The sequence below is a fragment of the Diadema setosum genome, chromosome 21 (genome assembly GCF_964275005.1).
Source record: "Diadema setosum chromosome 21, eeDiaSeto1, whole genome shotgun sequence".
In the NCBI taxonomy this organism is placed as follows: domain Eukaryota; kingdom Metazoa; phylum Echinodermata; class Echinoidea; order Diadematoida; family Diadematidae; genus Diadema; species Diadema setosum.
The window spans coordinates 20575530-20626028 of NC_092705.1; the positions used below are offsets into that span (position 1 = coordinate 20575530).

General features: G+C 38.3%; 1 protein-coding gene across 1 annotated transcript; it reads right to left on the reverse strand.

Annotated features, from left to right (window-relative positions):
* Window positions 1-2100: 2100 nt before the first annotated feature.
* On the reverse strand, window positions 2101-42118 carry LOC140244391 (run domain Beclin-1-interacting and cysteine-rich domain-containing protein-like). The gene is made up of 19 exons (XM_072324030.1): window positions 42072-42118; window positions 41274-41430; window positions 39754-39967; window positions 28542-28648; window positions 23466-24645; window positions 22723-22832; window positions 21556-21760; window positions 18384-18443; window positions 17751-17855; window positions 17096-17289; window positions 12832-12900; window positions 11294-11367; window positions 10443-10507; window positions 9442-9680; window positions 8956-9017; window positions 4745-4898; window positions 3706-3796; window positions 2854-2929; window positions 2101-2149 (listed from the first exon to the last, which is right to left on the reverse strand). Exons 1-19 carry the CDS (start codon window positions 42116-42118, stop codon window positions 2101-2103), a joined length of 3258 nt encoding a protein of 1085 aa, XP_072180131.1.
* Between the last annotated feature and the right edge of the window lie 8381 nt (window positions 42119-50499).

Consider the following 50499-nt stretch of genomic DNA (forward strand, 5'->3'; position numbering starts at 1 on the left):
GACATTCACTTCAGGCCTGACTTTTTTTGTCCTCTTTTTTTTTTTTCCTTTTTCTTCCTGTCTCCAGATGAAGCAACCCTTGCCACGATTTCCTCTAAAATCTCCTAACACAAACTGTCTATGGGTTCAGACTAATTACTGTAAAACGAGGAATGTTCACATGCATCTTAATTTTGCGAATATGCAAGTGCCAAGATTCGCGAAATTCAAATGCACATGAAAGTTTTTGGCTATGTATATGCATTTAATGCCAGTGGTAATTCGCGAAAATTTCATGTTGCGATAAAGGCCGTCAGCTCCAATTCGCGAAATTTCATGCCATGAATATATCGTGTTTTACAGTATAAAGGTGATCCTCGTGATACCAATTGCATAACAAGCTCCTTTACTCATGCTTTGGGTAAGGCTGTGCCATCATTGCACCCCAGTGAGTGTATGCAACTTATGTGGTATAGTCAGGCCAAGTTGTGGTGGTAATTAACCCGTTGAAGACTAGACGCGAGCATACTTGGGCAGGCGTCTATGGAAAATACACATCACAGCAAACTCAGCTCGCCGTCAATGGGTTAAAGTGCATGCTAGTATGCAGAAATAGCACTGTGAGTTCTTGAGTGCTTCACATCGCAAACTCTATGAAGGTGTTATCGAGTGATATGATCCACCAACGAAGTACATACAATTCTGTGCCACATGGCTTTTACAATGAACACTTTACAGTCACATTCATCGCACCAACTTGTGCATGCATTCTCCTTAATTACATTGCCAGCAATGTACACCGTACACAAATATTCTTCATGCATAATGACTGCACATGCAGCTAGATGAAGTGGAATACACGACAATACTTTAAAACACAATTTATATGCAGCACTTTGGGACTATAAAAATATATTCAAATGAACCTTGATGATACAGGCTTTCCCAGTTCTGGTAACAAGCAAGTAAACACAGCTAGGCATTGATTAACAGAGCATAAATACTTAATTTCCTGAAAGGGTAACTTTTGAACAATGCAGAGTGAAATTGCTGGTCCAGTTCATTCATTTGTGCCACGTATGCATTGTCTGCTATCAACAGCATTTGATAAAATCAGCTGTTCCTCTGTATCACAAGACAATCTACCATCATACAGCAATACTTCAGTCTCATCTATCACTGATACAAATCTATTCCATACTGGTGACACTGTCTGCTATTTTCAAGGAATTCACAAATCCATTTGCATAAAACTGACATCATTATCATACAATATCTTATGGTTATGAGATGTCACTGAACTAACAAGAAAAAAGTCTACTCTTACAGCTTTTGGTGAGAAAATTGGGATGTAGCTGTAATAAGCATGCACTGGGAATTTAAAAAAAAGGAATAATGGGGATAAGTTCAATATCTACGTCTTGCTTTATATATGAGGTAATAGAAATCATAACAATATTTTAAAAGCATAGTTAGTTACTGTTGCAAATAAAGGCCAAAGGACATTGGCAAAAGCATAAATTGAAAAGTGACAAAAAGGGGAGAATATCTGAAAATGAAACAATGCTGAAAATGTTGCATAAAGTAAGTTATGCCATGAATTAGGCTGTAAAACAAGAGACAAAGAATTCCCTAAAATGATAAAACTTAAAAAGGGAAGAAGAATAGTGTAATTCAAATCATTTGGCAATCTATGTGACATTCACACATGTCCCCAACAATCCCAAAGTCCTTCCCTCACCCCCACCCCAAAAAAGGATAACATTACACATTGTTCACTTTTCTACAAAATATACCAGTAAGTGTAGACCACAGGGCATACCATCATACTTGGAGACTACATCGAGCTAACACTTAATATCAAGAGTTGTCATAATTAAGTATGAAGCTCTGCTCTGAGTGACACAAGTTCAAAATACTCATTCATTAAAAGCCGAAAATGAAGGCCAGACAGATGCCACTCCATCACCTGGATGGGCGTGACAAAAATACCGTCTCGAAATTTGTTTGCAGCTTGGCGGGGAGCTCTGTGGAATGTCGTCAGGAGAGGATGCATGAAGCCAGAGAGATGAGCTGGATGACCAAGGCAATTGGTGTTAAGTGTTAGCTAGCTGGTGTTTCCTATGCCTCCTCCTCACTAAGCTGTCTCTTGGCAGCATAATGGCTCTTCCTGCATGGGACAGATACACCAGTCAATACACTGAATACACCAATTCAAACACTACGAAAACACCAGTCAAATAATGAGACAATGTTCAGTCAACTTTTCAATCAAACACTATACACAACGTCATCAAACACTGGAAACACGCTATTCAGACACTGACAACATGTCAAACAGTATGAACATCAGTCAAAGAGTAATAATAAACACATCCGATGAGATGATTGTAGCATCTTTATCAGCTTGATAACTTTAAATCATGTGAAGTAGCATTTCCTTCTTTTTTTTCTCCATTTCTTCTCTGATTCAACAATGCAAAACAAAAATGAATATTTGGCTCATAAACTGAAATTGTACTGCAGTTCTGTATCAGTGTTTTGGCATAAAGTGTAGACTGAACACTATAATTCTCAATTCTTATAAAAAGTAAGTAGGCAACAATGTCTACACTGATTATCACTAGAGGAGGGCAGTGTTAATCATGCTAATCTCACTGCAGCATAACAGCGGAAGGAAATGTATTTTACATATTCAAGTCATCATGTATTCCACATCTTCCATCCATATAGAGAGGTCCCTTGACATTGACTAAGTTTGCTGAAGAAGGATAGTAAATCGAACTGATGGTATTTTTTGCTCTTCAATATCGTGATACATATTAATGCTGTCAGGTGTAAGTTGGAAGGTCTGAACATGAGACTACACAATACCTGGCCAGAATCCTGTCACACTTTGGACAGTGAGACTCCTTTGAGAAGCAAACTGTATGGTAGCATGCCCAGCAGTCTGTCAGAGAACAGGGCAGAATCATAAAAAGGAATGTTATCACACACTATAGTGTACAACACATCATGTCAGAATACCACTGCTATTACTTATTGCCAAGAACAACTATAAGCATGGAATGAAATATTTGTCTGAACCAATACAGTTCAGAATACATGGGACTGAAAAAAAGGAAAAGTTTACAGAAGTTTACCATTGCCATTGGAGGTTTACACGTCATTTACTCAGCATGAAAATCATCCCAGCAATAGTTGCGGTGATGTACTCCAAACATGTTTGTACAATGTAACTTTGAGCACAAAAAAAAGTATTAATGTTTAGCACGAAGAATAGGAAGCTTTGAGAGAAAGCAATGTAATATTTAATATGACTAAATTATCATGCTTATATTCAGCAGAGATCACAATGTAACTGTGAGATATTGATATGCGAGCACTAATTCAAATTCCTCGAACTCTTGTAGTAAAGTAAAGAGGTACAAATGTACCCAACGTCAAATCTTGTCCACTTGGATTTCAAGTGAAAATTGTCGTCCGTTTAATGCCATAGCTGTCAATTGATCAATTTATGGTCACTGCAATGTCATCAAGAACAGAACAGCTATTACTATAAAAAGACTAGTATACACATAGGTGTATATGATTCATCTGCATATTAAAAGAGAGTACAGTTACTTTTACAGTAGATGAAACTATGTTGATTTTGATAACTAACCAAGAACTGACACCTCTACTTGATTCTCACAGCAGAAAAAAAAAAGGAAAATGAAGGATTACCTGGGCACTGGTATGTTGTGTTGAGTTGGAATGGAAAGATGATCTGGTCTTTATTGCACAGTTCACAGACAAAGCCCTTAGCCTGGCAGAGCTGTAAATAAACACAGTGAATCAATCAAGAGTGAGTGGATTACTGCTTTAGACATCTGCATTCATTGCCATACTGATGGGGTAGAAGTGGGTTTCATAAATAGTAGGAACAGAGGGGCACAGGTAGGGGTTCACAAAGGGGGCCAGTAGAGCGCAAGTAGGCAACAGGTGGGGGTGTAAAAGAAGGAGAGATGGGATGGTTAATGGGGCCATTTGATATAAGGCAAGATATCCGAAGGACCACTGAAAGAGCATAAAAATTGACAGAACTCTCAACAATCTTTCAGTCAACTTTCAATGATCTGGGAGGTCTTTTGTGATCTCTTATGATGATCTTCCCATAAACTTTCAATGATCTTCGAGGATTTCCGTGATCCCTTAATGATTTTTCAGTGAATTCCATGGTCTATGTGGTCTCTGAAAAACAATTTTAATCAGTTTTTTGGTAGTCTTTTTTTTAATGGTGTTTCAGTGGTCTTTCAGCAGTTTTTAGGAATCTCTAACAAGCACTCAAGGGTGTTACTAGTCTTTCAATTATCTTTTGGCAGTCTCTCAAGAATAGCCACATTTTTTGGAGAAGATCACTGAAAGATTTTTAACAGATCACCGAGAGATCATTAAAAAATCAGTCTCTCAGAGATATTGACTGAACTCTTGAAGATTTCACAGAGAACACATGTATGTCAGATGATGAAAATCTCTCCACAGTCTTATTGATTTCTCAGTGAATGTTCAGCAGTCTTCAAGGTCCCTCAGAGATCTCTTGAGAAATTTACTTGAAAATTACTTTTTGGTCTTTCAATGATCTTTCAAGGGTTTTTAGAGCCATTGCACATAAACACTATCTTTATCTGGTTTTGGAGACTGCAGAGGGATCTTTCTATAAGGGATCTTGCTAATTTGGGGCCTCTCCAAGGGACTACAATATGTGGAATGGGGGTTACCATACCTGACACTGGTTGACATGTGTTACACCGTCGCCCACAAGCTGGCTGAGGATTTTCTCCATGTCACCACTTCGCACCTGGATAAGGTCACTTAGAGAGAAGAGGTCAGGCTGGCCCATCCAGTGACCGGGCTGCCGGTCATACTTTGCCTTCAGGCTGGAGAGAGCAAGAGGGGAGCATCACAGATCAAATTCAGAGCTAGAAGGACATTAACTACATTCTGACAAGATGCATTTTGGAGTAATTGATTTCACCTATGAGAGTCTGTTCACTTCATCAAACTCTTAAATTCAGAAGTAAAAGTCTTCTCATGAATGGTTGGAGGAAATTAGCTACGGGTACAAAGTACAAACTGTAACTCAGGGAGTGGGAATGTCTTGTCACCACAGTATAATGAAGGTCTAACACAATCTTCAATGCTTGAATATGCTTACGATGATGATCTAAACAGTCATTGAAGGACATGTATCTATCTTGACAGGAGATGATTTATCAGGCATTCACAGAAAGTGAAAGTAGATTCAATCAAGTTTTGCCACATCTCCTTCTATTCCATGCCAGCTTGAAGAACAATGCATCTAAAACTGGGAATCAACATGATCTTGGCCAAGTTGCCATTTACTAACAAATCAGAGAAGAAGTGTTATGATATCAAATACATTGTGCTTCCATGGAGTCTTTGCCGACTTAAAAATTCAAATTTAAACAAATTACGCGAAGCATTTAACTCATATATATCAAAATGATTTTGGCAAAACCGTCAGGACCATCACAATTGGGTAGTGGATTAAGAATATTTTCTTGCATGTACACAGGCAATGGGAATTATACAAGAAATTAGCCAAGATGTTTTTTTCTGAAGTTAATCACAAGTGAAAAGGAGAATGAAACCCAAATATAATGTGGATTGAGTGGATGAAGCAATATTAGTAGAACACATCAGTGAAGTTTGAGGAAAATCAGACAATGCATTGAAAAGTGTTAAAATTTTACAGTTTTGGTATCACCGAATAAGAAGACTACAATATTTTGTGACGTTAGGCATGGACAAGGGTACAGAGAATTCCACAAAATGTCATTTTCTGATGAAAAGTACCCGTTCCCTTATCTTGTTACTGAAATACATGTATGTGAAGTGCAATACCATTTCCCCTGCTTTCTGAAAGAGGCAAGTCAAGTGCTTTTTCAAAATGATAGAAAAGTGAAAATAGTTGAATTTTCTCTACATTGTTGCCCATAAATGATGTCACTAACTGTTGACATACATGTATTCAGCGATGGCAACACTGAAACTTTGAAGATGTGTAACTTTTCAATGGATTTCCTGATTTTCCTCAAGCTTTGCAGACGGGTGTGTTATTACACTGATACTGTTTCATTCTTTCAATCTACATACATTTGGGTTTCATTCTCCTTAAAGAGTACTGTATACGCCAAATATTTCGCGAGGTTTCTATTTTCGCGAATTTTGCGAGTCGGGCGCTATTCGCGAAATTAAAGACACGCGAAAATATTGACTCTGATCCCAATGCGAATGTGATGTACGCGTGTACACTTCTCCTTCAGTGCAGGACTCCACGATCGCAAATTTAACCACTCGCGAAACCGTCGGGAATTCCCGATTCGCGAAAATTTAGACTCGCGAAATATATGGCATATACAGTAGGCCTACTTATATTTGACCCTGAGCTGCTAATATATTCCCAAAATAATATTCCCAAAACGACTTTGTATTTCATTTATGTATTTAAAAAAAATTCAGAAATAGAATAAAAATGAAAATGAAAATAAAATCTGATGCACAAAACATTAGGCATGACACCGGATAAATGCATGCTAAAAAAATTCTCAAAATAGAAATGTGAATAACTCGCACTGTTTTACAAAGGATCTGCACAGAAAATTTTGCCATTAAACCAATAAAGCCCTAACATAGAGATTATGCATATGACAAAACTGTACCATCAGGGGGGCATTTCATGAAGCGTTTTGTCTGACAAATTTGTCGGACAGATTTGCTCTCAGCCAATCAGATGCAAGGACTTCAGTAGCTTATATCAGCTTGTCAGAAAATATATCTGACAAAACACTTCATGAAATGCCCCCTAGACCAACACCATGCTGGACAATTATTAACTGTTGCACACGAGGACGCTATTGAATTGCTGACAATAAAAATTAGGACAACACAAGTAACTTGTCTTCAAAGGAGAGTAATAATTTTTTGTTGTTGATCATCGCAGGCAATTTACATGCCACCGCACACATGCTCACATGTAGTTCATCTACACACACCACTAGAATGGCCATGTCATAAATTGTCGGTGTGACAACACTCATATTATTCACAAACTTTGACAATAACAGTCGTATAAATATCATGAATAAAACCTTCAAGCAACACATAATACCTACAGTGTATAGTGTTGAAATAAATACCGTAAATAACTACTGCCTTAAATAACCTTGTCTGATAAGGGGTTTCAATACCCTCTCTATACTTTTTAAATGATCATTAAGCTGCTAATCACCCCTTCAGGTATGCTTTACGATCAATTCAGTTTTGATCGTAGATTAGACCTGGACATGCAAAACTCTCAGCAACACTGAGCGGGGTTTTCTCCGAGGTGTTCAAACATGGGTGTCATTAACAATCCCATCTCATTAATCTTTATCTCTTGTATGGCAGTGACAGCCAACACATGGTGGCAGTGGCTGTTGTTTTTGCTGCTTTTTATTTATGTTGATGTTGTTGTTGTTGTTTTGGTGTTGGTTTTCCTTATGGCCATAAATGTCAAAACTCAATTAATATTCAGGTTCATTCAAACATACGGGTATGCACATTACCACTCACAGACAGGGTCAAAATGATATGCAGGACATTGAACACATCCTAGATAGCATTGCAAAACATGACGAAACACACATTTTCACACAAGAGTTGAATCAATTCAGGTGGTATGCTGACTCACCTGCTACTCTCCACACACAAAGCATTTAAGTACAAAATGCATGGGAGATGAACATAAATATTTGATATCATTAAAACACATTCAGATTGTTTGGGCTTGTTGAAACATCTACAGCCATTCCGTTACTACATGATACTCTCGTGTACACTTAAAATAGAGTAATGTCACAACTTAAATTTGCAAAGAAATACGATAAAACCTTAATCATTGATTTTCATGGGGACCAAGCAGCATAAAGACATAATTCTCTTATGCAATGCATGTGATGACTGATGTTTCATTAAAAAAAAAAAAAATTGGTAAACACAAACAAGATGCGGTTAAAATAGCAACAGGTCTACTGCTGATTACATCTGTTTAAAACAATACTTGGTCTGATTCTTATTCTAGACATCAGCATCAATAGTATTCCCTTAAGTCTAACTTGCTTTTGTATTAGGTTTAGTTCATCATCTGAGGGTTACCTTCAGGGTCACTATGATGATGTCTGTACCAGGCCTTGGCACTAACTTTTTTGTCTGATGGCCTGTTTGAGCCACTAAAATCTTTTTACATCTGAAGTTTTGATGGCCCGAAAAAAGATATGTAGCAGCCCGAAATCATAGCAAAGCAGATATAACAATCCATTTTGAACCTTAGTTGCCAGATCGAGCCACCAAATGATAAATTTGGTGGCCGGACATCAATTTTTAGGGTAGGTCCCAGGCTACCACTAAGTCAAGCCCTTGTGGCTGCAGGTGTCATGTAACAGTGGTTAATACGGAACTGATACTAGCCATTTTATTTACTGCCGGTTACTGTGAAGTGTATAATGCTGGGGACAAGTATTCACTCAAATACTTTAGTATGAGAGCATTACAACTGCCATATATCAATACCAACAGGAGGATGTCTCTTCTGAAAACCCTTTTCATGATCTCTTTTGACTCCTCATATGTTAGAGGGAAACTCCATATCAAAGTTGATTTCAGTCAACCGGGTGAAGTTGAAAAAAAAAAATTTAGTGAAAGTTTGAGTACAATTAAATGACAGAATATAAGGTTTGGGAATTTCACATTTATGCTTGAATAATATCTTTTTTTTTTTCTAATCCAACTCAATAGTGATGTACAATTTGTAGCACCATAACAATCTTCTTTCATCAGGTTTTGAACCATGCAAACCCTAGCATAATGTGCTGCCAAGATAATTATTTCTTCTTAAAAAGCTTGGAAGACTTGGTGACCAAAGGGATTGCTTACCTCTCACACAGCCTACAGATCTTCAAGAAGTCCTTGAGGTAGAACAGTTGGGTTCGCAGTTCCTAATAAAGAATAAGAATCATAGTGAAAAATAGTAATTGTGCTCTTCCAATGATTACGCTTCCAGAAATTTTGGCTTCACAAAAACATATTTTTGCTATTTACCTACTATGATGTAGGTTACAAAGACACAGAGCACATTGATTTTGTATTTTCACAAATCACAAAGAACACTGACTATCACAATGAAAGTGAAAAAAAAGTTGCTGGAAAACTGATTTTCCACAAACCTACTGAAAATGTTCTCTGAAAGCCTTTCACTCTTGGTCTAACACTTGCCTTCACACACAACTAATACAACCTGTCTTTTTACAAAAGTCAAGTTTGTACTTATTTAATATCAAACCTTTGCCTTATGATACTGGTGGTCTTCTAAAATAGACTACACTCTTGAAATGGACTAGAAGATAAGGAGAAGACACCAACCTTAACAACCTGCATCTGTCGCACTCTCCGGTACAAGATGGGGTTGATGTCAGCCACGTTAAAGACAGGGTCGCCGAAAATCTTGGACAGCAGCTCCTGCGAGAAGTTGGAGACCGGGTAGCGACTGAAGTCCCACTTGCGTAAGATGCGGCTCGGGATCGGCGATGAAATGTTGGTGTGGCAACACTGACAGAAATACTTGCCAAGGTACTCACAGTACCTCAATCTTTTCAGGAAACCTGGTAGAGTGAGAGACAAAAATTGGCTTGATTGTCATGTTGTTTCTGTCTGTTTGTTTTTGTTTCCTCGCATTCAGAATGTAAGCTCAACTTTAAATGCTTCTGTAAAAGCATAAATTTTCCTGCAAAAACAAAAACAGGCTATTTTTTTTTTTTTTGCTTGCTTGCTTGCTTAGTTTACACAATACTACTTTATATTTTGATTCTACAAAATTAAAAACATGCAAACTTCTTTTTATCAGACCAAGTGAAAAAAAAAATCACTCTCATGGAAATTTCCACTTTAACAGTTCACAGCTCAACATAATACAAAGACATACAGACATCCATACTCATCAATCCCTTTAAGTAATTAGTATAAGTGAAATTCTCATAAATATCTTGCTACAAAGTTGTTTTTCTGGTAAGTCTGACATAAAAATAATATCCTGTCAGTGTACACATCAGGAGACACACTGCAAAGTGGATAATTATCGCTCTTTGTGAACGCTAAGCATCATCAGGCTGTAATCATTTATGAACTGCATTTTAAATTTGAAAATATCTGATGACTACTGTGCCCTCAGGAAATCAAATCATGTATTGGAATCCTCTAAAGATGAGTGCACAGTATTCAAAACAAGGGGAACATAAAACGATGAATGTAGAATACCATGAGGCTGATCCTACATGCAATGCACAAAGTGATTAGCTGCATATTCTCACTGTACAATAAAGAACACACAATTATTTGAGAAATAGAATTGGGCATGCGAATCTTACCTCTTTCCACTTTCATTCCACACCCGGCACATCGGTAGTTCTGCTTAGCAACCAGCTGCTTGCGTCTGGTGGAGCGAGTAATTTCATGACATTGACAAGCATTTATGAGGCAAAACGTATCCACAAATTGCCTTTGATATCATGACAACTGAAGGTTCAGTCCCATGAAATATTTGTCATCAGAGCACATATTTCTTACTGGACTCAGGAAACATTGAATAGATGTGCTGCTATCTCACTCTCCCCCCCCCCCCCACACACACACATACCTGCAGATAAATATTAAACATACCACCTACTGCTAATCCCAGTAGTTCTAGGTTCCAAGGATGTAATTTTCTTAAGTATGACTGATTTGATTCCATAACTGAATCTTTTCATTTGAGTACAAGAAGGGCATTAATGTACATATAGCGCCAATGCCCTTTGTGATCTTGTTTGAAGATGTAAGATAATGCTGAAGTGAAACCATTGGTTTCAAATCGTGTGTTACACTGCATGTACAGTAGTTTGATCCTTGGTTAGCGTGGTACCTGAGAATGTCTAAGAATACCCTTTTCTTTTTTTATAGAACTTGCCTATCTGTTAATGTTTGAGGCATCATTTGTTCATCAAAACCTGAAAAATATCTCTCATGTAATATAATTCCTGACACTCACATAGTTTAAAAATGAGTCCCATCCACAATCAAAAGTAATCAGGGTTTGGAACAAATGCGCATCAAACACAATATTCATTGGGATTTTCCTCCCAAAGTGGTTTGACATCCAAAGCTTTTATTTAGAATTAAAATGCAGAAAAAATATCTACAGAGACACAATAGAATATACAGGAGCACATTGATAACTTACTTGGGAGGAGGATGAATGCTGAAGATGATTTGAGGTCGGGGCGGGGCCCATTCAAGGTTTCCACGGAGACGCATCTGATAATTACAGAAACACAATATGTATATGATTATACCGAATGGCATAACAGAGTTTACTATGATCCATGAACTCTGTAGACATTTGCACTGCCATCCAAAGGTGACTGTCTGCTGCTAAATTTTCCCATTTCATTTGCCCATTAGGTGTGTTTGTTGTATCATACTACAACCTCCATCTTCATGATGACACTATACCCTGACATAGAAGTAATTACCTGATTTTCTCGTCTTTTTTACAATGATTAAACAGTTCAATTTGTGATTCAGACAACAAAGCATTTTACAGAAAATTGCCACAAAAAAAAGCAAACTGAACATTATTTTTTTAATGAATTTTGTGATGGAATGATAGATTGAATGAATAATGTACACTTCACAAAGTTTAACACAACTTTTACTAATTTTCACAGTAACACAGAATGAAAACATGAACAGGAAAATAATACACATAATAAGAAGACACAAAGTGAAAGCTTAAAAATGATAAAAATAAATGAATAAATAATTGCTTCCAGCACCCCTGAATGATGTGCACTGCAGCAAAATGTGGTTTTAATGTCCATATGAAGGCTGGACAGCAATGGAAGTCTACAGCACATAATTATTATGACAGCTAGTATGTTTTGGGTCTGACTGTTGTCATAGTCACCTCATTCCTTGACGAATGTGTACAATATGATGATATGACTCCCATGACCAGAGTAACCTCATGAGAAAGATTTTTGTGTAGAATATATTGATTTCGATATAACAACAATAGCAAATTAGAACCTGGGGGCGGTTAGGCTTCAAAAAATGATCACATTAGGAATATTTGAGTAAAGCTACGCAAACCTTTGCTCCAAAGACCCAAAAGCTACCATGATACTCTTATTCTTAGAATGCAGTGAGCCTACTTATAACATTCTTTCCTTTGATTAAACTGTTCAATATACTGATTATTCTCCAATGCATGAAAAAACTAAAAAACTAAAAGCAAGTATGTCATTAAATTCGTTATCAGTATGAATACTTGCATTTGTAAATTAGTTTTTGTACTACGATGAAAAAGAAGGTGTAAAACTATATCAATTCATCATGAGTTCACTTTACTGACATTATATTTCACGAATGAAAAGACAGGATGAAGCATAATAAACAAAAAACACTATTTGGAAGTTTGCATTGCTCTACGTAAATGAAGCACACAATTTGATTAAAGCCGCTGATATTAGACTTTTAGCTGGCAGGCAGTACTACAAACTTGCTGTCATTGTCTGATTATTGATGAGAACTCTTCACTCTTGTTAGTCACAAATAAAATCCAGTAAAATGTACATAGTCATTGCTTTAATACAAAGGAAAGGAAATATGGGAGAGGAACACTACATGCAAATGAGAATGAAGTGTTCAGGAGTGGGACGTATCACGGAGATCAACTTTGTGGTCTGTGCTGACCATCATGCACAAAGGGTCACTTACGTTTTTGTACAGGTCTCCGTTTTCGCCATCATCGGGAGAAATCGGAACTGACTTTGGAAGTGGCAGGAGCTAACGGGAGGAAACAAAATGTAATAGGCTACTCTGTCATCTGGGCAGGAGGACATTTTTTTCTTCTTTGTCTTCCTTTTTTTTTGGGGGGGGGGGGGTACAGTCAGATGAAAGATGTTTGATTTTCCTACATGAAATGCTGTACTGAAAATACTAACCTCTGTTTCACACCCTTTACATTCAAATAAAATGCCATCTGTACTATCAAAGTAGGGAAAGGAATACGGCAAGTCATTAATATATCTGTGTACCAGGCACTTTGGTAATTCGATATCTGCAGTAATGTGAAACTTAAACACATGGATGACTGCTCCAAGGTTGATTTATTATGTGTTAGTCACATCAAAACATTTTTATTTCTTTTTGTATCCATCCTATTCTTTGCTGGCATAATGGACTGCAGCAAATCAAACTAAGATAAAAGACGACATGCATCACATTTTTTTTTTTTACACAACAGTTTGCTTTCATTTGATTTGTGACAGTTTTTCATTGTAGATAAATGATAATGGCTCGAGACTGCAGTGAGTGGCTGGGGACAGAATGATTGAAAAGTGAGATCACAAGAGAAGAGCACGTTTGCACTGAATTCTAGTCGCCTGTTTGCAGGGTACATATGAGCGATAGAATCAGGTCTGGATCAATCCTTGAAGAAAGTAACTAGAAATGTCGCTATGGCGACTGATGCCTCCGCCATAATGCATGATTCTCCCAATAGGCGTATAGTACAATGTCTTCACAATGTGTGATCCATGACAGTTTCACATAACTGGCAAAATATTGAAATGACAGGTTTGTCAGAAATGTCTTGAACTGGGTTTGCTTTAATTTTCTAAGAGTGCAGTACACATATTTGGGGAATTGAGAATTTTTACTTGAATTCTGACAGATCTTTTTACATTAAAGTTTATGCATTGAGTAATTTCCAAGGTATGAAGAAAGAGTGTAATGACGGTACAAAATGGATTTTTTTTTTTTTTTTTTTTTTTTTTTTGGGGGGGGGGGCATTGAAACCTGGCCTTTGACCCTTAACCTTTGACCTTTGACCTTCTGGCTGGAAATTTCCAAGAGAATCTCCATCAGGTAATGCATGTAATAAGTTTTGAAACTAATAATGCAAGCATTGCATATACTAGTATATGAGGGAAATAGTAAAATTTTGAGGAGTTGACCTTGACCTTTGACCCCTGACTATTGACCCATGACCCCTAAATTCCCTAGATAATCCCTGCCAGTCAGTACATGCATAAGTACCAAGTTCCACGAAGATACATTGAACCATTTGCGAGAAAAGTGATATTGCAACATTTTCACCTAACCTTTGACCTTTTGACCTTTGACCTTATGACATGAAACTCTCTCTGGAGAATCTTTACACAGTAGTACATGTCCATACCAAGTTTCAAGAAAATACCTTTGGGCATTGCATAGATATGGGGGAAATTGCAACATTTGTAGCATTTGACCTTGACCTTTTGACCTTTGACCTCTTGCCAATGTCACTAAAATCATATCAACTAATTGTCCCATCATACATCATCCTTGGACCAAGTTTGGTGAAAGCTGCTTCATCCAGTTTTGAGTTATCACGTAAACAGATAAATTTTAGGATTTGACCTTGATCTTTGACCTTTGACCTCTGTCCGATTTCACTGAAAAACTGATCAAGTAATTGCCCTATCATACATCATCCTCCAACAAAGTTTGGTGAAATTTACTCCATCCAGTCTTGAGTTATCGGGTAAACGGATACAATTTCATGATTTGACCTTGACCTTTGACCTTTGACCTTTAGCCGATTTCACCCAAAATCTAATCAAGTTATTGCCCCATCATACTTCATACTTGGACCAAGTTTGGTAAAATTCCAGTAAATATTACTCAAGTTATCGCGTAAACGAAAGCGGACGGACGGACGTACGGACGTACGGACGGACGTACGGACGTACGGACGTACGTACGGACGGACGGACAACCCGAAAACATAATGCCTCCGGCACCACTTCGTGGCGGAGGCATAAAAAGCTATTAGAAAACCTTTTGCTCCCCACCAGCACAGAGCATAGCATGGATAGTCAAAATGATGATAGTGTTAAACTGATATAATTTAATATCGGTTGTCACGATATTTGCAAAGTATCATCTATCTTCGAGGATAAATGGGAAAACAAAGCAATGATATCAAAAAACTAATTAGACTACTCTCAATGTTTTTGCTAATCTAGATGTACAGACAATGGAAGTGAAATGTTATGAAACAGATCATCTCCTGATAAAACATAGCCTGGACACAACAGCAATAATATTGTAGTTCTATACACACAAAAAAAAAAAAACAAGAGACCCGGGGGTCTCGCGCTCACCTGAGTATCGCAAGTTCACCTTCCATGCATTCTTACAGACTCTTACCTGAGAACATTGGAAATTTATGGTGGGGGCAGCTTTGAGAGCTGGGGGCATGGTGTCCATTTACATAATTCCATCACACTGGTAAAAATACCTGCCATGTACACTGTACTTTGTAGAATGTTGGATTATGCAGTTTGGAAAAAAAAAGACTTAAATCCCTATCACTTTTGATTCTTGAGAAAAATTGAATATTCATCAATTTAGGAGGTTTGGACTCCCTGGGCCCCCAAGGAAAGCATGGTGCCCATTCAAACACTTTGAGATCTTATCCCCATAGGAATGCTACTTGCCAAGTTTGGTGAAAATCCATTACGTTGTTTTCAGCAAAGAAGATGAAAATTTAGGCCCGCATTTGGACCCCCATCCCACCCCGCTTCCTTGGGTCCCAAGGGAGTAGGGGGGGGGGGGGGCTGATTCTCCCATGAACGAACCTGAAACAACAGTCATTAATATACTGGCTCATTGTATTAACTTAGCTCAATTACTTCTGGTTCCACAGAAAATCTGTAAAGATTCCTTACAGGAGGGGGGGGGGGGGGGGCCTGGGGCCCCCAGGTGGGGCATAGTGCCCATTTGATGGAATTGAGATTATATCCCCCTAGGGATGCTACCTGCCAAATTTCGTGAAAATTTGTGATAGGGTTTTCAAGAAAAAGATGAAAATTTAAAATTTAGGTCCAAACTCAGGCCCAAGTGGGCCATGGTGCCCATTTAATGGGAATGAGATTCTTCCCCCTAGGGATGCTACCTGCCAACTTTGGTGAAAATTCATAATGGCATTTTCGAGAAAAAGATGAAAATGTACAATTTGGGCCCCATTAGGACCCCTCCCCACCCCCCCCCCCCTCCCCTGGGTCCCAAGAGGGGCACCCCTGATTCCGCTATGAACAAGCTTGAAACTACAGTCATCAATGTACTAATTCATAGTATTACCTTAGCTCTATCAGTTCTGATTCTAGAGAAGAAGATTTTTTAAGATTCCTTAATTTTTTTTTTTTTTTTTTTTTTTTTTGGGGGGGGGGGGTTGGGCCCCCTGGGGGCCCCCTGGGCAGGGCATGGTGCCCACTTTAACAAATTGAGATCCTAACCCCCTAGGGATGCTACTTGCCAAGTTTGGTGAAAATCGGTCCTGGGGTTTTCAAGAAGATGAAAATGTAAAAAGTTTATGCACGACGGACGACGGACGAAGAGCGATCGCAATAACTCACTTGAGCCTTTGGCTCAGGTGAGCTAAAAACCAAGAAAAAAACCAAGAAATGCAAAATTGATAAAGAGCAATTCTGCAGACTCAAATTTGATAGAGACAAAATTATCAAAATGCAATGTTACAGTAAAAGGTTATGACACATAAAAGTATTGCACAGTACTAGTCAAGAGTATTGTTCAATGAAGAGGCTGTTTGATCCAAAACCTTTTTTTCACAAAGGTAGTTTAACTCTAATCCACATATTAGGCAAATTTTGAATGTGAAAATAAGCATGACATATTGCACATGCCAACAGACTTTTAATGCTGAATACGCCCTGACGCACCCACATAAAATGTATGCCCATTTCACATTTGTTCTATTTCATGGACTATATCTAAACCACGAAACTGATTTAAAGTATGTTTGTGAATGCTGGCCTTTGTGTTTAAACTAAATATGACAGGCAGGTTTCTTTCCTTACTTGAATATCAATTTGTTTGTTTTTGGTGGAGATTTTTTTTTTTTTTGAATCGCCAGGAGAAGGGAAAATAATCAGTGTCTCCTGTAAAGTTTGTTTGCCTGTTTTTGTCTGTGTACCTGCTGAGGGGCATCTTTTTCCGACACCAGCCATTCGAGCTCGGAGGCGGCGGGCAGCTGACGAAAGGAGAACTTCTTGATGAGTGAGAGCGCTATGGCTTCAGCTGACAGCTGATTGGACGACGGATCCATCTTACCGAGAGGAATCACCGTCTCTAGAGGATGCATCTTGTTGGCTCGCTTCAGCTCCGCATCTGGAGGAGAAAAAAGTGGAACAGTGTGAGAGGAGTGTTGAAAAATAGCTTGCAATCATAATCTACTTGTAAAACCAGAATTTTTGTGTGAACAAAGCTTTCACAAATTCGGGAGGAGCCAAGATTCGCGAAAATAAAAAGCACATGAAAGATTTTTTTTAAACAATGCGCTGCAATGAATGCCAGCAGAATGCTGTACATGATACATTTTTAAAAGTAGACTTATACTGTATACTACTGCTGTAATACAGTACTGGTAAACCTGGTGCATGATCAAATAAAATTGCAACTGTATTGCACGTCAAAACTTAATGCAAATAGTAGCATACATTCTTTTCTTCTTTTAAAACTATGTGTGTTTACTAATGCACATTCTCATTTTCTGCATAAACAATAGCGTGCTAGAGTTGAGAGCAAAAAGGCATGGAAAAAATTAATGAAAAATATAAGTTCACGCTCACCTGAATAAAGTGATCCAAGGGATGCAGTCAATCCCTCCGTTTTCATGGCAACCAGATTGGTCTCACAAGTCACTGCAAAATCCTCCGCCTCCTCCCCCGATTCCTCTGCAAGGAAAAGGATGAAAGGGAAAATATTTGAGTGTATACCACATCAAACTGAACTTTTTTTAAGTCCAGAAACACTTGCAGAGCCTGGCTGCCACCATTTCATGCTGAGGATCATTATCAATCAAATTATCAAAATCCAAATCAGTCATATCAGAGGATTTTTAAAACATATCTTTGATAAGTACCTTATCAAGTACCTTAAATACCTTTAAATTTTTGTTTCTTTTCCAAAAGTTTAACATTCAAAAGCTGAGGGAGTACACACATATAGAAAATTACTTCAAACATCTTAATGTACATTTGTAGACATCATGCCACAATACTTAGAACACTTGCTTTGAGCATCTCAGCTACTATGACAACAGAAAAACATTATCAAGACAAAACAATGATTTATAACAAAAGAGGCAGGCTGCAATACGATATCAAGTGTCTCGAAAGTTGAGTTATGTGAAGTGGGGTGATATGAAAGTAAAACCAATCCATGCTTCTTATAATCTGCTTCATCAACGATTTTAGACAAACCTGAGTCTGAGTACTCGGCTGGGGATTGAAGGTCGCCGGGTAGAAATCCACTATCAATTTCTACGACACAGACCACCACGACAGTCAAACAGAAACACAAAAACAAAAACAAAAGGAAGGCAATGTGATGCAAAGGAATTTTACAGGCATGCTGGCACATATACATGTCATGCAAACATTTTCTTTTAAACCATGGGTGCCCCACCCCCTTCCCCACGAACATCGACATTGACAATGTAACTCATTAATTCCTGTAAACATGAACAATTACCTTGGGCAAAGTTTCAAAAAATAAGTATTTTTGGCAGTATTTTTTTTAGGACCAGAATGGTGTTTGTTCAAATTTAGAGCAAAGAGCATGTGCCCCTAGATTTGATGGGATCATGTGCTTCAGGAAAAGTCTCATGCTGTCCTTGTATAGTTCCCAGAGCAGTTTCCTGCCTTATGGGTAATAACTTCTTCCTCGTAATACAAATATAGCGTGATCAACACAAATCATATGATACATGGTGCGCAACCCAGTCACCATCTTAAGCTACATGGATCTAGGGTAAATCTGTTTCTCTACATTATCCCTCCCTTTCACTTCAAAAATAACACCACTGATTGTTTTTGTTGGGTAAAATCTGAAATTCAAACTATGTCTCATGTAAAACTGTAAAACATCAGACCAACCTACTGCTCCTAACGCACTGACACTGCAGATTGGGAATAAATTTTGTGAACACGAAAGTGGAACAGTGCACGATAGCTGTTTGCAGGAGCAGTAATATTTCATCTTTGTGCCTGCATAGTATTCAGTTAGAGTAAGCTGCAGAGCATGCTTTCAGCTTTCTTCAGGTACACCTTTATTGCTACTGTAAAAGTGGATATTTTCACGTGACTAATTTTTTTGCTCTCAGCGGGGGTTAGAAGAGTTTTGCGTGTTTTTAATTCCGCGGAATCAAAACGTCAACTACTGGAACATATGACAAGCAAAAAATATTCGCGTGCTTTAATTTTATTACAAATGCGCAAAAATTTCCACTTTTACAGTAATCTGCACCATGTTTGTTAAGTACTGTATAAACAGTTTATATCCTGATGTTCCAAAATTCCTCACCAACTGATATTTTTTGCAAAATTGAAAATTTGCTAAGAAAAAATCAACATTTTTCTCCTAAAACGAAATAATACTTCTTTCCCATGGTCTCGAAAGTGGTTCTCAATCATGAATTCACCAGAGCTGTAAGTTGCAAAATTGTCCTGCATGTCTCAGTTTGCAATGTATCATACATGTAAAATATATGGCATCTTAATTTAATAATAGTATTTTCCTTTACTGTTCAAGCTGAAACATTCACTTACAACAATGTATTCAGACAAACAGTATTTTTTTTTTGCCAAAAACAAAAATAAAATCAATCTAGAGTGTAAGAGGGAGATAACCAATACTATGGGTAGTAAGTTCTCAATAGACGTCAAAGCCAAAAATGTGGATGAAAAGAATCCCAACTACCTGCTATGACTAGTCAGTGTGCTAGAGTTGGCATGACACAATGTCTCACAACAACCCTGGCCAAGTCTATTCAATCTTCCCAATTGCCTCATTCATTACGTGATATACTGCCAGACAAGGAAGTTACTTGGTGATTATGGGACCGGTCCTATTGTGTGCTTGTCCTTTACAATACAATAGGAAGTGCTTTTTGTGTGCTGTATTTGGTTTTTGGTGCCAAAAGTAGAAGCTACTGTATGTAGCAAGCAGGTGGTTGTGTAGAAAGTCAAACTTGATGTGCAGTGCATTCAATAAAAAATATGAGGAAGTGAAAGGCTGTCAACCCTTTGGAAATCATTGCAACCTAATGGTAGGGCTGGGTTGAATTACAAAGAGTACCAGCCCTGTTTCTGACTTCTTTTGTACAATGAATCACTTTAATGTTTCATTGTTTAACTACAGCCAAGCTGGGCATAGGCACCTAGAAGCATAGCCCAATTGGTTCTGAGACAAACATATAGAGCACAATCAAATGATCATTTGAGAAAACATAGAAAGTACATGTGATAGCAAAAAAGTAAACATACGTGGAGAGTGTGCTCAAAACCAAAGCAACATTACCAACAAACTGAACACATAATGGCTACCATTGTCCATTGAATGCTTACGTCCAAACTGTATACTGCTCGACAAAACATGCATCAATATAATCTAATCACATACATGCTGTATAATCTAACTATTTTGTGCAAGAAATGCTCTAAGGCTGTCATATTCTCAAGGAGTAAGAATACAGTAAATCGGCACTTTGACTCACAATTAACAATATAAACAATGATGTTCTATACTATACCTCCAACAAAAAGGTGCATTTGATGTATGTGTAGAAACACACAGTGACAGTATTCAAACAAAATGAAACTAAAGGTGTATCCATGCAATATTTGTTCACTCTCAACATGACAGTGACATACAGACACTAGCAGTAATTAAGACTAACTAAATGACACAGGGTAGATATTCTTGATGTTGTTATGATTCCTTGGATGTTGATGTATTAGCCACCTGGGGTGTTGCCATGTTACCTGGAGTGTTGCCATGCTACTTGGGATGTTGATGTGATACCTGGAGTATTGATGCATCACCCGGGGTGTTGAGGTTTATCTGAGATAATGACGATGACCTTGGATGTTGATATGTGATCTGGGATGTTGATGTGTAATCTTGGATGATGTGTTACACTGGATGTTGATGTGTTATCTTGGATATTGATGTGTTATGTGGGATGATGATGCATTACCTAGGATGTTGATGTGTAATCTGGAATGCTGATGTATCATCTTGGATTATGATCCGTTACCTGGGATGCTGATGAGTTATCTGGAATGCTGATGCATTACGTGGGATGTTGATGTGTAATCTCGGATGTTGATGTGTAATCTGGAATGCTGATGCATTATCTTCCATGTTGATGCGTTATCTGGGTTGTACACACGTTACCTTGGATGCTGTTGTGTTATCTGGATGATGCGTTACCCTGGATGTTGATGTGTAATTTGGGATGCTGATGTGATATCTCAGATGATGATGATGACCCTGGATGTTGATGTGTTATCTGGGTTGTTGATATGTAATCTGGGTTGTTAATGTGCTACCTTGGATGTTGTTGTACTATCTGAGATGATGAAACTTTACCTGGGATATGGTTGTCAGTCTCAGACTGCATCCTTTGTTCCCGTTTCTCGCTCCGTCTCAGTCTAATCCGCTGCTTGAGTTGTTGGATTTCCTCGTCGGAGGCGTCAGATTCGTGATCCGACGGGGATTGCTTACTCAGCTGCTTGCACTTGATCTGTTCAACAGCAGCAATGATGGCCTCTGAGATACAGAAATGGGCGTTTTCCTGGTGGGGTGAGAGAAGAAATATTTTGCTTGTTTGTCTGTTTGTTTCATTTCCATCTGCGAAGATGGATGGATAGCCCATAATCAGTTGCAATAGCTAGTCTTCCATGGGGTCCAGTTGGATGTTAGGCGGGACCACTTCACCGGGTTAAACACCCTGTTCTTTGCAATGAATTTATGAAGCGGGATCATTTACTCACACGCAGGACCTCCATTTTATGTCCTAACTGAGGGACAGAGTGTTTTGCCTCTTACTAAAAGGGACGATATGATTACGCACAACATTACCCAGTGGGACTCGGGAATCAAACCTGGGTCCTGTGGATCGTGAAACAGATGCGCTACCAACTGAGCTAACTCACCGCCCTGAAGTGAGAAACTTTTTAATGTACCAATCGTTCCATACACTACTCTCCTAATCTTCTTTGTTGATTTACGATACATCCCTCATTCATGGGATGATATGCTCTATTGCTTACCAACATCAACTAACTATAAATTAATTCTATACATTGAAACACCGGACCTAATAACCCCTCAACTCCCTACTATTACGTATTAAAGACCTATTAAGGCGTTGCATCAAAACTACGACCAGCAGGATCCCTCAGGAGCCTGCTTGAATCAGGATCCTGAGGGTTCCTGCTGGTCATAATTTTGATGCAACGCCTAAAGAAGTTCAGCATTGCACCTCTACATGTAATAAATATACCATAAATAAAGATGCAGGCATACAATTCACATATCACCATGACCATGACTGCAACAGTGTTGACAAATTACCACAAATTTCTGAACAGTGTGAATGGAACATACACTATCTTTGACACATGCACAGAAAGGATAACGAGTTCACACTGCACTCTGAAACCGATGAATGAGAACAGTTAAGTTTCCTCCACCAGGAAAGTGTGAACAGGCTAGTTCATACTGTGCTGGCAGAAGCAGTGATCGCTGACATACCTTATCCACTTCTGGGCAGGTTGCAAAGTCTTGAGAAGACAGGAATGTGAAGAGGGATTCTCCCTGGCTGGGCTGAGGAAAGTATCCATCGCACGCTGGAGACGGACTGCCTGGTTACCGTTGCCAGGGAAACAAGTGAAATAATTAGTCAAGAGTCTAGGATAGAGAATGGGTATGACTGGAAGGAGTGTGCCTTAATAAGTTTTGAAATATCAAAATGTGATTGACAAACTGGACTGTGAAATACACTTTGTACAAAGCAGTTATTGAAAGTTGTGTGGCTAGAGTTAGGATGGTACCAGGATGTTGTTGATCGCTGTGGCTCTACCATTCTCATACACTGTGACATATTTTAAGAAATTCACTAGAATCAGTACCCTCATTTAGAAATTTAGGAACACAAGCAACTGTATGAACATAAAACACTTATGTATGTGTGCATACTGTATGGTATTATACATATCAACATACACACATACACACAGACACATACAATAATGTACATACATAGACAAGCAAACCTGTCTATATTGGCCACCCAAGGGAGACAATAAAAGTGTGGCTGTTATAGACAGGTGTCCGCTATAGACAGAGCCGTTCACATGGCTTTTCATTTCAGAGGGAATTGTCTTTGGTGGCCTTATACAGCAGGTGACCACTATAGACACGTGCCTGCTAAGGCAGGTTTGACTGTACTTGCTATTACAATCTATTTATCAATCATTACATGCTAGCATACTTACTGATACCTGATGATTTTCTCACTGACAAAGGATCTGCAGGCAAGGATGAGGAGAGTCCATCTGCTTCTGTTGTCCATTGTTTGGTCCCATTATTAGGCTTGAATGTACTGATGGGAACAGAGTCCCTTCTCTGTTGGTCCAAACCACCTCCTTTCACATTTAAAACCTGATCAGATTTGGATCGCGTGTGCCTTAAGTGTTTGTGCTTGACAGCTTGAGACCCAGACTCATTAACAAGGTCTTCGTTGCTACGACGATGAGCTGCTCGACCTCGTCTTCCCTGGCGTGCCACCTCTCCAAGGAACCCAATCTGGTCTTCCTCCTCCTCGGAAAACAAGAGATGTTCACTGCTGGAGTTCAGTAGTGACTGTTTGCCGGATGACATAGAATCACTGCGAAGGAGATTGTTCGTCCGAGAGCTGGGCACTTCGGGAGATAAATTGCAGTTTGTCGCTTGCATCCCATCTGTCGAGTCCTCCATGGAGGACTCCAACGTCCTGGCATGAGCAGAAGAAGAAGGTGAATTGTCATAGGTGAAGATGATCCTATTCTGAATCTGGTCTCCATGCACATTCTCTGCATCCATGTCTTGCTCCTCACCTTCCTCCCAATAAAGAGAGCTGGAGGTCCTGCGGCGAGATCTGTGGTTGCCATCGCCGCTCCTATCACCATTGTCACAGACTTTCTTCATGCCATAAAAGTTGTTATCATTTTCATCCATGTTCACCCTAGACCTCATGAGAGCAGGTTCACTCTCCGCTCGCAGTAGTATTCGTGACCTCTGGAAACTTTCCTTGGCAATGGGTGCAGCAGGACGATTGAGTAGAGGATCATTCAGAGGCACCTGTGCTCCAGCATCACTCACTACACTCCCATTATTGAAGTCTCCATTCGGGACTCCTTCCAAGAGGGCCATCAGAGCCTCCTTGGCCGAATTCCTCCGGACATTCGAGGGGCTCCGTCCGAGGGCCTGGTCTTCAACAGTGTCCAGGATTGATGCACCCTTGGGGGAGCTGAATGGGAGGGGTTCCATACTGTCCTGTCTTGCCAACGTGGGTGATGCGGGGGTTACCCTGACTGAAGAAGGAATTTCTCTCACTGATGAAGGGATGGGGCTACCGGGTGATCTTGGACGTGTCTTGGAAAGATGGGTACCAGTATAGGGGAGGTGCTTCTGCAACTGCAAATAGAATGTACATAATACAGAGTTACACTGACTGTGATATAACCTGGGTAATCAGTGAATGATTATGAGAAAGTACATTTTCTAAAGCACTAGTTACACCAGCTGGATGTTGTACAGTACACTGTCTGCTCTCTTTTTTCTTTTCTTTTTTTAAAATAATATCAGGGGTGAGGACTTTCTGCTTAGACTGCGTTAAATTCAATTTGCTTTGTAAAGGAACAACTACTGGTCACTGGAGCTTACAAGTGCAAGTACAAAGTAAAATTTCAATGTGGCAGTGTATGCTAAACCATAGCAATTCATCTTAATGTGTATTGCAGGTGAAATACATACTGTAGACATTCAGGGGAAACAAAGACAAAGGTTTTGATGTGCATTCATCAGGATGATCTATGTGTAAATTCCAATCACAATCCTTGGAATCTATACTATACACATTTATCAGTAATTCATCAGCTTTATCACTTCAAGAATAAGATTTTATACTTCTTTTACAAACACAAGAACAAGATTTTATACTTCTTTTACAAACAAACAAAATAAAAATAGGTACGCATTCACCAAGAATGCATATACCCGGGTACTTTGACCCAAGGAAGAACATAACACATAACACTTGGAGTAGATGCATTGATGAAAGGTGTTGAAGCATGCCTTCTTCAAGTTGGCCAGTCTTTGCCTGAAAAAAAAAAAAAAAAAAAAAAAAAAACCTCACTGTGGCAGAGTCAAACTACTCATACATCAAGTGGGGAAACCTCAGTTCTGGAGTCCAGTATAAATCACTTCCATACAAACTCCATGACCGAAACCAACCACAAACCTCTTGAAATGATTTAGAAGAAACCGCTGATGAGTGCACCCCCACTCTACAGAGGCCATGTCATTAAAATCCAAGAATACAAATTTGACATCTGCTACAGAACTGGAATACACATAATGGTGTTATCAGACACACTGAGTCAGCTGCCAAATCCTAGAGAAGAGCATGCTATACCAACTGATGTCACAGTGGAGTATGTCTACACCGAGTCAAGAAATGTGCTCAACATTAATCTCTAATGCCTTTAATAGTCAAAGCAAAGGGCAAGAACTCTGGAGAGAGACTTCAAGTGACCCTGTCCGGTGTGCCTCAGGGTAGTTAGTGATGACAGGATGGCCAGATTCCATACAGAAACTGCCAAACACGCTTTGCATCTTTTGGCCTTATGTTGATGAACTCAGTGTATCCAAGAGAATCTTTTCAAAGGACAAATTGTGATCCATCCAATGATGCAAGAGGATGTCTTGAAGCAATGCCATGTGGCACAGGGCATTGAACAGACACATCAACTTGCCATAGCCTAGGAGTCAGTCTTTCATCCAAACATATCAAAGACATCGAACTCATCACAAAGACCTCTGCTGCATGTCAAGAACTGCAAACCAAGCAGAAGGAGCCACTGCAGTAACACGATGTTCTAACTGCCCCATCGACCAAGCTTGAAAAGACCTCTTCAGTCTATACAGAGAGGACGTTTCCTCATCATCACACATTACCACACAAAATACCCTGAAGTTTACAAACTCATGGATACCTCAAGTAAGGTTGTTGCTCGATTCATGAGTGGAGTCTTCAGCATCTTTGGTCCACCCATCAAGATGATGTCAGACAATGGGCCACAGCTCACTGAACCGTCTTTCCAGGACATGTGTAGGAAATGGTCTATCACTCACATGACCTCGTTTCCTCACTACCCCAGGTAGAAGGGGTGATCTCAAGGAACTGTCAAATCCCTCCTCCATAAGTGTGCTCTGACAAATAAAGATCCACAGATACACTAATTGTAGCAATGCTTAAATCCATGCTACACCAGTAGACTCCTATATGAAGTCTCCTACAGAACTTCTCTGTGGACGACCTATTCCGGCTACACTACCAAGTCATCACCTCACAGGAGATTCTGCAATCACTGAGTACTGTATAAGTGGTTATTTTCGCAAGGGTTTAACTTTCGCGACTTTCGCAAATCACAGTTGGATCGCGAATTTAACAACACACGAAAATGTCGTCATACACTAGAGTAACAATGCGTGCAAGATAGCGTTGGTGTCAATTCGTGAAAACAACATCTTGCGAAAATGTCTGTGACCTTCTAATTCACGAAAATATCTGTACGCGAAAATAGCAGCTTATACAGCATCTCTTGGACAGACAGATCAAGATGAAGGAGATGCATAAGTACAAACATGTCAGGAAGGAGCTTCCCCCACTCCATGTTGGGCACCTGGGCCATGTCCTACAAGTGTACGTCCCCTAGAGCATACCTGGATACCAGCTACGATCTCCAAAGTGTGTGAAGAGCCCCGATCATACGTAGTCTCCGCTCAACATGGTGCTGTACTTCGGCCTTACTGCTCTCACCCTGGAGGAAAATGCCTGTCAGCACAGCATTATCTAGCAAGCCTGACCTAGCCAGAAGTGATGCATACTTTTCAATGACGCACCACTGAAACACAATTCTGGTAATCTTATGCCAAGCAATGCACAATCACCAAACAGGCAAAACAGCCACAAGGCAAGCACACAATGCACTCAAATGACTACCAGATCAGGAGGAAGGGTTCGTAAACTGCTAAGATTTCAATCCTGAAACATGAAACATATACCAAGTTTCAATGCAGTTTAAACTGAACTATTTTCTTTTTTCATTCAGCAAGCAAACCCAGATCTTTATTGCTGCACATCAACTGACATGGTATCACTTAGTTATTGTTAACAGGAGGGAAAACGGTGCCAGTGAACCGTCATTTTATAAATGAGTTCACAATTCTGTATGATGGATGAGGAAAGAGAGCCTTCCAGGCAGAATTTAGAGTGTTTTCTTGTTATTATGTGAATGGGACTGTATAAGCTGATAAATACTGTAAATTTGTTGATAGGTGTTTTGAATATTTAGTTCTTATTCTCAGTTGAGAAAAAGGAAGTATTGTATATTTTATCAGTATTGCCAAGTTGTGTTCTGGAGATAAGAAAATATGAGGACCAAAGTTACTTGAAACGTTTATACGTAAACACCTATTTTTGTAACACAAGCAAAAACAAACATCAGTGTACTGGCCTGAAAGGATGTGTAATTGAATATAGTGTACATACAATGAAGCAGCTAGGCCTAAAGCAAGCAGGTTTTCCTGTTCAAGAGTTCTGTTATTGATCAGAATATGACATTGTGGTATGTATGAAGGACATTCCTGCGTTAAACCATGGAAGATTACCCATATCCAAGGTTAAAACATGCAAACCTCTTCTTAATTGATATGTTATCATTACTCTGTGCAACCATCTACGAAAAAAGATAAAAAGTAAACTTCAAGGAAAGGGGATACTATGATACATATCGATCATCATACATGTGGTTGCCTAATAATGGCACTGAACAAAATGGCTGCTCAAGATTTCATGTGTGTATTTCAGTGTGCAATGAATCTTTATTGCCATCAAGCCACATACTATAGAGACAAGTTGACTTCAAAGAAAATTAAAGAAATAATACCAACAGAACATTACTACAATGACTGAAAGTAGACAAAATCTGGAGAGCAATAATTGTTTCAACAAAAGTGCTTGCATGACATCATTCAAGAACTTTAAAATGGCCATCTCCAGCAAAGAACTATGGGGATAAAATTACTCAGCTTTTGAACACAAAAGAACATCTACTCAATGTTTGAAAGACTAACCTGACATTCAAGCAGTCACAAATTTTTTCTGATATCACACATAATGATTTTCACTTTAACATCACATGCACTGCATCCATGGATTACAATGTACATCGTACATTTTTGTGAAGTTATAAAACAGATGACACCATGCACAGATGCACCAAGCAAGAGTTGACTCTAATTCTTACCAAGTTTGGATCAACTTGCGCCAGGAGGCGAGCATTGTTCTGCTCCACTGCTTGCAGGAGAGTGTGTAAGGCAGAGAAGTGTGCGTTGCTGCACAAAAAGGCATCGTCTGGAGTCAAACAGGGAAAACAAACATAAGCAAAAACATGAAAAACAAGTAGCACTGTGGATACATGTCAGAGATAGTGACAGTAGCTATGGGTGTGGGAGCATCCAATTTCTTGGCTGCCCCTTCACAACAATGAGACTGAGACCTGCTGTTAGAGTCGGTAACGTCATTGCTCTGATGTGTGCAGGTATCTGCACGTACCAGCAACTGTGGTGATCACTTATCAGTTATAATATGATAGCTCTAATGTTGCATTCAGACACTTTGCGCACTAGCCATGAAACATGACGATGATCCTGATCACTACTGCTGTTACATTGGAAGTGTCTTCATCAAGTAAATTCAGAAAATTGCAAGCTTTATGCATGTAAGCTCTTCATATCAGAGTGTACCAGATGATTTCTTGTTGAACTAACCACCGTCAATTCATTCTAAAGAAAACATAAATCATTAAGGGCAGGCTGATTTTGCTATAACATGCCTTTCCCATAGACTCCTGCCTGGTTACATGCCTTTCCCATAGACTCCTGCCTGGTTACACTCGGGACTAGTCTTCAACAGGTTGATATCCAATGCAGATAATCTATAATTTGGATAAAGCCAGAAAGCCATTTCTGAGCAAGGACAGAGAGAAACTCCACCCAGATGCATTGCACAGGAAACACCTCTCACCAAACCTTAAAGGAAATGCATTAAGTACATGTAGTTGTAGTTGTCCACAAGTAGCCTTCCAAAATTCACATTTCCACAGGGAAGAGTCCAACCACTTAGGGTGCTGTCACCAACGATGATCTACATTTATCCCACAATATGCGTCCAAAGGAAATTCAAATAAAAAAACCCATCAAATCTGGCTGGTAGAGCACACGCAAGATACACGCGTATGTAAAGATGTGGGGTTGGCATATCATTGAATCTTAAGTTTCCTCTCCTATACTTTCTCTTCAAGGGAATACCATTGTCTTGTAAAAACTGTTCATACCACAAAATATTACAGACTAACATGCACGTGCAGCTACACGTACATCTGTAACATAAGCATCGGATGAAAGCAAAAGTAAACTTGTTCATTTGTGGAGTTTTAATTGCTTGACATTACATGGAGACCATCTCATACAATACACTCTTCATTATCAAAACTACAGACAAGAGTAAAATTATATACCACCCCCCCCCCCCCCACACACACACACACACACATACACATACAGTGTACACATTTTTGTTGATTGCTGAGCATCTTGTCTCTGGGTGCATCAATGAGAAAAAAAGTTCTCTTTACGGCACACGTTGACTGGCAGGTTTTTGTTGCTATGCAGATTTGCTGCCCAAGACGATAAACAAATGTGACCCTACACCTCAAAACAAACAAAAAGTCGCCAGACATTAAATTTTAGTTAAGACCATATTCTGAAAGAACAGACTTTAAGCTTTAAAATGATGTATAACTCAAATGAAATGGACTCTCCTAACCTATCTAAATATTGGAAAGAAAGCACAAACTCAGGAAAAGTGTGAACTGAGAAAAGAGGCTCTGAAGTACAATGTCTATTCAAGCGTTTAATCTTTACCAAACCGTGCTGGCTGTGCGATGAATGGGACAAAAAAAAAAGGAAGTAAACCACCAGAGTAACAACAATGAAGGAATTATCAGATTAAACTGAAATTAAGCATGCCTCATTAACACATTCTGTCCATAATCAATGCCAACTTTTAAAGCATTAGCACTATCCTTTCAAAAGTTATTAGAGTTGAAAGTGAAGAATGTGGACAAGGTTTTTCAGAAATGAAAAAGGGATTCTAAGGACACACCTAATCACACTATTCTACCAAAAATGTTCGAGATAAACTGCTAAAAAAACACACTTTCCTGCCCGTTTTATGATACCAAATTTTAGCATAATGTAGACGAAGACCCGCTCTTTCAGAAAATATGAAAAGGTCAAGTTCGGCTAGGTTGACCCATTTCACTTATTTTCAGTCCTCACGCAAAATCAGTGTGTGCGACTTTATGTTTGTTTTGAGGTGCACGGTCACAAATATAATACCAATCACTGAGAGGCTCTAGTTAAAACTATGGATTCCAAGGTGACAGAAATAGCACAATTTTCTGAGGGGTGCAGCCCTGAAGAAAATAGTCCAATTTCTATCATCGAGGAATCCATAGTTTCAGCAGTAGCTCAAAACAATGCATGATATATACTGTCTTACTTAAAATTATATCTTTCCAATGAAACTTAAAATAAAAGAAGTTAAATTGTTAAAATAGAACAAGTGCTGTAAAGCCAGAAATATTCATGGCATTAAATTTGTACAAATTGGATCAAAAACATTCAAATCCATCACATACTTTTACGACAACAATCATGGTGCAATGCACTCTACCATGAATGTCGCTACTGTACAACACATTTCTCTCCATTGGCACTTTCTTCTCAACATCAGCAAACATCAGATCAGCAGTGTCAGGTTTGGTCATGTGACACTAAATAGACCAATGACTGAAAAGGGCCTCATTAATGAGGGATAAAATATAGAATAAACAATTTAAAACTAATCCACAAGCTACATTTGTAACTTGCAGATCAAATCTTTGTTTGTATGGTACAGAACAGAAGTGTGCAGTGTACACTTGACGCTTGATACGAGAACTTACCACACACCAGCAATTCTCTGTAAATAAGGTGGATGGATAAATTAAAAACTGAATAATCTGCGTCATTTGTACTGCTGTAGAAATGATGAGATCCACACCATACACTGTGTGAAGCAACAAATGCTTGAACTTTAAAAACGATGCAAGATACCATGCACACAAACTTGGAAGCAGAGCCATGAATGGGGAACTACATTGTAAACTAAAAACCTAAATCACAGTTTCTCATCTGGCTAAGTAAATACAGTGTAGAAGAAATAACTATCTTTATCAATTACAAATAAATACTCTTGCACCCTATGACATCATGTAATTTGAAGAGTTTCAATGTAGAGATACGACAGTCTTCCAAGAAACTTCAACCCTAATGTCAAAATTTCCATTGAATGGAGATTATAAGATGATCATTTTCAAATGTATCACGTCTTGTTTTGCTACTTTCGTTTGTGCAAACTGTAGCAATCACACTGAACTTTACTGGCAAAATGCCACGTACAGTACATGTATTGTCAAAGTGCATGGTAGGAAGATAGCCATACAACTGTAGTCATGTATTTCATATGTTTTGTCAACAGAAGTACCTATTGTATTGGTAAATTTTGGGGAAAAGTTGTCTGTTTTACCCATAAGTAAGAATAACAACTTTATGTGTACCAGTAAATGTCACAAAAGTGCCGCTGGCATATACTAGGTGTTACAAAAAACATTTCCCACTTTTGATCCTTAATAGTTCAAAAACTACGGATTAGATAACACTAACATTGGTATGAACAGTAGCTGGATAGCGTACAATTTTATTGGCGCGTATTAAATCTAAAAATGAGAGCATAAATCAGTTTCGTTAAATTTAAGATTCATTTGCAAGTTAGGTTTCAGTTTTTGCTCTATTTTCCATCCTCTGTACAAAACTTTCATTTTGCACAGGTGTCAATTGGTGCGTATGGAGGTGTATGATTAACACCCAGACAATTATCCTGAACAGTAGGCAGGATTAGAATGCTCTATTACATATTCTTGAGAAATTCCACTATCACAGCTCGTCTTTATTTATTCTGAAATGTAGTGTATGCAAGCACATGAAAACAAGTGCTTACTTTTTCATGTGCATGCATTTTACCCTTTGCCATGAATTCAGACTAGTAGTGCCCAGGGCAATACATCATGAATTATTGATAAAGCATTCATGTGCCTGGGAGCAAGAGACCAGAAGCCCTGTCAGCAGAGTTCTGAAAAGATGGTATTCGTAGTATTCATGTCTATTGTTCAGAGCACACACTCACACACACATCATTGGTTCCTGTGTAGAGTTCAGTTTTGTACAGAGGGTTAAAATTTGACCAAAATCTGGAACTTAACTTTAAAATTAATCATGGATTATTTAAAATGAAACTGATTCATGCTCTCATATTCAAATCACCTCCAATAAATTGTATACTATTCAACTATTGCTCATACATGTATCAATGACAGCACTCTGATGTATGGTTTTCAAACTATTAAGGGGGTCAATCCACATCAAATCATCCAATTTTCAGAAAAGTTGTCACCCAACCCCCTCCGATTTTACCTCCGATTTTCTTTAAAATCGCACCAAATTTTCCCCAAAATCCCAAAATATTTTGCCCCAAGGTCAATTGGTTGCTAAGATACAGCCTCACATAGCAACCGATGCGCATTCCAAAATATTAGTTAAAAGAAAATTATGCATTTTTGATTGATTGTGGTAGCATGGATATTTATGCAAAAGTGTTCATTATCTCGAAATTGAGAGAACTTTATAGTCTTTGCAAGAAAAAGTGACTGTGACGTGAAATTGACTTTTCGTTAACGTGCGCGAGGTCACCGAAAATGGTTTTAAATGTTAATTTCGAAAGTTTTAATGCATATTTAGAGGCTAATATCTTCCACATTTCATCATCTTAGGTTCTAAAATACTATGCTGTTGAAGGCTTTGACTTGCTCAGTAATTTTGAAAAAAATTAGCGGATTCGTGCTCACCGTTTTTACGGAGAGCGCCCTCAAAGTTGACAAAAATGAAAAATGTGCCAAATTCAAGGTCACGGATCACCCTTCGTCCCACCTAGGAATGGCATCAATTTTTTTTTTGTATTGATAGACATTTACCTATATTATCTTGGGTTACAAATATTTGTACCAAAGAAATTTTGCTACCGAAATGTTCAATGGTAAATTTACCCTACTGAAAATGGTCGTAAACGGCCAAATTCCCATGTAATATCATATATTGGGTTTAGAGGACATTTCAAATGTCCATGCTTTCAAGATGAAAAGCCCTAGCCCTGTGATATTTGCTGTAGGGGTAGTCTGTTATACATATTTTGATAATATATACCACAAAACACTTTTATTACATAATAATGACCTTGAAATTTAATCCAAGATTTGACATAATCTTGCAAGCACGTATAGATTGCTTCCAGTATATAACATTTACACTACAAAAAGCTTTTGTGTTTGTGAAAGAATCACAAGTATATCATGCCATAAAGCACCTGTCATGTGTGTAATTTGTAGTAACAAATTTACAGCTATTTTTAGAAACACTTCAAGGTCAAGGGTATAACATTCATGATCAAATTGACACTAAATCTGAAAGAAGAGCACAAATATTTTAGAACCTTAATATGGTAGGCTGTCAGCTTTCATAATTCTTGAAATACTGCTCTGTGAAAAGTCTTTCAAAACACATATTACATGCAGTGCAATGAGGAAAATAGGGCGACTTATTGTTTTTATCAAATTTTGGATTAAATTTCAAGGTCATTATTATATAATAAAAGTGTTTTGTGGTAAAAATTATTAAAATATGTATAACAGACTACCCCTACAGCAAATATCACAGGGCTAGGGCTTTTCAGCTTGAAAGCATGGACATTTGAAATGTCCTCTAAACCCAGTATGTGATATTACATGGGAATTTGGCCGTTTACGACCATTTTCAGTGGGGTAAATATACCATTGAACATTTTGGTAGCAAAATTTCTTTGGTAACCCAAGATAATATAGGTAAATGTCTATCAATACAAAAAAATTGATGCCATTCCTAGGTGGGACGAAGGGTGATCCGTGACCTTGAATTTGGCACATTTTTCATTTTTGTCAACTTTGAGGGCGCTCTCCGTAAAAACGGTGAGCACGAATCCGCTAATTTTTTTTTCAAAATTACTGAGCAAGTCAAAGCCTTCAACAGCATAATATTTTAGAACCTAAGGTGATGAAATGTGGAAGATATTAGCCTCTGAATATGCATTAAAATTTTCGAAATTAACATTTAACACCATTTTCGGTGACCTTGTGCACGTTAACGAAAAGCCAATTTCGCGTCACAGTCACTTTTTCTTGCAAAGACTATAAAGTTCTCTCAATTTCGAGATAATGAACACTTTTGCATAAATATCTATGCTACCACAATCAATCAAAAATGCATGATTTTCTTTTAACTAATATTTTGGAATGCGCATCGGTTGCTATGTGAGGCTGTATCTTAACAACCAATTGACCTCGGGGCAAAATATTTTGGGATTTTCCGTCAGACACTTCGGGGAACATTTGGTGCGATTTTTAAGAAAATCGGAGGGGGTCGGGTGACAAGCACTGGATGATTTGACGTGGATTGACCCAAGGATCAAAAGGGGGAAATATTTTTTGTAACACCTACAATGTAGTATACAGTTGTATCTGTGCATAAAACAAGCATCTACACTGTACATCCACTTCAGGTCGTCACAAGAATTTTTCCACATCAAGAGGGGAAATAATGCTGATTGGAAAGGTGAAGATAAATTTTTTCTAGCAAACTCATCAAAACATTTTTCAATCGCACAGACATGCTCATTTATCAATGTCGTTTTGTTCAACAGACAGAATGCATCTGAAGGACAGAACTACGTACGCATGAGAGGAGGGCTCCAGGAAGTATTAGCACGTGATGTATAAAAATTCCTTAGAATAAAGGAAGTGATTAAGCATCGGATAGCAGTATTCAGCATGAAAAGAGAGTGAAGTTGCTCCTCCTTTTGAAATGAACAGCAAGATTCCTCTGCAAGCGGTTGCAAACAAAATGAAAAATGTTCAATGACTGTCCATAGATGTATAACAGAACAAAGAAACAAAAGGGCACAAAATAGACAGAATTATGTCTATCCCTCACTAGATGTTTGTAATCACTCATTTCCACATTTGAAGAGCCTACCATCTATAAATGATTCTTGGAAGCATACTGTGATGAAGTTTACTGCCAGCATCAGGCCAGGAAGTGAAAGCTTTGACTGGCATCAAAGTATGTTAGATCATTTCCTGTCTGATGGAAGCTGGAGACCAGCAATCGGATGTCCTCCTGCTGACTTCAACCCCTCAAGCCATTCTTTGCAGGAAACTCTACCACTTTCAATCGTCACCACAAGGTGAAGGCCAGAAATATGTCATTCGCAGAGGAGTACTGACAAACTATAAGCATACTTAATCTAGCCCAAGTCTGAAATAGAGTATAAAAACATGCAATGGGTGTAATCAATACAGTCTGTCTGCTCAGCTGATACTAATAGAATTCTTTTTCAGGAGAATATTGGCCAGGCTGGGAAAGGAAAAATTCAATTCTTTGAAATCAAAATAAATTCAAAGAGAATTCCAGAATCAGATATATTCCTACTTGCCAAAATAGAATACATTGTAGTTTGATTTAGACTTGTCTTGGACTTGAAGGCATGCTATGTTGTACAAGACATGCTTAGTGTGAAGATTTTGAACAATCTTATATGCTCAGACATGAAATACTCGGTACATAGGTCTCTGTGTGTGGTTTCTCATAATCTAACGCAGTCTTGTGAAATGAAATGATGCCACAATTTATTAAATTCATAACATCTAACATCCTTTGCGCCATACGCGATGTTCTCACCACCTGTCCATGAGGTGCTCATGTTGCAATACTGGAAGCCCACACGTGTACACAAGCACAGAAATCAGTTTGCTTCTGGTGTCACAGTGCACCTTGACCCAATATATCACGACCAAAGATCCTGGTTTTGGCCATCCAGTCTACTAAACTGAATACCAATTGTATATCTTATACTTTATCAATGGAAGGCAGCTCAAGGTGCAATGTCCAATAGATTTTAAGAGAAGCAACACTGCAATTAACATCTCATCACTTTACCCTTGCCAGTGTAGACAATCTACTTCATATCAAAGACAACAAAGAAATATTACTCAGCTACATTGTATGCATTGTACAAAATCACGTGTGTGTGTGTATGTATATGCACGCACACATGCTTGTATAAACTTTACCTAATTAACTTCATATCTTGCAAGTCAAAAAAAAAAAACATCTTGCATTGAAATCTCTACCACTGATACATTCTACATATTGACATGTTATCCATTATATCAAGAACAGAGCTTCAATTAAATCACTTTAAAAACGTTGGTGTGCTACAAATAGATGTCTACCCTATTGACTTTAGTGGAACTGAAAGGATGATTCAAACTATTACTAAGCATTTGTTTCTCTTTACATAAATAGAAAGTGGTTTCATCTAAACCTGGCACACACTAACATCAAAGCAAAGTTTGACTCTTTTACAGACAACACTGATTGAGACAGGTTACTGATGTCTTGTAATACATCGGGAATTGGTGTATACAATGTACTGTAGTTTACTTACAGCTGGGCTCGACACAACTTTTTTTTTCCCTCTGCATGGTGACCCATTCAGGCCACTAGAATCTTAAAATCTGACATTTTGATGGCCTGAAAAAAAAAATGTAGCGACCCAAAATTAAAGAAACATAACGACCCATTTCGAATCTTACGTGTAAGTACCAGATCGGGCCACCAAAAGATAGCTTTTTAGGAAATTTGGTGGCCCAACATTGATTCTTAGTGGCCCTGGTCCACCAAGCCACCACTAATGTTGAGCCCTGCTTTATATAGATACTGTGCATTACTCACTGAAACATTGATTAATCACCAGACATGACTTCTGTGCAGGTTTACAATCATAATTTTTCCTCCAAAAAAAATGGCTTGTACAAAGATGCAAATTCATTGTCCACTCAAGCTACAACATGTAGTCAAACTCAACCAGAGCTTCTCATGTACCAAGTCTCCATGTTCGATCATTTTTGGAAATCACAGATTACAGTTGCAAAGTTTTTACCGTACGGTACTTCAAAATATGAAAGAATGGGTTGAAAGGTGTTTTTTTTTTTTATGGTAGCAAGCCTGCCTTGTAATCGAATGGCTTGGGTTCAGCCCCTATGAGCAGAGTCCAGCTGAGCAATGTCTTTGTATTGTCACGTCATGTCATCCATACTTGTCGGAGGGGGGAGGGGGGGAGGGGGACGCTTTGTCCCTTGGATAGGGCACTGAACACATTTTGTCAGTACCGAAGAGTTACAGCTCACATACAGTGGACTCCCCTTATAACGAAGTCCTCGGGGCAGTTTTCGTTTGTTATATCTAAGTTTCATTCTAACCAAACAATAACAAAATAAAAAACAGAGTGGATAATGTTGTGGCCTGAATTTTCACTTCATTGTAACCAGAATTTCGTTATAACCATGTTCATTATAACGGGAGTGCACTATATATGTAACAACTGTACACCCCTTCCCTTTTCTCTTACAGCAAGAAGGCAAACCAATCCAATACAGTTGTACACACAATGGACAGTGAGCTAAATGATTTCAACCAACACACAGAGCTTCAGACCCCATGGCCCGCGTTCACAAAGGTGGTACAATCTTGTTGTCAACCATATGACTGACTTCGTAACAAAATATTCCATGCGACACTTGGCACCCCTTGGTCTCTGTCCATGGTTTAAACCATGGACAAGATTGTACCACCTTCATGAATTCGGGCCCTTGTGTGTTTTAAAGAGTCATGGCCAAGCTGGCTAGCAATAATCAGTAAACATTATCAACCCAGCACATCATACCATACAAAAGAAAGAACAAAGGCAAAAGAAGACAGCATACAGACAGTATGGATGGCAAAGTGTGGGAACGCAAACTGCCAAAAAGAGAAATAAGAGTACACAATAGTAACCTCAGAATAACAAAATTCATACACGACACACGGTTGTACGTGAAAAGCAATCTATAGTTCCAAAGACCAGTATCTGTTGTATGCAAGATTTTCATGAACGATAGTAAAAATGAAGCTTATATATGTATAATGTATATTGTATAGTGCAAATGAAGCAGAATACATTCTGTATTATTCAAAAAAAAAAAATCACAATGAGACCCATACCACTGTACCATGATTTATATCCTCCATCTGTGGTATATGTCATGACTGTCCTTTTTTTAAATCTTTCTCTCTCTTCTTACTCTCACATTAATCTTGTACCCCGTAATTGACTCGCTAAGTCTCTCTCTCCAGCAATCATTTTGCTTAAAGCTCACCTGGAATGATATTCATGGTGATTTTTGCATTTTTTATTATTGCTGATGATGGTTTATTGTTTTTTTTTGTTATGAAGTTGCACATCACTTTCATATATCAATTTTAGTATCTAAAACTGAAAAGTCCTGTAAAAGACATATTCACACTTGATTTATAGATAAAATATCAAATGAAAAAGACAAAAACAAAGACTCATTTATTGATCTTTTACGCAAAGTACAATAGCCATCTGGTTTGCTAACAACACATACACAATCATCAAGTTATGGATACTAAGTTATCACAGCCATCCCAATGATAAGATATATCTTTTAATTCCCCTCCTAATCTGCACATACGTTGCTCATATGTAAACTCCACCTTGCATCCAATTGCAAACATTCCATGCTTGGCACCCATCCACAACCTTGATAACAATAATCCTTTGATCCAGGTATAATCAGGAATTACCTCTGACAGCACACATCTGCTCAGCATACGAACCAGATGGTTGTTGAAATCCATGCACACAGTCAGCCACACTCTCACATGATGCTCTCAATGTCACAGGTTTTGCAGGTTCAACCCCCCCCCCCCACCCCCTTTAGAATGAAAGTTGTATGTACAAGGAAGTTTGTGCTCCAACACATGATGGTCAATATCAATAGATTACTGGTATTTCGTTTGATTGTATTCAAACAGAAATGAAGATACTTTGGCGATAGCCACATACATGTAGGCAATCCATTCTAAAGCCTCAGAGTGGAAATATATTGATAATTTACTCATGTTTAAAACTGAAACTTTATTGTGTGCTTTTTAGTCTGTGAATTGTGAGACATTTACAACATTCAAGACATCTCGATATACAAAAAAAATGTAGCTTGTCAGGCAAATCTTCAATTGAATCTGAAATGACGGAAACTCATTGGTAGACAGAAAAGAATGAGCCACGCTACAGAGAGAGTCTATACCAAGCCAGGATGACACCTGACAAAGTCATTGACTACAAAAATTAGAGTAGACACCAACCTGAGTAATACTCCCTGAGGTGGCTGGAATCTGAGACTAGCACCTGAAGCTGGAAGCTCAGGGTGTGGTTCTCCAGACTGTCCTGTAGCCATAGCAACCCTTTGACTCGCCCTTCTTGCTCCGCCCGTCGACTGAGCTGGTCCAGAGATGGCGCCAGCACTGGCTGGATTCGACGGAGTCCCAGCACAAAGGACCAATAGTCGTCATCAAAATGCTGTGGAATGAAAAATTTCACAAAACTTGTAAACCTGAGGGAAGAATCTTTTGCCTACTGCTTCACAAAACCAGACGTAACATGTATAAATCATGGGAACTTATACTATCTCCATGGCAACAGGTCAAGTGAATCTTTCCTTACCAAATTTCACATAAGATGCAGAGTCTCTAAACTTTACAAATCCTGACCTGAAACACAGCAACCTTCAAGAATGTTGTGCAATCTTTATTTCAAACACTCAAGGTGAAAAATAGGGAAGAATAAAAGAGTTACAAAAGGGATCACTGTCTGCTTTAGCCCTATGAGTCCTAAGCGAGTAGTTGAGGCTTATCCGTCGTACTGTGCTGGTAATCTTGACTTTAAGACTGATGGTGTGAAGTACACACTGATGGCACTGAAAGGTGATGTTCTTGATTAGTATCAAATGTTTGAATGGCATCTTTTAATATGTTTATTGATCCAGGGCCCTGTTGCATATAATGATGGAATCAAACATTAGTCAGAGAATAAAATATAAATCAGGTACCAGCCAATCAGAATTGAGCGTTCAGAGAATTGTGTTTGATTTTCTGACACAGCATTCAAGAGGCTCATGTTAACCAGGGCCCTGTTGCATAAAAGTTGAGATCAAATATAAAATCAGAATATCAAACATACTACCGGTATGTAAGTCAGGTATCAACAAATCAGAATTGAGTATTCAAGGACTTATGTCTGATTTTTGTCTTATGTTTGCTCCAAACATTTATGAAATAGGGCCCAGAATATTAACTACTTCCCCTCTTCCAGATTTTCTTTCACAGTGAATTTCAAACTTTAGTACTTTAATTGTAGGGGTACAGTTGTGAGGACAATGATTGAAAAATCTAGAGCAGTTCATTGATCCATCACCCGGTCGTTTTACTTCCCCGAGAATAATCTACAGTACAGGAAGTAATAAATGACTCGTACTTGGACAGAAATAGGCAGATAGTGCCCTTTTATACAGAGCACACAATACAAGAGTATGAAAGGGAGGGATGTAGCCATTACATGATGTGGTAATTGGTATCCAAAGGAAAAGCTCCCTATTTTGTTGATTTTTTTTTTTTAGCACTGTACAATGTGTTACCAAAAATTTGGTGAAGGCAATTTTCAGTGCTTTATGTAAGATTTTGTTGAGTGAGCTCCTTTAACACAGTGATTAATTAATGCTACTACATTTCGTTCTAGTGTATTTATGTACCTTTTTTTTCTCCCTCTCTCTCTCTCTCTCTCTCTCTCTGATTACGGTACCAAACAGTATAATGTTAATAACCCTAACCTGGGCTGATTTAAGGCCATGTTTGAGGATTATATCCAGCTGGTTTGCTAGCCGGTTGAGACCGCCATACATGGACCATACATTGGTGGTATTTGCAGCTAGGAGGCTCTCAGTTGTAGCTTTCAACTTCCATAGGAGTCCATAGTGCTCTTCATGCCTGCGGAGAGAGAGGGGGTTCGTATAAATTCATTCTCTTTTTTTTTCACTATCACAGCAGGATAACATAGATTTTTACCTGCAAGTGAATCTAAACATAAGGAGATAGTGCTTCACACCTTTGACCAAACCTCACATGTCACCTCACACTCTATGATGTTCTCTCAACATGAATGAATGCTAAAACAATGTTGATGTATGCTGAAACAAGGTTATAATAATCTTAACTACCAAGAGTATGAAGAAAAATGTGCCTCATCTGGGTAATGCACAACTCCAGAGCATTTGAGCATTGCAATTTACATAAACATACAAATTGTACCCATTGATAAACACTGCACTACATTCATATCATTCCTTAAAGGTTCAAAACAATAGCAGCATTTCCTACTTATGATAGCAATAAGTGGATCTCTTATCAAAGATATGAAGTTATATGTAGGTACTGTACAGCAAACATGATAATTTAACATTCTCATTTCCCGTTCTTGTTCAGGATAACCGAAATTTGATTTAGAAAACTGCTCAGCATGTACATATCAAAACATTAAGAAAATGAAGACTGACTGAAGGAGAGTAAAAATTAGAGAAACAACAAAGAAAGAAAGAGGGAGAAATTAAGAAAAAAAAATGCATATTTACCTGCTGCCTTGCACAGGAGAGCTGACATCATTTCTGACGGTAGTCATGACAACATGCACAGCTCTTGTTACCCTTCCACTCCTTCATCACTCAGTAAAGTTTGGTACAGTGATAGGTCTTGCACGTAGAGGCCAAGGTACTTGTATGTTCAGCTACTCTGCCATCAGTAGCGCTTGAGTCCAAATATGTTCCAATGTCACACTCCAAATCAAAGCTTCTCAATCTATAAATAAATCATACCAACAATTTAAAGAACATTTACATGACTGTGAAGGTAAGCTCCACACAACAGCATTGCATCATTTGGCAAATGTGTGTAACAGCTTGATTAGCTATGAACAGAAAGAAAAATGCTGCGGTGACCGCATTTCCATCAGGTGCAAAGTTCATTAATAATGACTTGCACAAATAAAACCTTTAATTCCAAGCATTGCCTGTACAAAGACTGTAAGTACAAGGCTCCTTTCCACAGTAGCTCCTAAATCATTTCTTTGTACTTTTAACCAAAAGAACTGCATTTACGTTTCAGAAATCAATACCTTTGAACACACATGATACATGTACTTAATGAACCCTACAAAAAATATTTACAATCGTGAATATGCATTCATGTAGGTACTTGTATAGTATGTTCTCACAACTTTTCCTTTGGTTTTACAATGCTTTGTCTCATATGGCATCATAAAGATTCTCTGACAAATATCACTCGTTGGAACTTGCCAATTTTACAGTCTGTGCATTGGCTACCAAGTACAGGTTGTTGGTTTTTTAATGACTCTTTGTTTGTTTTTCACTGCATCCAAGATTCAGCTCCTCAATAACATTTTTGTTTTGTTTTGTTTTGGTATGTTGTTGTTGGTTTTTTTTTTTTTTGATCTAGCAAGTCTTTAAAGTATATTTGTCCCTGCTTGAAAATTGCACTCATCAAATTCTAATCCCCTTGTCATTCCACACTGACTAAATCATGGGTAGAAATACATGTAGTCTTCATGCATGCCAGGGGAGGGGGTTCCTGCACAAGTCAATTTTGGTAACCAGACGATTCATGAACTTCACAAAATACAAGCACTGAGATACAGTAGGGCCTATTATTAATATTCAGAGACATACAGACAAGGAATCTACACTACTGTCATCTGCAATCCACATTATTTATATTAAAAACACATACATGTATGTAAGGCCTACTTGTAGACTTTGATAGATACTTGGCTTTCTTGGACTGTTAAAACTGTGACCTGCTCTATCATCATTGTAATTGTTAGAAAATTCTTTGCAATTCCTTCCTCTGCAGAGTAATGGGTAGAGAGTTACAGAAATCCATCAAAACTAACAATCAGAACCATTCTTTGCCATAAAACTACATCATTTTAGCCAGTTGTTTACATCTAACATGTACTTACATGTAAAGGAAAGAAACAGACTTGAGAATTCAATGCTTCAATACATGAATATCATGTAGACTCTTATTCATAATATCAAGACAAATTTTTGATAGGGAAATTATCGAGATGTTTTGATCTACAGGTAGAATAGTACACAAATATTGACTGCTCATGAGGATGATGGTGGAAATTATCATTCCCAAGGTGCTTTTCATACCAGCCCTTCTATCACCCCGAGGCATTAGCCGAGGAGTGATAGAAGGGACGGTATGAAAAGCACCAAGGGAGTGATAATTTCCACCACCATCCGAATACAGAGCAGTTAATATTTGTTTTATATACCTCATCGTTCAAGATCTGGGACTAGTCAAATACGAAGTATTGTAGATTCTATAGGCCTAGCCCTAACGTTCGGCCTAGTACTAGTATACATTGTAACGCTCGCTTGCATGGTTTTCGTACATGATCGTAGACTACCCAGTATTCACGCGGCCTTCTGCGAGCTCCTGCAAAAAATCTTGACAGAAGATTACAGTATGACTACTGTAAAAGTGGTTATTTTTGCGCGATTAATTTTTCGCGGTTTGCCGGGTCAGAAGAGTTTCGCTTGTTTTTAATTCCGCGGAATCAAGACATCACACACAGGAACATATGGCAAGCAAAAATATTCGCGGGTTTTTATTTTCGCGCTAGGTTCTGGTTGCGCAAAATGTGCGAAAATTTCAACACCGCGAAAATTTCCACTTTTACAGTATGTTATTATCCAGCTTCCCGTCGCTCGTGTTTTGATTTGATATTTCCAACATTAATGAAATTTGTCTCTGCTTCGGGATCCTACGAATCCTACAGACAAGGAGTTTTTTTTTTTTGGGGGGGGTTATTCATCAAAACTCACTATTTTATAAAAGAAATAGCACAGTTGTTCCGTTGTGCGACAATGTAAGTGCAGTGGACGCTCGTATATCTAAACGACCAGTGCGCACTGCGAACTCGCCTAGTGGCTCGTACACAGAGGTGGCACCTATCTAAAGAAACCTCGTGTACATTGCACTTACCGTAGACCAGTTTTGGTAGTTATGGGTAAGCTCGGCCTAACGGATAAAACGTAAACTCGGCCCCAGAGCGCGCATTTACAAGTGGCCGAGTTTACCACTAATACCAGCTAGGCCGAGCTTACCCATATAACTACAGTACACACACTATCGCACTCCGTGCCGTGCGCTATTTCTATAATATTTAGCACCGAAAAGTCTGGGTTATAGAGCTTTATATTCCACATACTAAGAATGTTGCAATAGGATTGGTCCAGAGCTGATCACGTGATGAAGCGTAGTTTTGCCCATCACATCACCTGAGAAGAAAAGTTCGTTACACTCAATGTTGATAGTCCCTTTTGTTTCGCTGATCTCCACACAGTCCACACAGTCCTAACGCAAGATGAGTACGCGCGAAATAAAAGTGCGTTGCACTGTGGACTATCATGTGACCTAGGTCACTTGATAGTACACAGTGCAACGCACTTTCACTTCGTTGCCGTGCGGTGCGCGCAGCAAATTCATTGTTTTGTCATCTACGCGCACATGTAGCCTAAGCCCTAAGGATACCTTAAGACAGCTAAAACGGTTTCAGATGTGGAATAAAATGGGAATTTCTAGGACCCTAGATGTGGAATATAAAGCAAATAATCAACTTTTAGTTTCAGGCAATGAGACAAACTATCACTTCCTCGGCGATCTGAATGTGTACGCTATCTTTCCTCAGCTGCGCTTCGGAAAGATAGCTACATCCAGATCGCCTCGGAAGTGATAGTTTGTCGCATCACCTTCACCAACGTTGATTATTTGCTTACTAGCTCTAGTCGTGATAGTGTAGAAGATCAGAATAACAATCAACTGACATTGTTGCTGTCGTATTCTTTCCCAACAAAGTCAAAGCCAATTATTCACAGACACAGAGCCTACGAGCTACGACTTCATTTTACAAATTGCAGATCATCTCATGCCGATCATCTTCTCTGCACAATCATTTTATAAAAAGTTCCTGTCTAAATTTTGAATTGTAACCAGTTAAATTACAGTGTACAATTTGTACAAGTATGGGTTCTAGAATCTATCTAACGTTAGACAACTAACGTGTTAACGGTTAGATCTAACAGTTAGAAGCTGACCCGTAACCGTTAGACTTTTTATCTAACGTTAGATTCTAGTCACAAATACCGACTTGGGTTGGAATCGGAATTCGGATGAAATATTCTGTGTATAAGAGCAACAGGGCTGTGCATCGAACGTGGTCGTCTATAAATGTGTAAATTTAACCACACTTTAAATTTAATTAAATTTACTGTTTATTTAGACTCTCCTAACGTTTGACTAATAGAGTCGGAGACTCTTTTTTTAGTCTTGACTCTTCTTGAGTCAATTGTGACATTATCACTTTAGCTGTTAGGGTTTAGTTTTAGTAGACAACTCTACCACGCAAAACAAATTAAAATTTAGAGTCTGAATTGTTAACATGACACAAACTACTTACCTCAAGGAGTCACATGCACAAACCTTGTGTCCGCTTGTCTCACAACATCTTCCTAGAGTCAAGAAAGACGAGTAATTGTCGTGTTTTAATACAATAGCCGTGTAATGAAAACAACCGGTCTTCCGGTTTCCGATCGCGTGAGGGGACCGTATTTACATGCAACGCCTACCGAACCGTACAGCCACAACACATAGCATTCATCACAGTCACAAAATACTACTTGTACATGGGCCGGGGCAAAGGTCATATGGAACTGCAATCATTTTCAGCGTTATCATAATCAAACTACTAGTGTGCCGTAAGGTGGCGCTATATCTGCAGATAAGGCTCTGAGATAAGCAGCAGAGAGGACGTGAGACTCTAAATAGTTGCCTATACCTGAATACAAAATTGCTCTAGCCTTTGAGGAAAGAGCCTACATTTTCTCATGGCAATGTTATCTCATCTTTTAGAATAGTGATGGTGGTAGTAGTAGTAGTAGTAGTAGGAGTAGTGATAGTACAAAATCAAAATGGTAGTATTAAACGGTAGAAGTGCAGGGGCGGATCCAAGAATAATTCCGTAAAGGGGAGGCGCATTTACAAAATTAGAGTAAATGGGGCGCACGCCCCCCCCCCCCATTTTTTCTTTTTCTTTTTCTTGTTTCAACAGAAAATAAAGAGGGAGCGTGCACCCGGTGCGCCCTCCTCTGGATTCGCCACTGAAGTGGTACTCGAAATCTGTAACTTTTCATAAAATAATAATACAAAATAATGATAATGATAATACGTTTATTATTATTGTTATTATCATTATTATCATCATCATTATCATTATTGTTATTGATGTTGTTATTATTATGACAATGATTATCAATAATAGGCTATAACACTAGTAGGCCTAATTCAGTAGACTAGCCCTAAACTTATAACTCTGACTTACTTTACAAAATGGTATGGAAAGAAAATGAAGCACTTTATGACCACTCACATGACGAGTATAGGCGCCTACACTAAAAGAGGTTGGATACATGGGAATTTTTCTTTTAATATGCAGCTTGCTTCGTCAAGAAACTCAACATTCTTCTTTTACAATCAGAGCCAGACGAAACTCCGGTTTGTCACATATCAGTCAATATGTGTAAAGATTGAGGTCTCAGGCCCTTAACTGGGATGGGGGGGGGGATTCAAAATTGCAAAAAGAGGACTCTTCTATTAGCATAGGTATACTCCTCCCAGATCCTACACCGAGCAGGAACGGTGGGAGGGGTATATTTTAAAAGTTTCTCCTTTCAAGATAATTTCCTCCTTTTCCTTCACTGTGTTTTGTTTTCTCTCTCTCTCTTTCCCTTTAACAAGAGAGCTTACTTATGTTTGTTTGTCGGTCTGTTCGTTTGTGTATTTGTTTGTATAGGTCTGTATGTGTTGTGCATATATATATGATATATATATGAAGAGTTTGTTCGCAAAAACCGATAAGTCCATTTTTGAAGATTTTGAAGGACGGTCTCTGTCATAAAGTACAAAATAATACCTTTTAAATGACATATTGGTCACTACATATAAAGGTACTTTTTTGAAGTTATGGTCAAAAGAAGCAGATATTTTCTTATTATTCTCTTTATTTTTCTTGACCTTTCATCGCAAATATCTCCATTTGGCAAATATGGACTTATCGGTTTTTGCGAACAAACTCTTCATATATATATCTAGCAACTTGCTTCCTTGATGTTATTTAGTTATTTTGTCCACGAGGAGACTGCAAAATACATGCTTAGCTTTACAGCATGTCTCCTCCATTTCCTGCAATTTTGATTTTAATTCAATTTCATCTGCTTTTGTGATACGTAGTATTGTTAATTTCACGTATTTTTCTTTGTTACTATATTGTATTGATATTGTGTTATGTTGTGTATGAAAATGTTTTGCATTGTTGGAAATGAAATAAATGAAATGAAATGAAAATGAAATGAAAATGTACATAAAAATCAATTAACGTGCTACCTTTTTAGAGTTTGGTTTGACGTAGGCCTATGTATCAGCCAGCATGGAGAAAAGTCTCTGATCTTCTTCATGGCTATAAATCATGTTCTATCATCGGTGATCTATATCAAGCTCAGGATCATCCTTCTTGGTTGTGTTGCTGAAGATCAGATGTCAACCGCCTCTTTTAGGTATAACACTTCCTGGTAATAAATGTTAAGGAGTGTTAAGAGACGGTGGTTGAGTTCATGGCCGTTTAATAGGCAGTAATATTTCATCGGGGGGGGGGTGCAACTGGGAGCAGATATTTGGGGGAAACACACAAGCGAGGGGAGGGTGAGGCGACGGGTATCCCTCTCTCACGCAAAGGAGCTGTAGCATATTAAATATCATATTTTGGATCAAAAATTTATTCTCTAGTGATTGGTTGAAAGAGCTTCACGCGATTATGGGTATTTTCAGCTATATCAGAATGTTGGCATGTTTGACACTCCATAAAGTACTATTTGAAAAATGACGTCACTCCTATGACGACATTTTGCAAATAGTATACTATTTGAAAAATAATGTCACAAAGCATTTCTGCAATTGTGTGCAACTTTGCACCGTCACTCTGTGAAATGTTACAATTTGTAACAAACAATTGTTACGTCACAAAGCAATTCTGACATCGCGCACTGCATGCGTCACATCGTAAATGTAACAATTAACCGTCAGTTTGGGTGAACTGTATATCAATAATCATAAATCAATTGTGACGTCATAAAGCAATTCTGACATTGCGCATTGCTTCGTACCGTCACTTTGTCTGTGAAATGTACTGTGCAATCATTGCATGACATCACAAAGCAACCTGACATCGTGCGCTGCTTACTAGAATCCCTTCACAACACCGCATCCACGACACGACTTCTCGCTTCGCGTTTTCCCTATTTCCCCTTCTTTTGTTTAAAACTTTGATTCAAAATATAAAACAAATATACTTTTCCTAATTTCGAGTTTCTGGTCAAAACTATAGGCCTCGGTGTCTCCAAAAGAACTATTCACTTCAGGGCTGCGCCCCTCAATGAATAGTTCCTTTTGTTTGATTGATTGATTGATTTTGATTTTATTTCTGAATTTTTTTTTCATACATAAATGAAATACAAAGTCAATTGAACGAAGTAATTGAGCACTCCTCTGCCCATAGTTTTAACCAGTAACTCTCAAGGCAAAATGTGTATATCATGATAAACGAATTGAATTGAATTTCAAAATGAATTCAAATTGAAAATACTATATCAGTATAAAATCGAAATTCAACGATCTGTTGCACATTATTGTTGAAATATTTTGGAAATTTTCAACTAAAAGTGTAAGACGTGTGACAAAGGTTGGTTGTAATATCTAAGTTGCAAGAATTAAGGTTCTTGAAACGCTCATATCGGAATCAATGGCGCCGGCTTGACCTATGCTATAATCTTTACCATCCACCTGACATGTACGGGTGTGACAAGTCTTTGCAAAACTATAAGCCACATCCGCATTCGCACCTGGGCCAATAGAAATGCCCGATGATCCGACCCTTTTTCTTTCTGACGCCTAGTAAATGACCGCCAACCGTAACTCGTGAGCAATCCTCAAAATCTCACTGCGGGAACAGGGAAAGACAACACAACTTGACGGACCACCGTCCATCAGCTGGCCTATGGGGAGGTCTCCACTTCCTCACTCAAAGCGCTAAAAAACTAATGTAGGCCCCAAATAGATGTTGGATGTTGGAGATGTTCTTAGAACTTGGAATTCATATAGATTTGTCTTATTTTCGTGATAGCATTATTCTGATTGTCTTCTCTTCCTTCCTCATCTCTGAATAATAGCTACGTTTCTTTTCTCTTTATAGTGAGTGCGCTACTGGAAGTCTTTGTTTTATTTTGGTTTAGTTATTATATAATATTATTGGCCTACTGTTTTTTTTCTCTTTCTCTCCGATTTGCTTTATCAGTAATTCTGCAAGGTGTCTGAGTGTGTCGAATTTTCCATAAATTTCTGGTATTACCTTAACTCTTACGGTGCCTCAATAATTGTTTGCTATTAGTAATGATTATAGATTCTGTATAAAGGTTCCACCGCACATGATCCTATTTATCCACTTGTGACGTACTCTAGACTGCTTTGAATCCGTTCTGTATTATGGGGTAAAATTTTAAAGTCTGAATGTTCAAATATTTGTTATGACAATAATCAATTATTCATTAATCTCTAGTATTATATGTTACAAAATAATTTGTGTATAGAAATTTAACACATAAAAATGAAATGAACCTGTATTATCCGTTAAAGTTAGTATTTAAGCCTTCCATGTTCGCGAAAATATTGCTAGTATATCAATTGACATAATGAATATCCATTTTCCTCGTATATGATGTGAAAATATGAACCCGTTGTTTATTCTCATTTGTATTCTTGGTAGGTATAGACTAACTTGTCACTGACATCCCGCCTGTGCAATTGCTGGGTAACTAATCATTATTATATAACAACACCTAAATGGATCCTTGTCATTTGATTGGT

Bases quoted from the DNA above. Each gene is read 5' to 3' on its own strand.
- LOC140244391 (XM_072324030.1), bottom strand. From the start codon at position 42,118: ATGACTACCGTCAGAAATGATGTCAGCTCTCCTGTGCAAGGCAGCAG. The intron at 28,649-39,753 runs GTTGGTGTCTAC...GTTTGACTCCAG, and splicing joins CCTCAGGGAGTATTACTCAG to ACGATGCCTTTTTGTGCAGC. The intron at 17,856-18,383 runs GTTTGTCTAAAA...TTTTCCTTGCAG, and splicing joins AGCCGAGTACTCAGACTCAG to AGGAATCGGGGGAGGAGGCG.